At 35.9% G+C, this 69,725-nt stretch overlaps 2 protein-coding genes across 8 annotated transcripts; one reads left to right on the top strand and one right to left on the bottom strand.

Moving 5' to 3' along the window:
• The first annotated feature begins 5,784 nt into the window (after positions 1–5,784).
• Positions 5,785–29,622, top strand: GNPDA2 (glucosamine-6-phosphate deaminase 2). Of its 5 annotated transcripts, none has more exons than XM_035005046.1 (7): positions 5,786–5,864; positions 8,789–8,950; positions 12,918–13,019; positions 14,126–14,308; positions 19,116–19,300; positions 23,043–23,217; positions 28,613–29,622. In XM_035005046.1, the coding sequence occupies exons 2-7, from the start codon at positions 8,827–8,829 to the stop codon at positions 28,672–28,674; spliced, it is 831 nt and encodes a 276-aa protein (XP_034860937.1). In that variant the 5' UTR covers positions 5,786–5,864; positions 8,789–8,826; the 3' UTR covers positions 28,675–29,622. The 5 variants fall into 5 exon arrangements, with proteins under 5 accessions (XP_034860940.1, XP_034860937.1, XP_034860936.1 ...); XM_035005045.1 differs by lacking the exon at positions 5,786–5,864 and adding an exon at positions 6,198–6,478; XM_035005048.1 differs by lacking the exon at positions 5,786–5,864 and adding an exon at positions 9,423–9,479 and having other exon boundaries at positions 8,884–8,950.
• Positions 29,623–32,540: 2,918 nt separating this feature from the next.
• Positions 32,541–54,315, bottom strand: GUF1 (GUF1 homolog, GTPase). Of its 3 annotated transcripts, XM_035005050.1 has the most exons (17): positions 53,929–54,093; positions 52,126–52,237; positions 51,825–51,973; positions 51,482–51,562; positions 50,518–50,595; positions 49,266–49,349; positions 46,493–46,557; positions 45,581–45,784; positions 44,069–44,208; positions 42,788–42,911; positions 42,262–42,394; positions 41,335–41,478; positions 39,871–40,004; positions 36,452–36,553; positions 35,493–35,612; positions 33,904–33,940; positions 32,541–32,895 (listed from the first exon to the last, which is right to left on the bottom strand). In XM_035005050.1, exons 1-17 carry the CDS (start codon positions 54,091–54,093, stop codon positions 32,758–32,760), a joined length of 2,010 nt encoding a protein of 669 aa, XP_034860941.1. In that variant the 3' UTR covers positions 32,541–32,757. The 3 variants fall into 3 exon arrangements, with proteins under 3 accessions (XP_034860941.1, XP_034860942.1, XP_034860943.1); XM_035005051.1 differs by lacking the exon at positions 50,518–50,595 and having other exon boundaries at positions 32,758–32,895; positions 53,929–54,315; XM_035005052.1 differs by lacking the exons at positions 45,581–45,784; positions 46,493–46,557; positions 49,266–49,349; ... (3 more) ...; positions 52,126–52,237; positions 53,929–54,093 and adding an exon at positions 44,386–45,574 and having other exon boundaries at positions 32,758–32,895.
• Positions 54,316–69,725: the final 15,410 nt, after the last annotated feature.

Genomic DNA, 69,725 nt, shown 5'->3' on the forward strand with positions numbered 1-69,725 from the left:
ATGATGGTTTCATGGGTGTATGCATAGGCCCAAACTTAATCAAACTGTATACATTAAATATGTGCAGTTTTTCTATATCAGTCATACCTCAATCTTTTTTTTTTTAAGATTTTATTTATTTATTTGTCAGAGAGAGACATAACGAGAGAGGGAACACAAGCAGGGGGAGTGGGAAAGGGAGAAGGAGGCTTCCCGCTGAGCAGGGAGCCCGATGCGGGGCTCGATCCCAGGACCCTGAGATCATGAACTGAGCCGAAGGCAGACACTTAATGACTGAGCCACCCAGGTGCCCCAATCTGTTTTTTTTTTTTTAAAGAAATAAACTTAAAACAAAGACTTGGATAGGTTAAAAGTAAAAAGTAGAAAATACATACCATTTGACCACTAATCAAAAGAAAGTTAGAATGGTGATAATAATATCAAAGCGATATCAGAACAAAGAATATTACCATGGATAAAGAAGATCTTTTCATAATGATAAAGTGGTCAACTCACACATTCTAGGTAGTTCTGCTTGTAAGCATTTTCACCACATAACTAATTGGCCACAAGGCAATTTTGCTATAAAAGATAAAATCATCAAAAATAAAAAGGCATTCACTAAAAAAGACATAATGAAACACAAAAAAGGAATAACAAAATTAAGAAGACTCTTGTGAAATATGAACTATTTGAATATACTTAAAATGTGTGTGGATTCATGTCAATGCTATGCAAATAACCGATTTTTTTGTGTGTGTGGATTGTAACTAAGCACTTGTCTTCAAAGTCTTTCACTCATAGTATTACACATTTTTTTTGCTTGCTAATTTATCTCCTCATTCAGCATCACACTTTTTTTGCTCAAATTTCTTCCTTCTTAAAGAGAGGTATCAGTTTCCAAATGCTAAGTTGCAATTATGGAACTGAATTTTGTATTGCACTGTGAAAGCCTTCAGTGCCGTTGTTTGGTTTTGGCATATTGTCACATGTCCATTGATGAATGTTCCAAAGGTCTATGGAAAATGTGAGTTCAACACTCTTTGCCACTATACAAACCATTATGAGGGCTAAGATTTCTGTAATATAAAAATGGGAGTACTGTGCTAATAGAGAAATGAAACCAAACTTCAACCAGTTTTTGTTGTTGTTGTTGTCGTTATTTTTTATGGAAAAATTGCCTTATGGCCAATTAAATATTCAGTGGAAATGCTTGTGGCAGCTCTGTGGAAAAGATGCTTACCGTGAAAATACTGGACATGCCTTGAAAGAAGCCACCAAAAGACTTGTCTTTTATTTTATCAAACTCAGAACTTTCATCTAATGCTACAGCCAGTCCCGGGGGAAGGAGCATTTGTCAAATACTTCACAGTCAAGTGTTCAGGTGCTTCTGGTTGAAAGACCATCACCAAGAAAAACTGTGCCCAAGTCAGGTTTGTCTCAGCAATGCAAGGTATATTTAACATTCAAAAATCAATCACTGTGATTCGCCAACAGACTAAAATGGAAAACCATACTATAAAAGATGCAGGGAGTATCTGATAAAACCTAATGTCCATTCTTTATTAAAAAATAATAAAAACTATCAGCCATTAATGAAATGTCTGATACTAGGGCTGGGGCAGGGGGAAAAAAAAATGAGCCTAGAGTCTTTCTGCATCTGGATCTTTGCTTCTATAATACAATCCTCACCCATTCTACCTCTTTCCTAAAACACAATCTGCTAGTCTCTTACACATTCATGAAGTTTAAGGGGCTCCCCATTGCTTACAATAAAAGTTTAAATTCAATGCATAGTCTACAAGGTACTTCATTTCACCTCTCTCTCTTTCCAGATTCAATTTCTGCTAGTTTTTTGAAACATATTCTACTCTTAGCTACATGGGAGTCGTTCAGAATTCCATATGTATGTTTTTTCCTTTCCTGGCTGCATATTTTGTGCAAGCTATTTCCTGGGCTTAGAGGGTCCTTCTCTGTATTATTTCTGAAAAAAATCCAGCTTACGCTGATCTACTCCTGACCCAACTTCAATCTGTTCTTTCTTTTTTTCCCTTACATACCAATTGGATCATGGTTTATCCTACTAAAATATTTTGGAGCATACAGAAATCTCATAGGCCATACATTCCAATATGCTATTCTTACTTTTCTTTAATAGCTCTGTATAATCTACATCTTTAATATAGCTTTTTTTTTTTAAGATTTTATTTATTTATTTGAGAGAGAGAGAATGAGAGAGAGCAAGCACATGAGAGGGGGGAGGGTCAGAGGGAGAAGCAGACTCCCCGCCAAGCAGGGAGCCCGATGCGGGACTCGATCCAGAGACTCCAGGATCATGACCTGAGCCGAAGGCAGTCGATTAACCGACTGAGCCACCCAGGCGCCCTTTAATATAGCTTTTACTTAAATCTTTCCTTCAAGCCCCCTTCTCATGGGAGTAGGAAACCTAAGTCAATTATTTTCAGGTTCATCAAATCGTTTTAGTGTTTTCTTAGTCGTCTCAAATATAAATTCTGTCCTGGGTGCCTGGGTGGTTCGGTCAGTTAAGCTTCTGCGTTAGGCTCAGGCCATGATCCTGGGGTCCTGGGATGGAGTCTTGCAACAGGCTCCCTGCTTAGCAGGGAGCGCTCCTCCCTCTCCCTCTGCCCCTACCGCCTGCTCATGCTCGCTCGCTCTCTCTCTCAAATAAATAAGTAAAATCTTTTAAAAATATATGTGTGTGTGTGTATATACATAAATTCTGTCCTTTCTGACTATCCCCCCTTCCCTATCTTTGACTCGGAATGGAATCTAAGGTAGAAAGACTACTGTTATTTACATCAGTGGAGGCATTTATTGCTGTCATTCTCTCTTCTCTGCCATCCACTAAAATGATAGTTATCTCTTCCTGTGTATTTTTAGTCTTTGGCATATATCCCCGTTGGTATCTGCTGAAACATTTTTTGCCTGTTGGCCTCCATTTGCATGATCCATGTTCACTAAAACACTACTTCATGCTGTCAGCCAAATTCAGCTGTACGTCAGCTACTCAGGATTACAGGGTATGACTGTTGTCTGATGCTTCTCTCGGTGCCCTGTAGTAGACCAGGGCTGTCATCAGCCATATCTTCCTGTCACCTACATAGCCACCTCTACTATAGTGCTCCTATGGCACTGTAAATCTGTCATCTTCTTTGGGTGACAGCCTTTTAAAACTTTTCTTCCAAACTCTCCATCCAAAGCCTTGGTTCAGGGGACCCTTCTGTTAATCCTGCCATTCCTTGGGGCTTCATTTGGAGAACAAGACACAGGTCCTTTCTTGCTCAAGCCATCTCCAAATATAAAGGACAACCTTAATTAGAGTCTCATGACTGAGAATACTTGGCTTTTTTAGGATTTGCTGGGTGATTTCTATATCCCCACAAGACTTACTTTATTGGGAGCAAGGACTATGTATTTGTTTTACTCCTGTCTGGCACATAATATGATCTTGGCAAGTATTTTTTGAATGGACAAATGAATAACTCAAATGTCCCTGCCTTTGTCAAAAACAATTTTCCTGATTAGTATTGGGTATTTTTATATTTTTAAAGGTTTTATTTGAGAGAGAGAAAGAGAGAGCACAAGCAGGAGGAGAGGGGGAGGGAGAAGCAGACTCCCCGCTGACCAGGGAGCCCGATTCCGGGCTCGATCCCAGGACTCTGGATCATGACCTGAGCCGAAGGCAGACGCTTAGCCAACTAAGCCACCCAGGCACCCCAGGTATTTTTCTTTAATGGCAGTAACCCCTTACTTTAATCTTGGTACAAAGAGAATGGCATATGGGTTGCAAGAGGTGAGAAACATCAACTTGAGAGAAAAGGAAGACAAGATATGATATAGGGGAATCAAGGCAGATTAATCATAGTAAGTACCTACAGTAGGGGCAGAACTTACATTTCTAGTGTCAGAAACACATAAAGAAGTAAAAACATTGGGAAAGAATACATTACACAAATATCCTTCTATGCTCCAATAATATTCCCTGCAAAGCTCTTTTTTTTTATTAGTTGGTCTTTTTGACCACAGTAGATGTATAATAGATTTTTGTTAGATGATAAGTTATACTGGGAACGTGTTAAAAATTGCTTTTGTAAAATGAACTCAAGCCTATAGTTCTAAGAAATCTTGTCCTCTAATCAGTTCAGGAGAAACTTTGAAGTCTTATCATTGAAAATGGACCATCCCACTCTTGCCTGAAGAATTTCAGAATTTGACCCTGAGAAAGGATTTACAACCCCTGTGCAGAACTTCAGATAAAGAGTTTAAGGACATAGCATTTTTCATTTATCTTAACCTTGTCATGTTCAATGAAACAGTTCCTTTGAGTCCGCTTGTCACCTCATGCTGGTAGTCAGACAGTATTGTTCCTAATAGAACCCTAAACAGTGTTTCTAATGGGAACATTAGTGAGACCACACGACCCTTCTTTTGAGTGACTGCTGTTTTAACAATAACTTCCCTATCCCTGCTTCCTTCCTTCCCCATCCTGAACAAAGAACTGTGATACAGTTCATAGCTAATTCTGCTTCCTCTACCTCTTCTTAGAATCGTTCAGCACAAGTCCATATCCTATTAAAATCCTGAGCCCAGGACAAGCTGCCCCGAAATGTATCATAATGGCATATTAATTATTTTGAATTGAAGCTAATTGAGGAAAAACCTGTGCAAGGATACTGAGACCCTCCTGTCACCCCAAAAGCAGGAAACCAACCTCCATAAAAAATACCCTCCCTGCACTAAGGAAAGACACTCCAGGGGTGCTTGGGTGGCTCAGTGGGTTAAGCCTCCTACTCTTAATCTCGGTCCAGGTCATGATCTCCAGGTCCTGAGATGGAGTCCTGCCAAGGGCTCTGAGCTCAGCACCAATCAGCTTGGGATTCTCTCCCTCTCCCTCTGCCCCTCCCTCCCCCTCTTGCTGGTGATCAAGCTCTCTTTCAAGAAAAAAAAAAAAAAAAAAGACACTCTTATCACCAGAAATAGAGACTTTAAAGTTGAGAAAGCTGTAGAAATAAAACTTGTTACATTTTTACTAATCTACAACCTCAGCCTAAATTCCCCTTGGTAAGCTCCCAAATGCCTGTTTTCCTTACAGTTAAATTCCTCACAAATTTATTGTGTTTGTCTAAAATGTATAAAAGCTGCCTGACTTGGTCATTTCTTTGTGTCTCAATATATTATTGGTCCTCTATGCATGGATAATAAAACTTTGTGTCTTTTCTTCCTGTTAATCTAGGTCATGAATATTGAATTCTTAGGCCAGCTGGAAGACGGTGAAGGGTAGAGGAAGAATTCTGCCCTAGTGTTTATTCCTTCTAGGTTTATTCCTTCTAGGTTTATTCCTAGGGAGCCCCTCCAAGGCTTCCCAGGGTATACACTTTGCTCTTCTGCAGCATGTAACAAACTTAACTTTGATGAGCTTATTGATAAAAGGCACTTAGTAAACATTCAAAAGCTTAGAGATCAAGATGAATTCATATTGCTATTATAAGCAACAATTTAAGTAATGCTTATGTATGAGCACAGCAGTCCTACATACTAAATTTCATAAACCCAAAGAATCTACCTCAATTCAACTTCTGAGAGTTGATAAAAAGACTGGCGGGAAGGTGATGGCCCAGGAACTGGAAACTCCCGTGCAGGAAAGGGTTCCTGCCTCTCGGAATTCTTAAGAACCTCCGCACAGCTCATCCCTATAGAGCTAGAGGCATGCGCATGCGCAGTACCCGCGGGCTGCGCCGCGGTCCCTTCTGCGCCTTGGGTTTACATCCGGGTCTCTGGGCTTTGCGCTCCACACGCCGGCTCCGGGTTGCTGGGTGCTGGTTGTTTCCGCTGTTCCAACATCGGAAGTGCGGGTGGGTCGGCAGGTGAGTCCGGGCTGGGGACCAAGAAGGGGAGTCAGGCGGAGAACAGGTTGGTCATTGCCCCCTGGGGTGGGCTTTGTGCCGAAACGGGGACGTGCGGCCAGGACAGATTGGGGTCCCAGGAGCTTCGAGGCGGGGCTGAGGATGACGCGTGGCTGCTGGTGCCCTTCGAAACTGGGCCTCCGGGAGCAGGTTCCTATCCCTTCCTCTCTTTTGACGGCTCTCTCCTGACGCTTGTTAAAAATCAGTATCAGTCACCCCCATTTGTATTCGTTATAGTTTGCGGAGTGATTGGGCTCAGCAGCCACGCAGCTAAGGTGGGTTTGCAGCCCTGGCGTTTGCCTTCTAGGTAGGGACCACAGCCTTCTCCGCTGCTTCTCGCCCCACATAGGGATGGGGCTCCCCTGCCCTGCACTTCAGAGACATTTTCAGGTCAGGTGTAGAAAAAAAGCTCAGAGCAGGGATTCTGAAGTTCAGATGCTAGTGTAGCTCCTAGACTGACTGTGCAACCTAAGTCTTGTGCAAGTTCTCATCCTGCTCCAGAGTCCTGAGATTTGTATTCAGCAGCGCATTCTCCAAGTTAATGCACATTCAGAATGAATCAGCACCAGAGGAAGGTGAGGGAATTGGGGGGGGGGGGGGGGCTGTGTCATTTTTTGAGCGCTATGTGGTTGTGATGCCAGAGAATTGCCCAGAGCCACACCAGTTTGGATCTATGAGGATTGGCAAAAACACATTTTTTAATCTGAGTAAATGTGACCAAAACATTTTGCTTTCCTCTGCGTGGAATGATTCATGTGAGACTTGTGTAATGAAGTCTGAGTACTCTGAATTTAAAACAAACAAAACTTGCCTGTACCTGATCTGAGAGACTTAACTTGAACTTCTTTGCAATGAAGTCTCTTCCTGTGGTGTTCTTTTCAAAATTTAACCTGATTGTAATAATCATCTATGATATTTCTAAAAGTGCAGATTCCATGGATCCCATTTCCCATCTGTTGAAACACTTATATCCGGTGAGAGGGGCCTGGGAATCCATATTTTTAGCAGGCATCCTAAGTGCTTCTTTTAAGGCACATCTGGAGCATGGGTCTTTCAGTCAGATAGACCCTCTCCCATTAATAGCTTTATAACTTTAGCAATAAATTTCTGAGTTACAGTTTTCTATGTCTGAAAAATGAGGATGATAATTTTTACCCCAGAGACTATTCAGCGATTCTAAGCCCTTAATAGTAGGGCCCCTATCTTAAATCATTTTTGTGATTACACAACTTAGTGCTTGCATTTAATAGGCCCTCATAAGTGTGTTGAATTGAGAAAAAGAGATAGCGTGCCCAGAACACAGAAGATACTTGGAAATTCTAATGCTCTTCCTCCTTACCTTACAATTCTTTTTTCTTTTTATCAATAATCAGTTTGCTGAATATTCTTGTTAGAAGTAAGTATATCTCTTGATGGCCATACTTATTAGCAGTTAAGTATATCTCTTTATGGCCAGGAAATGTTTCTGATTCTTAGTGTAACTTTGAAATTGTTTCTGGCATTAGATCATTAATGAATTTAAATAGAGGCCAAGTCCATTTGTGTTGGAGTGAATTTATGACTTCCTATGTAGATTATTGTCTGTAAATGCTATTTGTCTCTCGTTACTGTGCCAGAATTTTAAATCACGGTGATCATAATTTCTTGTTATGCCAGAATTCTAAATCTTTATGTTTTTAAGGATATCATTTAGGTTTCATATATTCATTGTAATAAGACCTATTCCCATTAATTTCAAGAATTTGACTTATTTTTGTATGTAAAGTGTATAGAAACTCAGGACTGCTGAAGCCATTTGTAAAAGGATTGGTGTGGGTGACAGATCCATTTAAATATGAAACTAAGAATTAAAATCTGGGAATTAGGATACAGTGTAAATGTTACAAATCTTATCAATATAAAAATAATACATTTTACAGAAATCAAGGGTTGTGAGTCATGGTAGTAGGTCAATCCACATTGTCTAAAATGGAATCATAGTTTTTAAATGACTCTGATCTCAATATTTTGTCTTAACCTTAGATTACTCTTTTAGGAACTAAAATTGCTTTTTATGAAGAATTTTTTTTTTCAGAGATCAGCAGTTTTAGTTCACTTTTTCTTTTTTTAAATTCAGGAAGAATTAAATATTATGCTTTTTATTAAAAACAGCATGTCTAGTATGAATCTCATTGTTGAGAATTATTTCTATACATTCTATTTATATGTGTGCACGTTAGATAGACATCTAGAATGTTGTATGCCTAATAGTTTTTATTTATGAGTGTAGGATTTGAGTTGATTTTTTTTTTTCTCTTACACCTTTCTATATTGAAAAATTTTTAAGTGCAGGTATCATTTTTACAAAAACATTTAACAAAAGGGAGGTTTGGTTATTACAGTATTTATAGGGAGAGTTCTGGATTTTAGTAAGTAACCCAGAGGTTGCTAAGTATCATTACTCCCTTTAACTTGCATTCAAGAAATGAGTACTGCTTTGTTTGCCTTTAGGTTTGTTTTATGTTGCTTTATATAACATCCCTGTCAAGACAGTGTAGTGTCGTGGCTTATAAAAACTTTAAGTTTGCCTTGATATGAATTCTGGCTTTGTCATTTAGTAACTGTGTGACCTCAGTCAAATTATGTGACTTCTTCTCCTCATCTAAAAGTGGGTGTTATATTTAATTCAGAAGATTGTGTATGTACCTAAATTACGTAGGCCACTGCTCAGAACCCAAGGTCTGTTCAAAAGAGAAAGGCTATTACTATTTTAAAAGTACAGGTTTATTTGTATATAAGTATGTCTTTTTTAAGTGATGTCCTTTTTAAAGTCATCAGTCATCATAAACACTTATGTTTGAGTGTCTGTAAATTACTTAAAATGCTCTACAATGGAATTTTCTCAGGTTTGAACTTCTTGTCCTGGAAGCTGTGCATCACCATAATGAGGCTTGTAATTCTTGATAACTATGACTTGGCTAGTGAGTGGGCAGCCAAATACATCTGTAATCGCATCATTCAGTTCAAACCTGGACAGGACAGATACTTTACATTGGGTTTACCAACAGGTAATACACCTTCCCCCCCCCGCCCCCCCATTTTAGGTACATAAAATCATGGGATGGAAGGGTTTCTTTTAGTAAAATATGTTTCCCCTTTATTTCTTGCCATATCACTGAATGAACATATTAGTATATAGAGCCAGAAATGCGTATATAACTATCTGGTATCTGTGTTTCATTACTGTTTTCTTGTATTAAAATTATGTATCACTTTCCACTCCAAAATGCAAAAGGAAATATCCTAACTTAAGTGATGGTCATAATATTTTTGTACCTTTATCTAGTCATCTTTTGTTTGTTTTTAAGGATGTTACTTTCACTATTCATATACTTAATTAGTAGATTAGCCTTTCTAATGATTGTTAAGAGGTATCTGAACTATGTACTCTTGTCTCTTCATTTTACTTCCCCCCGCCTCATATACTTTTATTATCTTATTAGCCTTTTATAATTTGTGTTTATTTTCTTTTTATTATAGAAGTATTATGACTGAAAAATTGAAGACTGGTATGTCTTCATGACAGAGTAAACCTAAGTATGAATTGCACGTTTTGTTGTATTTAGTTCCCTGTTAAGGTTTTTCTTAAAAATTAACCAAGTAGTGTCATTGATCTCATGGCACTTAATTTTTTTTTTTTTCATGGCACTTAATTTGATATTGTTGACTTCCACAGTAAAGAGTATTGCACCTGGAATCAGAGCTACTACTTACTTTCTTGGTGACTGCAAGGCATTTATTCTACCTCCCTAATCTTTGGTTTCCTTTCCTTTAAGAAAGATAAGGATAATAATAGCCGATAATGCTGTTTGAGGCTCAAATAAGGCAGTGTTTGTGCCACTCCCTTACGTACTGTAAATACTGTATAAATTTAAGGTTCCCATAAGTGTGTCTTATTTAAACAGTATTTTTTTCCTTCTGCTCCTCCCCCCCATATGTGCTAACTACATAAAAGCTACAATTATACTTTTTTCCACTTGTGTAATTTCCATGAAAGGTATTGTTTAGCTCATGAAGTTGTTTGTTTGTTATCTTGCTATTTGTCTTTGGTCCAGGGCAGTAGATCTTGGTGAGAATGGTAAAGAGGGACTTAAAAACTGTACACACCAGACTGGCAGCATCAACACCCACATTTTTTATACATGAGCCTCAATGGTTGGACATGGCCTCTGTATCAGTTTGCATACTGTAAACCCAGGCTGCAACCAGGCTAGCTGCTTTGATCACTCTGTCTTAATTATGATGTAGAAATAAACAGTAATTTTAGCTTGGGGGCAGAAAGTCTTCAAAGTGATGAATGCAAGCAGTCTTAAAACATACTTTTGTGTATTTAGATCTACAAGTTTTGCTTACTTTAGGATAGTTTAACTGCTAATAATGCACCTGCCAGTGACGTATCTTGGAAAACCTTCGTTGACATTTTCCACTTTCCTCCTTCATTGACCATTGACAGTGTTAATCACGCTCTCTCCTCCTTGCTTTTGAAGTTTGAGCATATGTTTATGTAATTGTATGTAGCATGCTGTATTGTAATTATCCCTCCACCAAGCACAGTTTCTGGAGAATATCTTTTCAGTGCTTATTGATGTGATCTTAACAAGCTTCACATGTAAGGGCCTGCATGCTTCCTGCCTCCCAAACTTATTCCCTGATTCTCTTACTCTGAATCATGATAGGAAAATTAGACTACTTGTAGTTCAAAGAATAGACCTGACCTTGCTGGCTTTACTTTCATCATGTTGCTAGTGCGTTACATAATGAAAACTATATGAGCCATGGAACCAGACAGAATCTCTTGAATCTCTGGCTTCATTACCATATGATATTTGGCAAATTCCTTAATCTTTTTGACCCAGTTTTTCCATTCTCAAAATGGGAAAGATAATGCCAATTTCCCAAGGTTTACATGAGCTGATGTATAAAAATACCAGTATATAGCATCTAGCACATGGTAAACATACAAATGTCATTTCTCGGCCTCCTCCCCCATCTTTTTTTGTTCTCAACTACAACCTAACCCTAATTTTAACTATTGGAATTCTACCCCTTCTTCAAGACTTAGTTGAAATGTCATCTTCTTGGATATCCTTCCTTCAACAAACAAGACTATAATCTTTTCTTCTTTGATTTACAACAGTTCTCCAGACTTCTTATAGGTTATTTATAATATTTTTGTTATGATTATTTGCCTATTCCTATCTTGTGAGGTTTTTTAGGATAGAAACAGTTTTAATTTTTCTTTCATCTGAATCATAGTAAGCACTTGGTAGTAGTTATGTTAGTAAATAAGTTTTGCAAAGCAAATATTAAAATGAAGTTTCTTTAACCAGTGCACCATGTACCGTATCTTTATTTTTTTTTCTTCAGCCACTGGATTAAAAAGTAGGAAATGAATGTGGTTTTTTTTGTCTTCACCATTGTGACTCCTCACCTTTTTTATTCATATATTCTTAAATCGAGGGAGTCCTATAATTAAACTCTTAACATTGAAACAAACACAGATTTGTTTATGCTTCTCAAAAGAAGGAAAAGCACACTTATCCATCTTTAAGATAGGTCTTATGTTAGTGGGTTATAGTTCTTTGAGATGGAATTGTAAAATTTATAAATTATTATAATTTAAAACAGTATGTTTGCTTTAGCTTTAAAAAAATCTTTAGTCTGCTGTTCTCTGAACCTATATTTATTATTTATAGCCACTTGTATTATTCTTTCATCTCAAATGAAAGGCAATCTTTTTACTACTATAGAATTTCCTTTTTTGTTTTTTTGTTTTTTCTTTCGCCAAAGACTGTTTAGTTCTGTCATACCTCTGTCTGCCACTTGAGTAGAAATTTTGTGTGCAGATGTTTTGTTTTGTGATGGTGGATATATTAGGAATTAATCAATACTCCAGCCAGGATAGGGAGAGCCAGATCTCTTGTTAAGAATGCATTCAATCGGGACGCCTGGGTGGCTCAGTCGTTAAGCGTCTGCCTTTGGCTCAGGTCATGATCCCAGGGTCCTGGGATCAAGCCCCACATCGGGCTCCCTGCTTGGCGGGAAGCCTGCTTCTCCCTCTCCCTCTGCCCCTGCTTGGGTTCCCTCTCTCGCTGTCTCTGTCAAATAAATAAATAAAATCTTTAAAAAAAAAAAAAAATGCAGTCAATCTCTAACCTTCCAGTTTGTAGTTAAAATGAAAAAATACAGCAAATTTAAAAATGGAGGCCATCTACAAGTGGCTAAATTTATTTATCTTTATTGTGCCATGTCAAGAAGCACTATCAAACTGATTTTAGTTTTATAAAACATGTAAAAGAATCACATTTATAAAACAATAAAATCAGATAAAATATCCAAAGCCAAGATCCCATCTCCCAGAGGTCATTTTACTTCATACATTTTAGCTGATATATGCTGAAAATAACACAAAATAAGAAACAGAACCTCCAGTTAAAATCATAATGGCTAATGTTCCTCTAACAGTCCTTGCCAATTTCTGAGTCTATTTTGAAAGTAGAGGCAGTATTTAAATTTAGCTCTGGTTTCCCTTTTGATTTCATTAAATGGTCAACTTGACCTTTTTATATTTCATTTATATGATATAAATCCTTCTCTATAAAAGCTTTTACTCAAAAGGTGAGGCGTTTATTTTTCTTTTAATTCAAATGTCCTTTCTAGAAGTTTCTAATCTTGTAATATACATTAATTCCAAATACTGAACAACTCTAGAATAATTTTCCAAACTATAATTTCTATTGACAGATTTCTAGTTTTAGTCAGCAAATTCTAATTTACTAAGATTTCAAGGTACTTTGCAAATGTATGTATAATTCAAAATACATTTGTTAATTGAATATGTATTTAAATTAATCATTGTTTCCCTAGTAAATTAGAAATAGAGAATATCATTAAGAGAATAAAGTAAATATAAACTTTTTTAAAAAAATAAGTTTTTCATGTTACGTTAGAAAATGGACTCTCTGTCTGTTTTAGGAAGTACACCTTTAGGATGTTATAAAAAACTAATAGAATATCATAAGAATGGAGACCTTTCTTTTAAATATGTGAAGACCTTTAACATGGATGAATATGTAGGTAAGTATATTGTTTGAATATATTATTTGGACATGTTATATTTTATTTTTTTATTTTATTTTTTTGGATATGTTATATTTTAAATAAAATGAATATATTTTAAGAATTAATATGTTATTTGAATTTATGTTTTGAATGTAATATAATTAGAAGATAATGTACAGCCTTGTGGTGAGGTTGGGAGTTTATATTTAAAAAATCTATATTTTTGTGATGCCAGCACGATATCGTGGAGGAATATGGGACTAGAAATCAGAAGATCTGTATTCATTCTTGGGCTCTGCCACTTACCAATCATGCAACTTTGAGCCAGTACGTCACACATTTTGGTTTTTTTTTTGTCCCCTTAAGGCAAAGTTAAAACCAGTGTTGTTGTGGGGATAGAGCACCACATATGTAAAAGTAATTAGTAAAATAAAGATTTTTCAAATATAAGTATATTTATATTTGTGGCTATGAAGCTTTTATGCCAAATTGATTGTTAACTTGCTTAATAGGAAAGATCTGTGATGCGAATAAACTCTTGTTTTAAACTTTGAACATAGGAATACATTTTTAATGTTAGCCTAAGTGATAGCCAAAGAATTGTTGTGATTCAGTATACTTTGCATGCATATAGGAAAAATAGATGAGAAACATGGACCAACATTTCAGATGTATGGCTAATTATTGTTGAAATTAATACGTAAATCAGTTCCATTGGTAGAAGTTTTGTGCCTGAGAAGTGGAGTACAGTGATTAAATGCATGTGAACTAGATTTCTGTGTTTGAATTCCAGTCTTTCTATGAGCTGTGTGACTTTGGGAAAGTTACTTAATGTTTCTGTACTTTTGTTGCTTATAAGATAAGAATGATAAAAGTAATTCCATAGATGTTATATAAATCATTTGAATTAATACATACATGTAAGGTGATTAACGCCTGGCATATAATGACCATGTATTCCACATAAAAATGCCTTTAAATTGGATTTAATTTGGATATCCATTGGATATGGAATAGAAAGGTTATATATTTTAAATAGCATTTATGGCTTAATCAGAAAAGTAAACTTTGGATTTATTCCTGGAAATACTTACATTTTTATTTATTAACTTTTTATTTAGGACTTCCCAGAAATCATCCTGAAAGCTACCATTCTTATATGTGGAATAACTTTTTTAAGCATATTGATATAGATCCTAAGAATGCTCATATCCTCGATGGGAATGCTGCAGATTTACAAGCAGAATGTGATGCTTTTGAAAAGAAAATAAAAGAAGCTGGAGGAATTGACCTTTTTGTTGGAGGTACGTAAAACATTTTCTCATTAATCTTACCTTTGTGTAATGTAGGGAACATCTGTAACTGTAATACCCATTTATTCAGCTACTGATTTTTATTTTACCTTATTTTCATAAAAAAATATTAAGGTCGCAAGTTAGAATTGCTTAAATTATGTCTTGAGAAATAAGTTCCAATACCTGCTAAACTCTTTTGTATTATCTCTTTAGAATTAACAGTTTACCACATCTTTCAAAATGAGTGATGTTTCTTTTCCTGAATGATAATTATCTTTTATGATTTCTTTAAAATCCCAACCCAGCTTTCTTACCAAATTACAGGGTTAAATCCCTAAAAGTTTGCATGTGGAACAGTGGATTTTCGCATTTCTGTACTGATCACTTAAATTACTTCATCTCATTAAAAAAATCAGTTAAGACTGATGTGAGACTTTATCATCACCCTTTAGTTAATGTGAACTAAGCTGTATAACTGTCTTTATAAACTCCACATGAATAAATGTTTAATTGGCTAAATTCCACTTGAAATTTATATATATCTACATGCATGTGTGCGTTTATAATGTACCACTGAAAATAGGAAATTTCTTTGTAATGACAATATGGTTTTCTATCGTCATTATGAAGCCTGAGACAGCTAATTAATTACCATAAGAATAGTATAACAGCAATGAAACTGAAACCAAAATGCTTTTTGCCAAAGTTTTTAGTATTCAACTAAATGAACTAAAGCTCTAAATTAAGTTCTCCAGATATATCTTATATTTATTAAAAGACTGCTTAAAAGTATATGAATTAGATCTTCAGTAGAGCTGTATTGAAGATGACTGATGGTTGAGGTGGCCAGATATAGTTGTGGTGGTTGGTTGCCCTTGGGGAAAATGGGACATGAATTCGCATTCTGTTTGGGTCACTTATTATCTGTATGACCTTGGGAAGTTTATTGAAGTTCAGTATAATTGAGTTATTTGTAAAACAGGAATTAATCTCACTGGATACCCTTAGAAGTAATTCAGTAAAAAAGCAGGAAATTCAATGAACTAAGGAACAATTATTTCATCATCTACAGTTCAGAAAGAGAAGACTGAATAACACTTAATGGAGTACCAGTTACACACCAACCACTATGCAAGCATTTTACACGTTATAACATGGTGAATTCTCACAAGTTTTGGAATGGTTAATATTGAGATTTTCTCTTTGAGGAAATTTTTTTCTGTACCTAACAGAGCCAATATCATTTACTTTATTTTGTAAATGGGATGGTTTTATCTGAGCAAGAATCTAAGCTAGACTGTTTCACTTTTCAAAATAGAAAGTTATCTATGTTTTAAATAAAATTCCAGTATTCCTGGAAAATATATGTATTCCAGTTTTGTCCATATGGTTCAATTCTGAAATAATTACTATTTGTACTTGCCAATATTAAGGGTAATTTGGGAACGTTTAAGGAATGCACTACCCATGCATTCTTTAGGTTTTCTAAACTCCATACAAAAATCAAGTAGAATTACTATAATGTATACCTAATTACTGTAATGTAATTATACCTAATGTATCTGTATTTTAGTTATATCAAGAAATATTTTACTCATTTACCATTATACAAAAAGGCATGATAGTTAATAGAGGTTCATTATTAAAAATGGCTTAATGAAAAATATCTTTTACTTCATTTAAATATTTTTTTTCCTTTTAATTTATTTGCCTTACCTAAGGATCCATGTGACAAATCCCTTGGGGATTCTATGCCAGAAAATAGAATTTACTTGGGTGGGGGTACCTAAGAACTCTTAAACTCCATTTTCTCCCTTTGTCTGCTTTCCAGGAAGTATTTACAGCCTAATGTAGTGTTTAAGCCTGAATATCCCTCATCAAAGATTTCTCTTAGAACTTTCTTCTTTTCCTATAGTTTTAAGTCACTTCTCATTTCTTTTTGGCTTAGGTTTTTTGGTGTATTTCCTCACTGTAGGTCACCTTAGTTTTCCCTTTGAAACAGATGGATTGTAAATTATAATTATGTGTGTGTATCACTGACTCTTATACTAGAAAGAACTTTACTTTGTTTTCTAACCAATTTTTGTCTTAAGCTTCCTGTAGACATTTTCTCCTGACCAATCAATCAGTCAGTCAATAAATAAGATTTCCTTGCCTCTTCCATTAACATCTTCACTGTAGTCATGTCATGATCAGGGTCTGCCATTTTATATTTACCATCCAAAAGACATAATTACTCTGTATAGGGGAAGAAGGGTTAGCTTATTGCATTTTCTTTGAACTTTTTCCTATTTGGAGTACCCTATTATTGGATGTATACTCATGCAAGAATCTCATTTGATTCTTTGCCTTTGTTGATCTAGATTTGTTATTGGATTTTCAAGACGAGGCTTGGTATTTGGGTCTTATCACTTACCCTTCTTTTGTTCCAGGGTTTGTTGGTTAATAAAAACACTTAAGAACTGAGCCAAATGGGATCAAAATATCAGCCTTATTAAAGGTAAAGTTGGATTAGAGATTTCAGGTTGGGCTTGAGGCCAAAATGGGGTTTCCTATTCTTCCCCTCTAAACTGGAAATAGTAGAATGAGAAGAGCTCAAGACTGTGAATCCATCGTGTCTTACTCCTGGGAAATAGAACAGGAATTCCCTTTCCTCAGTAGAAAAGAAAAACGAAATATATACTGCCAGAAGTTCTCATTCTCCCTGTGATGACAGAATTGCTAAAAGAAAGAGTAGAGTGCAATCAACTTGCAATTTTCATTTTACAAAAAGATTGCAATCATGCAATCCCTGACCCACCCCCAGCAATAAAATACACAAATATGAAATTTTATAAACTCTAAGGATATTATTAACTTTAAAATTATCTTAAGATACTGTTTTTTAAAAAAATAAAAAGACTGTGGGGAAAACCTTAACCCTCTCCTTTGGGTACATGATTAGAATCTTTGGTTTGCAAGTAACTGTAATCTACTTTGGGACCAAAAGTGAATTAACTAGAATGATTCTGGGCTAACACACAGAATTGTTAGAAGAGTTGAAAGAGCCTAGTCTGTGGAAGAACAAGAACCAAGGAGCCTCAAATCTCCAAAGCAGGAACTTATGGATACTCTCCTGCAGTGCTATCATCAGATACCTCAGCTGTAGATGCCCTCCTTCTTTTCTCCACCCCACACAGGTTTCAGAATTTCCTGAAATTCTGACTGTTTCAGCTTGGGACAAGTGTTTATCACTAGACCACAATCATCCGGACTCAGAGAGATACAGAGTAGATAAAGGTCCCCTCCATTGTGAGGGGAGCAGAGCAAGGTAGAAGGAGAAGAGAAAAACTATACTGAGCATACCAAAGAATAGCAACCATCTTTTCATTTATTCAGCCATTATTTATTGAGGGCCTCCTATGTGTCATGTATTATTCTAAGGGGTAAGGGTATAGTAATTAAGAGAAAGTCCTTACGCCGATGAAATTTACATTCTACCCCACAGAACTGTAGGAACACAGGGAAGGCCTGTAATCCAGACTCTGATGTTTTAGAGATGTTTCCTAAAGGTGTAAATATATTAGTTTAGACTTAAAGACTGAATGAGAATGTGCCAGACATATTTATATCAGGAAGCTCAATTTCTAATAGTTACTTCTGGTCAGTAAGGGAATATATTGACCCTTCTCTGTCTTGAACCACTGCTGATAATTTCAGCCTTACTCTACACTTTTGTATGACCCACAATACCAGTTAGAACACTAATGTTGATCCTTGAGGACTTCCCTGTTTTTTCTGGAACTTTTATTTTCCTGGTCCCAGCCTTTCTTCTCTATACATACATAGAGAAATATAAATATTTGCACAGATACATATTTAAGAGGAGAAACAGTAGTTTTACAAATCTGAAAAGAAATGCATATCTATAATTTAAAAACTTATATTTATAGGCAGATACATATACACCAATGGAAAAATCCATACATAATAACCACATGTAGGTCAGGCTTTGTCACCACATTAAAAATTCCTAGAATGTGGTGCTTTGGTAGCTTATATTTGCTCCCTAAGATTTTCATTTCTTCTTTGTTCCATCAAAACCAGGTTATTCTTTGTCATATTTTACTTTATTGTAATCTGGGAGAAATTGGTTTGAATTATAGGCTAAGAGTCAGTAAAATACGCATATCTGTCATTAAAGTAAAATGCAGAGTATAAATATAACAGGTATTTTGACTCAGAACTTGTGGATTTATTTTTTCATTGAGGTTGTCAGAACTCTGACTAGCTAGTAGGGTACACATATGTAAAACTTGATTTATTCATGCCATAGAAGGATTCTTCATTTTACAAAAAGATTTACTTCCAGTTTCGTTCAAATAAGGAATGTCATATTTTTATCTATACTTTAGAGGCAGTCCTAGAATATTGGAGCTAGCAGTGGGTCTCTTTAAAGCAGTGTTTTCAGGTTGTGGTTGTCACCCATTATTAGGTTATGAAATCAGTATAGTCATTCACATTCTGTATTTTCCTTTTGTATGTTTTGCTAATGAAATAGAATGACTCCTAGCAGGGGTAAGTATTGTTTCATGCAGTTCTTGTTTTTAATTACATTTGTATGTGTGTATATGTGTGCTAGATTGCAGTGTCAGTTACATTCATGCTAGCTCAGTGCTAAGCATATGGAATACACTGAAATACTTGTTGAATCAAATACAGGAACAGGTATTTAATGCAGCATTAGAATATGGCTATTTGCTCTTAAAAACAAGGTGAACTTTGAGAAATCTTATTTATTTTATGCGTCTATGTGTGTGTATACTTCTTTTAAAAGGAATTGGTCCAGATGGTCATATCGCTTTCAATGAGCCAGGATCCAGTTTAGTATCAAGGACAAGATTAAAGACTCTAGCAATGGACACCATTTTGGCAAATGCTAAATATTTTGATGGAGATTTATCGAAGGTGCCAACTATGGCTCTAACAGTTGGTGTGGGGACAGTGATGGATGCAAGAGAAGTAAGAATTCAATATTCTTTGCTATCTGTAGATTTTGGAGGAATTATGGCACCAAATAATTTTTGTTACATCCTATTCACTAGGTAAACTGTTATCGAGCTCTCAATGACTTCTGTCTCATTGCCAAGTTTAGAGTCCAACTAAGTCTTTTGGAGCTAAGAATTAGGCACCACCCCTTCTGGAATACTGCTACATTGGCCTGTTCTGCTTCTCAGTTTGAGTTCCTAAAATCATACTGATCAAATGGTCTGTTTTTAAGTGAAATGGTGTGGTGAAAGGTCTGTTGTAACAAAAATGCAATGCTGGTTAAACTGTTTTTGGAGGCTCAGGATAATTTAGTGTAAAATACTTCTTGACTGTGGGAGGATAGCCAGTTAGTTTCCAGCATAAAAAGAACCCATTTAAGGCTGAATCTGTTCTAAATTTGGTATACTTAAGAAGGCAAGTACTCTGAACAATATATCCTGCCTAATTTTTAAATTTTTAATTGGGCTTTCATTTCCTTCCCTGAGAATGACAGAACAAATTATAGTCAGCTCAGGATTCTAAGTGGCTCAATTATATGGAAACTCCATTCCTTCCTGATAACAAGATGGGACAGGTTCAGAGGAAAGCATACAGACAAGTTATGATGAATAAGTAATGTATCTTAATGTAAATATGTCTAGACTTGAACATACAAATAGAACTGTCATTCAAAATGAAGTTTTTCATCTAAAAATCATCAGTATGTGAAGAAAGACCTTCACGAATTGAAATTCCATAGTAATTAAGTTGAAAAAGATTTTAGAGCAATTGTATTTCTAAAATATGAAACTGAAAGTTATGCAAATAGATTTCTTACATTTAACAAGATTTATTTGCTAATTTGTAATGTAACAAGCTAATTCTTAGAATGAACAGAGAGTTATTAAGATACTGATTTTTTTTCTTTTGGTCAGTTTTTCAGGAAAATTTTATGATGTCACTCAGCTCAAAGTACTCACTCTCAGCATGACTACAAAGAAAATTATTATGGCAAAACTATTCTAGGACTTCATTATTTTCCCAGGGGCCCTAGTGCTTTGATTTTTCTATCATTCTTTTGAAACAAGTATCACATCATCATACTTAATGGTTTTCTTATCTTTAATTGTAAGGAGCTTAATGTGTACAGATTTTCATTTGCCAGTGATTTTAACTGTGATGTGAGCTGTTCTTCAATTTTAGTTTCATTAAGAACAGATACACTTAATAAAATTTTGAATCAATGTGTGGGGAAGATGCTATTATTAGATGGAAAGTACACATGAATGGTAAACTAAATTTCTAAGTGGTTAGTGTATCAGGAAGCAGCTTCACAGTTTGGCAGCTCTGTTAATGAGGACCTTCTGTACATAACCTTGGAAGTGACACCCTGGAAGTTATTATAGGTTTCCTTAAAATTTGGGAATTGTCAACTAGATAAGGAACCACTCCAGTCACTACTTTATCACTCTTCTTGGCTTGAGGCCTTCACACTGATTACCACTGTGAAATGCTCTACTTTTCCAGACCTTGCTTAGCTAAAACGGCACCTTTCAGTTTTCAACTTTCAGAATTACCTTTCTTGACCATAATCCTCATAGTCAAAGTTACTTTCTTCTATTTTCTCTTAGACCACTCTGTTCTTTTCCTTTGTAGCACTTCTCACAATTTCTGATTGTTCTTGTATGTTTACTGGTTTAGTATCTTTTTTCTCACTAATTTACAATCTCTGTAAGTTTATAGGTCATGTATATCTAGCACCTTACACTGCCTGTCACATAATAGGTATTTAATAATTGTTGGGAATAGTGTGAATGAATTATGTTCATAATTCATGTTGGACAAAGTTCTATCCACAGCTGTCATTTACTTGAACCACCAAATCTGACTTTTGTTGACTTTAGGCTCTTTGCCAAAATCTAAATTTACCTTCAAAGGATTGAAATTTGTTTTTACTGAGGTATATTTAAAGATAATGTCATATACTTTAAAGATAATTTCAAAAGAGAAATTATTTTCCACTATTGCAACATCTTTATAATTGTTATATATAATAATAATACTTTGGATATTTATTCTTAAGGTGACGTAGGAAAAACTAATTTAAAAATCTGCTTTTGATTTTGCTACCTTGCTAAAAGTCACCAAAGTCAGTAAGGACTTCTTCATTGCTAACAACCGGCATCTTTTCTGCAGGTCTTATCCTATTGGGTCTCTTTTCATCATCTACTACTGTTGACCATCCCTCCCATCATAAAACTCTGCCATTACTCTTCTTACTTTCTGAGCATTCCTTCTCAGTCTGCTTCCCAAGCTTTTCTTCTTCATCTGCCTTTTGAATATTGTTGTTCCCTAGGGTTTCATTCTGGAACTGCATATTCACTCTGTATGCTTTGGGGCATGACCTTTTTTCTTTTTTTTTTTAATACGTCAATAGCAGTCACTCCTTGAAACGTTCTTTCAGTAGTTTCATCACTATTCCTAAAAGATAAAGTACTCTCAGTACAGTGATAATAATATGTATCTTTATCTTGTACTCCTGAAGCTGCACGTTTTGTATTTCCAACTTCCAGCTGACATCTCCATATTTAGACTCCCTGTACTTAAGCTGTCCAAAATTTAAATTTATCTTTCCACCAAATTTGCCTTTCTTTTGAATATTCCCTCCTTTGGTGAGTAGCAACACTCACCATGAAAATTAGCTTGATGGGGCGCCTGGGTGGCTCAGTTGTTAAACGTCTGCCTTAGGCTCAGGTCATAATCCCAGGGTCCTGGGATCAAGCCCCGCATCGGGCTCCCTGCTCGGCGGGAAGCCTGCTTCTCCCTCTCCCACTCCCCCTGCTTGTGTTCCCTCTCTTGCTGTGTCTCTCTCTGTCAAATAAATAAATAAAATCTTAAAAAAAAATTATATGAGGTTGAAAAGTGTCATTGTTTCTTCTCTACATCTAATCAGTCACCAAATCCCAACCATTTAACAAGTAACTTAGAGGTAAATAAGGACTATTAAGCCTATGTATCAGTTTTTTCAAGGATTATTGCAAACCCCTTCTCAATCATAAAAATGGTAAAGATTCATTCTGACACATACACACTCACATTTGCACATGTTCTTTGATTTATATTTATAGGCTTTTAGGAATTTGGGACCAACAGCTTGGATTTTCTGTAATTCATACGGGTATTCTTAGTCTTGTGTGCTTAAAGGACAATTCTTACATTTAAGTAGATCCCTAATCCTTCTTTAAATCTAGTTTTAGACAACTTTGATAAAATCTGTGAAATAGTCTTTAGGCTTCTTTCTCTTTCAAAGTAATATCTACTGTATTGATTGCGTTAGAGCAATTTGGTATATCATTCCTAGTTATGTAAATTCTTTGTTGACCTGCAGTTCTGCTTTTGCAAAACAGCCCTTTTCTTTCTTTTTTCTTCATTTTCCCAGGTCACTTACGCACATCAGTATCTAATGTATTAAGTACCTGCATTATGGTATATTCAATAATACTTCATAAGAAGATACTATTTTACTTTCTTAAACCAGAAGTTACACTTTATGCTTGCCTTTTACCTTGAAGAACAAAAATAAATACCTTGAACTGTGAAGAAATATGTAGCTATTTTATTTTACCTTCAGAAGAGTATTGGTGCTAACATCTTTCTTTAAAAAAAAATAGAGCTTTTTAGTCATTTGAAACATGTTTTAAGAATTAATTAACATGTAATGGTCATGACTTTTCAGGTAATGATCCTCATAACAGGTGCACACAAGGCATTTGCTCTCTACAAAGCAATAGAAGAAGGAGTAAATCACATGTGGACTGTTTCTGCTTTCCAGCAGCATCCCCGAACTATTTTTGTGTGTGATGAAGATGCTACTTTAGAATTAAGAGTTAAAACTGTGAAATACTTTAAAGGTGAGCATTGAAATTTCAGAAGCAGACTGTGAGAATGTCCCATTGTAGATGACAATTAAAACTTAATAGAGTGTGGAGTCACGTCCTGCACTGTGCCTATTGAAACCAGCATTTTGCCAACATAGTAGCCAGTTCTTTTTAAGGAACAGAAAAGTCTCACCTCAAATAATAGCTTTCAAAATAGTTTCCTATTTTTTTCTGAAATCCAAAATTTGATAAAAAATCTTACTTTCATATTGTATATATGAGTAAGTAACCCAAAAGGAAATATATATATATATATAAACACACATATGTGTATATATATATACTTTCTGATTTTCTTTTCATTGTTTCCCTGCCCCACCTTCCTCACTAAGGTATGGTTTAGAATCTAAGCAGCAGGTAAGTTGGGTCACCCACTATCTCATTTAATCTTCACAATTTCAAATTATTCCCATATATCAGTTTAATGGTTCAGTGTCAGAGCAGTATGGAATAAACTCTGCAAGTAAGTAGGGGTTTGACTGCCCAGACTTCTGCATGTAGCTTGTCCTTTTGACTCTTCCCTGCAGTCTAGTTCAGTAATTCTTAAACCTTCCTGTACCGGGTTGTATGTATGAAACTACATGTGCTTGATGTAATGGGTGATTTAAGAGATTTTCAAGGAAAATTTGACTATACTGTTTAGAAACCATTCCCTGCTTAAGAGTGAATTCCACATATACACACACATAATAAACAAGCTGTATAAATAGGTGCTCTTTATAAAGTATTTATATAGCTGATATGAAAATATATAACTGGTCATATATATATATATATATATATATATATATACACACACATACAGAGTATGTAGTATGTGTACTATTGATATTAGATGGATATGTATTTTTAATCTTTGTACTCTAGTTACTAGGTGCTTATTTAACATGTATTAGAAAAAATACACTAAACCGATCAAACTTGTATTCTGTAAATATCATTTTGACAGTTAAAGAAGTTACCATATTTTATTGCCTGTGAGACACATCTTTTTTCACATCTATCTTGTCTAAAATTGGGATGTGTTTAAAATTGGTGTCATTATCAGTTACCTAGTAGTATTTTTTCTTAATGATACATAAAATAATGTGTCTCATAGTCTTCAGCATCATTCATGAAATAGTATATAAATTTAAATTACGTCAATTTAAAAGAAATCTTTAATTCATAGTTCATGTAAATGGTGTGAATGTGGCAAAAATCTTGATGATACACAAATGAAGTTTGATGAATAGTGAACAATCAAAATTTTAATCATGCTTGGGGCGCCTGGGTGGCTCAGTTGGTTAAGCAGCTGCCTTCGGCTCGAGTCATGATCCTGGAGTCCCGGGATTGAGTCCCACATCGGACTCCCTGCTCAGCGGGGAGTCTGCTTCTCCCTCTGATCCTCCCCCTCTCATGCTGTCTCCCATTCTCTCTCTCAGATAAATAAAAAATCTTTAAAAAAAAATTTTTTTTAATCATGCTTAGTTTTATATTTGCACTTAGCTGTTGTGAGCACTTTCCTATTTCACTATTCTTCAAATGCATTTTTAATGGCTATATAAGTAGATGTATCAAAATTTACTTAAACCTTTCCTTACTGTTAAATGCTTATTTCCAGTCATTTATATTTTTATCAAAAGTGACTTTTTTTTTTTTTTTTTACCAAGCCACAGAAGTATCAAACTGAAATATTGTCAAGTTTTTAAATAAGTTGACAGGTAAAAGAGATCTGTGATGAGTTATGAATAAGAGTCCTTGTATGGAGTTTTACCCATATATTTCCATGTAGTCTTTCAGATTTCATTACAAATAGATTCCTTGAAAAAATTAATAAAAGGAATCCCCATTATCCACATATTTTAATGCCAGAGATTCATTTAACATTCCCATGTTCTGCTACCAGCAATCCTCAGGTAAACCCTTGTGCTTATCAAATGTTGTCAATTCCATTTTTATCATAAAATGTTTACATTTTAGTGTAGTAAACATTTAATAAGATAATAATAGCCAATACTTATATGACCAGGCACTATTCTAAATGGATTATACTTGATTTACTTAAATTCTCACAATCCAATGAAGTGGGTATTCTTATAATCCCATTTACAGGTGAGTTAACAGGCTTAATAGAGATGTTAAGTCACCCAAAGTCATACAGCTCATATGTGGGCAGAGCTGGGTAAGTGAAACCAGTCTTATCTGGTGTCTGGGCTTTTGTCCACTGTTTATACTGCGTCATAGAAGAGAAATAAACTCTGGCTATCTAAATCATATTTGTTTGCTTGGGTTGCTTTCATACTGTAATAATTGCTTCCAAAAAGGTATGGACATAAAGATAATTTAAAACACAAGGGGGGTAGGTGATTACATGTATTTTGTTCTTTTAATTCATCTGTCCAGATTCTAAGCTGTTCTGAAACATTTTGAAGTATAGACTATTCATGAGAGAATCGCTGCACTGCTCTTTTGAGGACATTGTATTTTCTAATATGGATCTGTATGTATTTCTGGAGAGGTTCAGGGTTATCAGCCCGTCAGAGAGTGCCTCCTGTCAATATGGAGAAAAATGGAATTGAGATATTATTCTGGGCTATATGCAGACCTCATTTTACAGTAAGGTATTTTAATACAGGGTAGAGTAATTGAGTATTCATTAACTTATACATAAGTATAGTTTTATAGATTTGCCATATTCTCATTGAGGTATTTTACCACTTTAAGATGTACTGGAGGATATGAATCCTGTAGTTACCTTCTGTAGTTCTTCAGATTCCAGTCACATTACTACCCTATCTTCTGCCATCACTAAAATGTGCTCTAATTATGTAGGCCCAGAAGAAAATCTAGGTTAACTGCATCTAAAACAATAAAAATCATTGCAAATGGAAGTTTCAGTATATACCTTTTGGAAGATAGAAGTAAATTGCAGGAAAAGTTTAATATTTAATGGTTTAGTCTAATTTTTTTGTTTTTGCTGATTTTATATAAAGCCTGTATTTTATGTCCTTGAGAGTATATTTTCAAGACCTCATCATTATGGTGAACATTTTTGCTTCATCCTTTGTAGACCCTATTCCAGTAGCTTGAAACAGATTGAATGATTCAGATGGAGTCAGAACCATAAAATTGACATTTAGAATCTATGACATTTAACAACTTCTGGCAACATGTTAGGAAGTCTATACGTTTTAGTACTCAGAATTTATTTTTTTCTGTTAATGATTTAAGTAGCAATGATTTGTTTCTATCAAATTCTTGTATACAAAATTGTCAGTTTTACCTTAAGTCATAATAAATTCTTTATCATCCAAAATGCATTTCTAGTTTGGAAACAGCCTTATGTGTAAAAGTTACATCCAATGTATAGTTAAACTTTATAGAGTTGAATTTTTAATGTTTATTCTGATGTTTTGGGTTTTCAAGCTCTAATGTATTATTTCCATGATCAAAGCTCTAAGTAAATGATAGATGAATTGTATCAAGTAGAATGATCCTCTTAATTACAGTGGCTTCTCCACAGGTTACATCTTCTAAACTGAGTGGCTAAAATTACCATTGTTTTTGTGTCCCCTCTCCTCCTAGGTTTCTCCAGTTCCCATTTTACTGCTCTTTACATTCTGGTTGTTGAAATGTATTGAAACTTTTCAGTTAAATCCTGTTTTAAATAGGATTGGTTCTATTTAGAGATATTATCTGGTTAATCGTTTTCATTAGCAAATATTTCTTCTGCACTATAAAAATTACCCTTTAATGTGTATTTTTAGTAAATATAAATTATATTTTCCAGTTAGTGTCATCAGCCAAGAAAACAGGCCAAAGTGCCTTCAAGTACACAGTCTCACATGCTGTTAGTGAAAAAAAAAAAAAGAAAAAAAAAGTGTAAGATCTCTTCCTGAAAGTAGTTGACTCAGCATCATAAAAAGTTGGCTTATTAAGTGATTTGAGAAAATAAAATGTAATATATTTCGTTAAAAGCTTCACAAAGGTTCACTGCATTATTTCAGCATCTGGAAGTGTGCCTGGTACGTTGAAGGCATTTGATAAATTGTGGGTAGTTGGGACAGATGGATGGATGGGAGAACACAGGACTATGAAACCACCACAGTCTAACCACTAAATTATGTAAAATCACCCTATGAAGCCCAAAGGATATTAAATAAAAAGAGTTAAATAGAAGCTGAAGAAAACTTTTTGAGTTGACAGGATGGAAAGCCCTAGAAAATGGATAGTAGCACTCAGATTGGGAGGAAATCGCTCTTCCATAAGAGCTAACAGGAGCAAAACAAATTCCCGTTAATAGAGAGCAGTTCAAGTATATTGATAAAGGGCTAGACTGTATTTTTTAAATTTTTTTTGTAATCTCTACACCTAACATGGGGCTTGAATTTACAAACCCAAAATCAAGTCACATGCTCTTCCAACTGAGCCAGCCAGGAGACCCTGGGCTAGATTATACTTTAAAAGCAAAAGGAAATGTAAAGGTTAAGAGCAAAAAGGAAAACCAGGGTTCAAATGTCATGACTCTTCACCTCTTTTGGGTCATGGACCACTATGAAAATCTGGTGAAGAGACTGTCCTCAGAAGAAAATGCACACATGCACACACACTTGCATACACAAATTTGTATATTAATGCGGGAGATTCAAAGACTCCTTGAACCATCTCTAGCTCTTTTATATCCTAAGATTGAGGCTGTACTTGATTTCTGCCAGGTGAACAGCTTCCAGTTGTCATGTTTGGAGTCAGAAATGATTCAGTATTGACTGCTCTACTTTTTTGGCATTCTAAGTTTAAATCTTTGGTTATGTTTAAATATGGAGTCTTCAACTTTTTAATGGCACCTTGGATTTTTTTATTAACCTCCTTCAGTATAGTTTGTTATCACCCCTATTGTAAATACACGTCAAAATAGTGGAAAATAATTTGCCAGATGAATGGATAGGGTAATACTTTGGGGAACTTAAAGCTATCCCAGTTTAATAACGGTTCTGAGTTCCTGGGCTGGAGTCTGGTAGAGAAGTGCAGAGGATCAAACTCAACAGACTTATAGGATGTAATTAAAATGTATTAACCAGGTCATTATTCAAATTTGTTATTTTGCCATATTGAAGCTTTGAAGGCAAGAACTGCTTCTACTCCCAAGGAATTTGTACTCATTCTATATCTACAGCTTCATAAATAACTGTAAATTACTATTTGCTAGGTAGTTAAAACTAAACATTATGAAACATTTCTATTTGCATTTTTCAATAAAACTTAACTATTCTGTATCAGATGGGAACCAGTATACTTATTGTATCTTATAAACTCTTCTATTTTCTAAGGTAAATGAGAGATAATTCAAAATTAAAATAAAACTAGAATTGTGCTTTTTTTCTTTAAGGTTTAATGCATGTGCACAATAAACTTGTGGATCCACTATACAGTATGAAAGAAGGAAATTGAAGGAGATTGGAGCAAAATTCTGCTTGAATGAACAGAACACTTTTTTAAGTAGTAGATGAATTTTCAGCTATGCAATATAAAATGGGGATTTTTTGAAGACTGTCATTTTTGAAGTCCAATATCTATATGTTAAACATTCCATATTTAGAATGTGTCCATTTTATACTAAGGTTTAGGAGAAGTAGTTGGTTCTCACAAATAGCTGTTTATTATAAAGTACGGAAGCCACACAGCCACTCTGTAAAACATCACAGAAATGAAATCTTTGTTTAAAAATTTCAAGTCATTTTAAATGTGAAGAATCTACACATCAAGTATCATTCATATGAATCTGGTGGCATTCTCAGAGTTATTTTTTAATCACATAAAGACACTCCAAGCCTTTCAGATATCAAACAATCATTGCAAACCTTTACTTTTGGAATGTAATCTTTGTATTTTCTGTGCATTACACACAAGCTTTTCTGCACGTGGTTGCCTTAGTCATCTTTCTGCAGTAGCATCTGGACATCAAAAGTCCTGCTATATATTGTTGGAACAGAGAATATGAAGAGATGCCAGTGCCTAAAAGTACAGTTTACGTCCTTTTGGAAAGTATGTATAAGTGCATGATTTTTGTGCACCACCTTCTATAGCACTTTTTTACAAATGTGCTCTTATTTTTATTTAATGACTTGGGTTCATGCTTTTAATATAAGTATTTTGGCAATTATGAACTTTATACCTAGCAACATACTTAAATTCTTTTGAAGACAATTTTCTGATTATTGTTAAATTCATAAATGATTAGCTTTATTCCTTAATTATATGTCTAAAAGGATAACATGAAGTATATATAAAAGGAATTACTGTAAACTTAGATTGCCATTAACAACTTGCATCATTAAATTGCAAATAAAAGTATATTGTTTTCTATCTATAACTCAAATAAAGCTTATAACAAACAAATGTTTTCTAAATTTTATTTCCAGAAGTGAAACTGAATACGTGCATCTGAGATATTCCAACATTATTAGTAGTATTGATTCTGTATTTACTTTTTGTTGCCATCAGGCACTTAAGAGATTTAAGTTAGAAGACAGTAATTCTACCTATAATTTCTTAGTCACTCAGTGGGGAGTAAAAAATTCTCCCATTTCTTCAGTATATTTTGCATCTTACAAGCCCATCTCAGAGAAGCATTACTTCCATACCTTAACTAAAATGAGACTGAAATGTTTTTTTTTTTTAAAGATTTTATTTATTTATTTGACAGAGAGAGAGATAGCGACAGCAGGAACACAAGCAGCGGGAGTGGGAGAAGGAGAAACAGGCTTCCTGCCAGGCAGGGAGCCTGATGTGGGACTCGATCCCAGGACCCTGGGATCATGACCTGAGCCGAAGGCAGACGCCTAACAACTGAGCCACCCAGGCGCCCAAAATGTGACTGAAATGTATTTACAATTAAGTTCCTTAAAATAAACAGCAAATAAAAATAAATAAAACTGTTAGTATAAAATAGGTTCCTTAAATCCCAAATAACGTAGTTATAATTGCCTTGTGTTATAAATGGTCTTTAAATAAGTCGTATCATCTTCCAGTCACACACCTGGTAATAAAGTACTGATTACTACAAACTACCCTATCTAAGAGAGTCATAGTATTACAGTGAAAACGCTGTTTTGGTGCATGATTAACTAGTTATTTCTAGTTATTTCTGTGCTTAAATGTGGCAGCTGAAACACAGCTTAGAAGATCTTTGCATCACTGCCCTTGATGTTAGGGGGCTATTTTGAGTCAAGCCCATGTACACAAGCTCCTCAGCAAACTGATTTCTGGCCACTCTAGCTCCCTAGCTCAGAGGCTAAGCTGCTGTTAAAGAACTAAGAAGCCTATCAGATTCCCACAAGGCAATAAAGCATGGTAGCTAAGAACTAGTAGAAACCACCGTTTGAATCCCAGCTCTGTCAATAACTGACACCGGCAAGTGTTAGGTCTGAGCTGCTTGCCCTATAAGATGGTAACAGTACTTGTACCTCGACTGTTGTATAGACTGAATGAAGCAATGCCGACGGAGTTCAGCTCAATGGCTGTCATATGTTATACTCAATAAATGGTGGCTACTCTAATACTCATATTTAAATTATTGTAATGTTTGCAAAAATCTCAGTACTGTTAAGGTCCTCTGGGGAATATGCTTAGAAGGCACACAACTCTGTATCATGAAAATCATCTGTTTGGGAGAGTGGTCAGGAGAGCGAACTTAAGCTTATACTACAAAATTTGAAAAATACTTTTATCACTACAAGTAAAACTGCTTCCTAAAGTCAGAGGTTAAAGGAAGAGAACTAAATCTGTCCAAATTATACACATACTAATACAGCATAAATATTAAATAGTAGACACATGGTGCATACTTCATGCCAGGTACCAACTTTCTCCTGACAATAATGGTAGAACAGAACATTTTGTCTTAGCAATTACATGTAAATGCTCTTCTAGTTCCTTTTTTTTTTTTTTAAAGATTTTATTTATTTATTTGAGAGAGAGAGAATGAGAGAGAGCAAGCACATGAGAGGGGGGAGGGTCAGAGGGAGAAGCAGACTCCCCGTCGAGCAGGGAGCCCGATGCGGGACTTGATCCCGGGACTCCAGGATCATGACCTGAGCCGAAGACAGTCACTTAACCAACTGAGCCACCCAGGCGCCCCAATGCTCTTCTAGTTTCAAATATACTATACAAAATACAAATATTGTTATGGAATTTCATATTTCATCTGTTCTATTACAGCTGGAGGGGATAGGGAAGATATATGAGCAGAATATATAAGCAGGATGAAATCACAGGCTAATTAACCTCCATACACAATTTTAAGTAAATCCCACTATCTTACAGTTAGAATTACCTCATAATGTAATAACCTTAGTATAAAATATATCGATAGTCTTATCCCTATAAGACGTTTACCTCATTCAGTTCATTCAAGGCAGAGGACAAAATTCAATGGCTAAAGTATCTTATTGTAATACAATCTGCCCTCTAGTTTGTTCACTAACTGGGTGAATGGAGGTAAGAAGAGCCATGATGGCCATTTACTGGCTGTGTGACATCAAGTAAGTTACTTAACTAAAGCTCTGTCTCCTCAACTATGAAATCTAGACAATAATTATAAAACTGCCATTAATAACAGCTGCTAATACCAAACACCTATCGGTCTGCACCAAATGCATCTTAATTATCAAGATTAAGACAGCCCCTACCCTTACTTTAATTTAGATGTGTATTAAACTGTTTCAAACATAAAAATTTTAACAAAAACTAGACAGCACATGTCCAGCTAGAATGCTGTTTGACTTTATTTGATAACTGACTCCTATAAATCTAAATTTCTCCAGCTAACAACAAATTGATACCTAGGTGATTCTGAAAACACTTTAGCTGAAGCTTGAACTAGATAGAATCTAAAGTATGGGGCCTTTTAGTGTAAGAAAAAATATGCCTGAAAACAAAATAGTTAAGATTCAATGAACAGTACTGTGTCATACACTCTTCTGAGTATTTTAAACATACTATCTGATCCAATCTTCACAACAACCTATGGAGGTAAGTAACAGTATAATCCTGACTTCACTAAAGAGTAAACAGAGAGCTTAAGCAATAATTCACCTTGCTAGCGAGTGGCAGAACAGAATTTTTTTTTTTTTTTTAAAGATTTTATTTATTTGAGAGAGAGAATGAGAGAGAGAGAGAGCGGCAGAGGGAGAAGCAGACTCCCTGCTGAGCAGGGAGCCCGATGTGGGACTCGATCCCGGGACTCCAGGATCATGACCTGAGCCGAAGGCAGTCACTTAACCAACTGAGCCACCCAGGCGCCCAGCAGAACAGAAATTTGAAACCAGACAATATGCTTCAAAGTCCAAGCTCTTACCTGCCCACTCATTACTTTTCAAAGAAGAGCTAATCGGTTATTTAAACCTAAAAACCCTGAAAGTAACAAGCAAATTTTAATAATTTTAATTCTGTTGTCAACATACAAATTGCTATGAAAAATTAAAAGATACACAAGTTTTAATTTATGAAAACTCATTGTATTTTTTCCACCAATTACTTATCAGGTTGTGTTCTTAGAACTTTTATAAAAGCATCTTTTGGAACTTCAATGTTGCCAATTTTCCTCAGTTTTTTCTTCCCTTCTGCTTGTCTCTTCAAAAGTTTCATTTTTCGGGTAATATCACCACCATACTGAAAAATATTTTTAAAAATTGGAAGTCCAAATCACTCCACAGAAAATCATACAATTGCATACAGACATCAATACAGTTATAATAACCTCACAATTATTACCCATGAGGTAGACATCTGCAAAGTTACCTTTCTATCACCTTCACAGCAGATCATAATTTAACATCTTCGAAGAACGATAAAGGCTTTATTTATTTTTTGGATGGGGATGAAGATTACCAAGGAAACCCAATATTATATTATGCATGTCAAGAAGAATTATCAATCCTCTTACTGATTCAAGTCTTAAAATTCTGGATCATATAGCTGTCTAATAAATTCATATAGGCATAAGTGTGCCAGTCCTGACACTAAGGATTTAGAAAAAGCATTCACCATTTACTTTTCATAACTGAGTTAAGAAATTTTAATGGGGGGGGCGCCTGGATGGCTCAGTCGTTAAGCGTCTGCCTTCGGCTCACGTCATGATCCCAGGGTCCTGGGATCGAGCCCAGCATCAGGCTCCCTGCTCAGCGGGGAAGCCTGCTTCTCCCTCTCCCATTCCCCCTGCTTGTGTTCTCTCTCTTGCTGTGTCTCTCGCTGTCAAATAGATAAAATCTTTAAAAAAAAAAAAAAATTTTAATAGAAGGGACCACAAATGGCAAAGCAATGTAGGAGAGGTGGATTTCAAATTGCCATACTCTTCCCACTCTAAGACACAGTCATTGCCTTCAAAATTTCTCCTTATAAATTAGATCAATAAAACATGTTATCCTGATCATAACTATTACAAAAATAATTTATTGGGTAGTACTTCATATAAGGAAATTTTTATAAATAAAGATACAAAAATAAGAATGTTATCAAAATGAATATATTAATAGTCAAGCTGAGATTTACCTATTTAAAAAGAAAACTGGGGATGAAATGGTTATTGTAAAAACAATGGAAGCCAATATATACCCCCCTCTGATTTTACTCATGAAAACAGATATATTAATAAAAAGTAGAATACAGGCAGATACGTACACATTTTGCCAAAACGTTTTTCCTATAAGCTTTCACACTGTAAAAGAGGAAATTTTATATGAAAATTATGTAATTTCAATATACTCTTTAAAAAGGAATTTTATTTTCAAAAACAATCTCCTTTCAAGATTTAAATAATCATGTTATACCTAAGTAAAACTGCCATAAACAAATAGGTCAAATGCTCTTATCTATTTTTATGTATTTGGCATAAAACAGAAAATGGATTCAACATCAACATAAATTTTATTAAGAATAAAAAAGGTCAAGACTTGTGGGTAGTCTTGATTAATCCAAATTCAAGAGTAAGTATAACCTTAATTATAAGAATTATACAAGGTCATTTCTGGCTCAACCTAGAACTGTTCTTACCACTACTATTTCCAAAAAATTTAAAAATAGTTATCATCACATTACTAACTCTACCACATGTGGGTTAAGAATGACTAGGAATATAAAAAATATATTACTTTTATAAACCCCTTTTCAGGGCAAACTAAATAATTTTAATATATCCACCCAAGCAGATACAAACTAATCTATTTCTATAGTGTTTCTAAGAAATTTGGAAGAAATTTGAAAAAAGTTCCATTTATATGTATTCCTTAAGAAGATATAAAAATCTTTTTTTTTTTTTCTTCTCTAAGGTATCTTCTAACCTCAACACAATTATGTTAGACTTATATGCTATTTTAAATTGTACTTTCCAGGATGTTCCCTGGTTATCAACTCTACTCTGCTAATCTCTGGGTACTCATGAAACTCAAAACAATTAACTAAAGCAAAATTGTGTTAGGAAATGAAATTCACTGCATATATAGGCATAAAATTTGTCCCAAGACTATGTAAAAATGTTGGTTGTAATTTCACCACTACTAATACATGTAGGTTTGGGTTTAAACTACAACCGAATAGCAATTTCCAGGTAGGGGATACTTCTGATTTTCCAGGAGTCAAGGAAATATGCTACATGCTACTTCCTGCATTTACTGTTACCTAGTAGAGCAGCTTATTCCATGTTCTGATCATATCTCTCATAAAAAAGACCAGTTTCCTACATAAATTAGCCTATCTTCCATGTCTACTATAGATTACATAATCAATCTACAATGCAAAGCTCAACATAACAGCATTCCTGTCTGTCATCTCTGATTGCTAATTTGGCTAGATCTGAGAAGTGATATTAAATGCTTCAAGTAAAAATCGTAATTTAGTTTTGTCTTTTGGAAGAGTATCTCCAAAACTTTTTTTTTTCCTCAAAATTTAAGTTTCAGTTGCTATTAGCTTATAAATTATACCTTACCCAGGAAATTCAGTAATCATTCAGTAAAATCAATGGAAATAAAGCAATTCCTCAAACCCATGCCCATTATATTATAAATAATATCACTCAGTGTTAAGTAAATCACTGTAACAGTTATCAATTAAGTGGAATTAAAAATCAGATTAGTGTTTCTACAAGTAGGAATAAAGCTTAGGCCAATGTGAAGTTAAATTTTTCAATATTATTTCATAATACAGTTCTAGTCCTATCATTTCTAACCATTTATCATTTCTAAAACAGAGAACAAAAATGAATTTCAACTCACGTTTCTCTTGCAATGATTTTACTTCCAATAGCAGCTTGAATTGCTATCTCAAACAGCTGCCTAGGAAGAGAATCCTTAAGACGTTCACATATGGCTTTGCCAACAGAGTGTGCTTTGTCTCTGAGAGAGAAAATGCAACTATTTACATATCCTAAATATGAATATTTAAAGTACCTTTCTAGTCCAGATACATAATCAATGTAAAGGTGATTTCTCAAGGAGGTTCAAATGGAAATCATCTGTCATAAACATCCCTTACTATGAATCATATGACTTTTCTGATTGCAAAAATAACATTATGACCATTACAGGAAATGTAGAAAAACATACATAAAAACCATTCTTGATGCCCTTCCCTTCAACCATAGAAAACCAATGTTAAACATTTTAGAATGTCTATGTTAAACATACATCCTCCCATTATTTTTCTGTATGTTTGGTATTTTAGTTTGAATCATAGTGTATATATGTCAACCCTTTTATTTAATAGGCATTTTTATGTCACTTAAGATTACTTCACAGTGAAGTTTTAATAGCTTAACAGGATTATTAAATAGGTGCTACATTATTTTTATCAATCTATTTGCTGAACATGTAGGATATTTTATTTTTCACTATTATAAATTGTTTTATGAATATAAAAACCTTTTTGTTCTCAATTTTAAATCTATCATAAAGTTTACAACCATTTCTTCTACTTCGTCTTACCCTGGTGAGGGAAACATTTCTTTCCATGACACTATTCTTTTTGACTATTTTAATTCTATTCTTTCATATTTAACAGTTTGAAAAGAGAAGCATGGAAAAAGAACGGAAGGAAAACCTAGTACAAGGAAATTTAATTACTTTTAAGTTTTCAAAATGTAGCTGTCAAATAAAAATAAGCAATCAATAATTAAATAAAAACATGTCAAAAGTGGTTACTTTCACATTATATGATTAGTTTCTATTCAACTTACTTGTGTACAATAGTTACCAGCTCCTCTACAAGATTTCCATTCAGTAGAATATCCATTTTTACAAGTTCTGCAGTCTGGTAGCCTGCATCTTCATAATCAAAACTAACAAGGAAAAACATCCAAGTGATAGATAAACATACTTCCCAAGAGACTGTATGATTTTTCTTTGCAAAACATCTTTTTTCTACCCATCCCTATACACCCCACCCAAAGATCTAACTTTCTATCAAAATATTAAATACACATTTCACATAAACGGATGTAGATGACCACAGTGAGGAACAAACTCCCTCATCTTTTTACATTTATGAAATGAAAGGCAAAAGCAAGGGGAACATGCTTTACAGGGGAAAGGAAAATAAACTGGTAAGCCAGTCTAGGAAAATGGGACACAGAAGGCAAATGTCACCTTCTTCCCAAAGTTTCCTCCCAAGAGCTGGCTGGCTGTCGACAACAGTATATATTAACGGGTCCTTCTCAGAGATTCATTAAGTTTGGGTTTCTGTTTAGCTTTCTATTACCAGTTAAATAAATGCTACGGCACTGATAAAGAGTCACTATCAACAAGACTTTGGATTTCATATACTACTCTTCGGTTTGAAACTTCACGGGGCTTTTCTGAGGATGAAATAAGTTAATACGTCTAAAGCACTGAAACAGTATCTAATACAAAAACAGTGTTTAGAACAGAGCCTAGCTTAGCACATAAAAGCACCTGGTTAGCATCCGCTATCACTATTAAACAATATGGTCAAAGCTTACAATGCTAATCAAAACAGGTTTAACTCTCAAAACTGAAGTCTAAGGAGAAAGAAAACTTTAATTATACTTACATGTCTTTTCAATTATGGATAAGAACATGTACAGTCCTAAACTGTCTTATTTATTTATTTATTTATTTATTTATTTATTTGACAGAGAGACACAGCGGGAGAGGGAACACAAGCAGGGGGAGTGGGAGTGGGAGAGGCAGGCTTCCCGCCGAGCAGGGAGCCCGATGCAGGGCTCGATCCCAGGACCCTGGGATCATGACCTGAGCCGAAGGCAGATGCTTAATGACTGAGCCACCCAGGCGCCCCTAAACTGTCTTAATTTTAAAACAAACTGATGCCTAGAGCTGCAAGTATTTGGTTTCTAAACCTTTACCGGGAAGGTCACAAATTGATACTGATACTCTCTAAAACCATATTATTACCTAGTTTTGCTAAAATCCTTTCTTCAAGAAACATTAAGCATTTACTATATGAAGATACCATCTTAAGTACTACACAGAATACAAGATAAAATCTAGGCATAGTCTCTAGACTTCACCTGTTTACAACTTTAAAATCTTCAGTGCTCCAAAATTTTAGAGTTTCTCCACTCATTTTTTCAAAAGAAACCATTAAACAAATGTCTGTGTTTCCAAGACAGCCAAATGGAAACCTAACCTCTATCCGAAACACAGTTATTCATTCAAGTGGACCCTGAAATGCAGGAAACAGTTTTAGGACTCCAAAAGGCTACTTGGGGGTTTAAGGACAAACAGTTCCATCAAGTTAAGTGTCAGAGCAGCCTCACTACAGTCTTCATATAACAAAGGAATCCTTCTTCCGACCCAGCTGCAGAAGATCCTTGCCACCTGGCGTAAGAGAAATTGTTCCTTATCTCAGTCCACAAGAGGCCGATGGCCTGGGCTAAAAGATCACAGACTGTGATGCATTTTTATTGTTAGGAACTGAATATATGTAAAAAAGGTCCATCTTGAACGTAAGAATCCCCTTAATTCTGGAAGCTGGCATTATTTTATTTTTACACAGTTCAAAATTAAACATGTTCTTTCATTTAATCTGAAGTATGTTTAAGTTTCTAAACTAAAAGATTTTAAGCCCACTTAACTCATAAAGTGGTTTCCAAATGCAAACTACAAATGACAGACTTTATTAAAAACGTTTATAAACACTTAGCTTAGTAATCATTCTTTTAACCACAATAATTGTTCTTTCATTTTTTATTTTTTTGTTTAAAGATTTTATTCATTTATTTGTCAGAGAGAGAGAGAGAGAGAGAGAGTGCACAAGCAGGGGGACAGCAGAGGGAGACAGAGAAGCAGGCTTCCCGCCGAGCTAGGAGCCCCATGCAGGGCTCAATCCCAAGACCCTGGGATCATGACCCGAGCCGAAGGCAGACTTGAGCCACCCAGGCGCCCCCACAATAATTGTTTTTTAACAACATGCTGCCTCAGTTCACTTTACTTTAAACCCCACTGCCACTTATTTGCTTAAGTTCTTGTCTAAAAGAAGACACGGAAGAAAAAAATCAGGTGAAAAAGTAGAAAAAATGATTTCTCAATATAAACACAAAGAACACTCCTTTATATCAATTATGACTCTTTCATTCTAAAGCTCATTTCATAAAGCTAAATTTCCAGGTCACTGTAGCATGTTTTTTGAACACTGGAACTCTTCTTTGAATGTTAATATTAAATATGCCTGCACATGCATGTAGGTGCATGTGTATTTTACAGATGTGAATGTTCATTTTCCCCACTTCACAGCGTGTTTTATATTTTCTTATATTCCAATATATGCTATCCAATAACGTAAGATTTTAGGATACTAAGTGCATCTAGAGTTATTTACCCCAACAGAAAATACTCCCAAAATGCTATGCATGGAGTTCTTTGTTACTTAGTATCTTCCTTCACTTCTATCAGGCTGTTCCTCCATGCACTCCTAGGGAGGAGACAATGGTTTTCATAATGTGAACCACTTATTCTGGAGAAGACCAAGTTATTAAAGTGTTCACAGATACAGGGGCGCACCTGGCATTTTTTAGACTAAATATGTACTTCTGTTTTCCAAATACATAGAGGTGCTCCCAGGATTACATAACACACAAATACAATGTACCACTAAGATCACAGTAGCTTCTTAAAATTACGTATAATTTTTTTTTTTTTTTTAAGATTTTATTTATTTGACAGAGAGAGATACAGCGAGAGGAGGAACACAAGCAGGGGGAGCGGGAGAGGGAGAAGCAGGCTTCCCGCAGAGCAGGGAGCCTGATGCAGGGCTCGAACCCAGGACCCTGGGACCATGGCCTGAGCCGAAGGCAGACGCTTAACGACTGAGCCACCCAGGCGCCCCAAAATTACGTATAATTTTTAACAGACAGGGGAATATACTCCTTCATGAAGAGGACACTTTTTTTTTTTTTTATTAAAAGAAGGGTAATAGTTTGATGAATGGAAGGAACTCATTCTTCCATAAGCAAATTATGAATACTCCCTAACACTTTTAGGGTTGCTTCAAGCCTTTCTATCCTTCTCCACTATCTTCAAGAGAGCACAGATTATTAAATAAGTGGAGTATTAGTATACTCATGTCGGTCAGTATTTCAAGTTATCCAGGTATCTGAATTTCCCATTAAATTTTTACCTAGCATATCCAGAAGACAAGGATTTCAAAGAATCATAAAAATCCACCACAATTTCATTCAAAGGGAAGAGATATTTAAGCATAACTCTATTTTGATCAATATACATCATATTCTTCTGAACTGCTCTTCGAGCCTAAAAAAGAAAAATGTGTTTAATGAGAACCTATTTAAATGATTTACAATGAATATAGAAAGATGTCAATTACCAACCTAAAAATTTCCTTACAAATCCTAATAAAGAGAGGGCAAAATGAAGGAATATTTAATGGTCTACTAAAAACTTGCAAATAATACAATACAGAGAGAACTATTTTGTATTTCAATTATATTTATTACCAAAGCTTTTAATCCTTTGTCTTTATCTAACAATTTTATTTTTAAAATTATATAGTATTTAATGATAAACCAAATGTAACTAAAAATAATATCAAAGTTCTAATTTCTTGTTTTACAAACTTAGGTCCAAAGAAATTAAGCAAATGACCAAAGTTTTCTAGTTTGTGATTACAGAATTAAAATGCAAGTCCACTACTAATCATCTGAGAGTTCTTTCCAATATATGTCAGAGTACTTTTTTTTTTAAGATTTTATTTATTTGACAAAGAGAGATATAACGAGAGAGGGAACACAGGCAGGGGGAGTGGGAGAGGGAGAACAGGGAGCCCTATGTGGGGCTGGATCCCAGGACCCTGGATCATGACCTGAGCCAAAGGCAGAGGCTTAACGACTGAGCCACCCAGGTGCCCCATGTCAGAGTACTTCAAATAGTTTTGTTGAGGACTATGATTTGTGGATTAAGTCATTTATTACATTGTGGCAAAAACTAAGGCAAAATGGGAAATACCCACCCTTTAGTCAAAAGTCTCAAGTATTATAGTCATCTTTCAAACTACCCTCAATTTCAAGTACTATGAAGGCTAAAAGGAACTATTCTTTTAGCTAGTCAATATAAATAGGCATCAAATTTCTTTCCTTTGGGCTAACATATCAACTCAGTAAATTAACATGAATGATCAAAATTCTGGTTCTATTTTTCTTAAAGTCAAAATTATTTTAAAAGTGTATCTATATCGGGCGCCTGGGTGGCTCAGTTGGTTAAGCGACTGCCTTCGGCTCAGGTCATGATCCTGGAGTCCCGGGATCGAGTCCCGCATCGGGCTCCCTGCTCGGCAGGGAGTCTGCTTCTCCCTCTGACCCTCCCCCCTCTCATGTGCTCTCTCTCTTTCTCTCTGTCTCAAATAAATAAATAAAATCTTTAAAAAAAAAAAAAAGTGCATCTATATCTACATCTCTATCGTGTGTGTGTGTATACACACACACACACACACACATAGTTGTAGATCTTCATGAAAATTTCTTACAAATTCAATGTGCTCTACAGAGAGAAATTTTTCAAAACCTGAGTTGGAAACCACTGTTAGGACTAAAATTAACTTTTATATTAAATTGTATTATACTTATACCTGGCAAAGCATCATTACTTTTCCAGTATATTCATCTGGTGTGATAATTGTACCCAAAATAACTGGCTCCAAATATTCTGTTACTTTTGATTTATCAGGGAATTGTGCAGGATTGATGATTGTAATTTCCTTTTCTCTGTATTCCTAAAAATAAGAAAAATCACCAACAGCTAAAAAAAGTCTTAATTACCGTGTTTTAAAATTTGTTTTTAATTTATAGATGTTAGAATTTATTATAATTGCATTTGCTGAATAAAAACAAAAGAATTCCTAAAACTTAGACTATTATCTTTACATGCTTTGTATTTTAAAAACCACCCATTTGTAACCACTTAATAATTTTTAATAAGTAACATATCTTGTTCATCAACATCTACTAAACACATCTCATGTACCACTTAGAAAAAGTATGATGTAAAAGCACATTTTAATCTGCCCTTTATAAGGCATTATATCAGTAGTTTCCTAAGTTAATCTTGTTGAAAAATATTTACAGACACCAAAGTTAAAATTTGTTTAAAATGAAGAGACTGCCATTTAGATGGATTACTGTCTCTATCAGCCAGGTAGCGATGAATACTTCATCTTTCATAAGATTAACTACTTATGACCAAAATTATATTCTTCATTTCTGTACTGGATTTAGACAGCATTTTAATTACTAATTCTACATTTTATTCTCAGTAACAGGCTAGATTGACAATATATAGATTTCTATCAGGTTAAGAAAAATACTGCATAAATTAGTTCTCAAGTGGCTTCTCCATCATTAGTCATAAAGTAATTCAATTTTTAATGCTACTAATCAGGAAATATTTCATGTAATAGCCAGTCAGCTAATGGTGTACTAAAAAGTTTCTCTTGCATTCTGCATATACATACATACACTTATTTTGTTTTCCCTTATATGCTGGTTCACAACAGTACCTTTATCAATTTTGCTGACGAAAGAACAGCTTTATATGGAACAGTTGGGGTTGTCAAAATTACAGAAGCATTATATTCTTGCTCCAGTCGCTGGTTGAAAACTTCCATATGCAAAAGTCCAAGAAATCCCAACCTGGGGGAGAAAAAGCCAAACTCCAAAATGCTTATGGTCTCATGGGCCCTGGTTTCTTTGATGAATGCAGTGTTACTTTGTGGGGGATGGGTAGAATCAAAACTCATTAAAAAAAAAAGTCATTCAAGCAATTCACATCATAATTAAATGCTAAGAAAACTTCATTAAATAAGATTCAAAATTTAAAAAAAAAATTTCTATTGGAATTCTATTTAAAATTGCTATAAAGCTTACCCACAGAACATGAATACAGTGTGAAATAGGCAGATGTTTGTTTTGGTTCACTTTACACTAATAAGAACTTATCTTCAGAAATGAAATGTTCAGGAGCAATGAACCACTTAAACTTCACTTTTTAATAAAAATTTGATCCTACAGGGAAAAGAATCTTACCTCCAACCAGCACCTAAGGCAAGGCTACTATCCCGATGAACTGTCACACTGGAATCATTTATAGTCAGTTTTTCTACAGCACTCTTCAGGTTATTATATTCAGATTGGTCTATAGGGTACATTCCTGAGGACACAATGATTTCTAATTATCACATGTGAAAATCTGCCTAAAAACTAAATACACAATGCTTCCAAGATCAAAATTAATCATTTAGCTTTTAAATTACTTCCCTATATTTCACTGACCACAATAATTGGTTTGCTAAAGAAACTGAGTATTAAGTTACACTGGCTTCAAAGTACCTTGCAAGTTTCAAAGCCTTAATGAATTTACAAATGGATTCACAACCCAAGTGATGTTTTTATGCTTTTGCAAAAATATAAGAAAAATTACAAAGAACCATGGGAATCAGGCCTATTAGAAAAATACATCATTTCAAGAAACAAAAGTTGAAGACATCCCACAACCACAAATGAAACTCCCTTAGTAGATGAAAAACAGAAGTAGAAATGAAAGCTACACTGAATTCTGTAGGGCAGGTAATCTATTAAAATCAAAGATAAATTTTGCTTTTCTCAATTCACCAACAAAAACCATACAATTACTGATTCATCAGATTCTTTTTCATCTGAAACCTCAAGTCCTCATCTCTCAAGTCCTCCAAAATTCCAATGATTGGCTTTGCCTAAACGTGGGGGTAAACAAACTTCATACTTCCCCGTGACAGATACACAGGGAGAAAAGCAAGTGGAGGATACCCAGCACGGAGTAACTTGACGACCTCCAATCAGGCCTTCCTTTTCCAAATGTCTGTAACACTACACAGTACTAAAAAGTTGTGAAGTCATGCATACAAGAGGTAACACTATCCTCTGCCATGTCTACACTAGTACTGTACAATATTAAAGAAAGTCCAACAGGAAGGCAGTCAGTAAATGTCCACTGACAATTAGTACTGAAAACATCCTAACTAGAAAAATATTCCAAATGCAATGACCTACTCTCTAGGGAAACAAAAAGGAAATTCATATCACTATGTTCTTTTATATATCAGAGAGCTTGTTTCTTAAGAGCTTATAGTTTTTAAGAAGTTCTACAAAAATGTAGGAAATGATCTCCCACATAAAGTTTCACTATACATATGAAATTAACTGATACATAAATAGCACATAAAAAAACTAAAAGAAATACAGTATTCTGGAATTAGCTATTATTTAAAATGAATATTTCTAATTTAGAGAATAAACTGGCCTTCATCCTTGAATTTGTGAGCTCCTCACCTGCAAATACCATTGGTTTCGCTGATTTAAACCCAGGCAAGGGCTCCACTGGTTGTTTATGTAAATATAATGTATCTCCTATTTGTGCTTCAGTGACATCTTTCATCCCAGCAATCAGATAGCCCACCTGTCCTGCATATCTAAATAAAATTATTATATGGAAATATTTACTGCTTTAATAAAGTTTCAAGTGCATACTCAACAATTAGCTCTACCTTTCCCGGAAATGATTACATTTTCCAAACAAAACCTCGTCTAATTCAAAGTAAGTACTACATATCAATTCTCACTGCTAAACTGTCAGCAAAAGAACATACCATGCCTTACAGTCCATTATCAAGGGCCTCTGCAACACAACAAGTCTACGGCCTTCCTCATGACTCTGCCCACCTTTGCACATTAAACAACAGCTTCTAAAATATAATGTAAACATAGTGAAACTAAGTGCAGAAACACAAAATAACTTCTTGTAGTGTAAAACACTATTTTATTAATGAATTGTGTCACTAATGTGCTTTAAAAAAAAAAAAAAAAAAGATCAATTTTTAACCAAGCAGAAAAATGTGAACTCTAAACAAATCTGACACCAATCTGATGTTCCTCTTGTAGGAATAGAGCACATCCCAAGATTTCAGAGTTTTAGCTTAGTTTTTGTTGTTTTTTTTTAAAGCAAATTTCCTACATGATAACAAACTAATTTACGTTTAGGATAAGGTATCAGAATCTTAAGTGAAGATACAGTAATGGTCAATGTACGAACTGTATGATGGAACACAGACTTTGGAAATATTTGAGTAAAATTAAAATAGACTTTATGACTCAATTAAATAAAAAATGTAATGAGCAAAATAGTACTGGTTTTAGACATACATTAAACTATCAAGTGTGACCTATATAGTTACTACCTTAATTTTTACAGATGAGGAAACAATGACCTTAGAATGCTCCAAGTATGTGCCAGGTGATTTATCTCATCAGTACCTGGAGTACTGATAGAGCAGGCACTCAAGTATTTGTAAGTGAACTCAAATTCAGTTTTTCTAATGCACACTACCTTGCTAGCCCCATGTGTCATGGATTCTAATCAAAGTTTTACTGTGAATTCCATACGAAAGGAAAAAAATTACCAAATTTTCTTCACTACTTTTATGTTGAAAAATCTAATTATAAAAAAATTAAATATCAAAATTGATACCCACTATGATTTGGATATGGGTGACAGAACCATCTCTTTCACTGTCTCATCAAATACATCAATATAGGACCCAATGTGCACCAGATCATAAAATTTGTTATGACTAGTCAAAAGGAATAAAAATATATCAAATTTATACTGTCCTTCACACATGAGAGTCCTCTTGCAAGACCATTTACTATTTAGTTGCATTAAATAATCAGTTTGGGTTTTTTTCTGAGTTACCAAATCGGGATCATTCTAAGCATACTAAGCTGAGAAAGGCAGAGATCGAAACACATACAAGTATATTTTAATTGCTATTGCAGATTACTTACAGTTTATGTGTTGGCTGCTCATTAGGATTCAGAACTCCTACTTCATTAACTTCATACGTCTTTTTAGTATGTGCAGACATAATTTTATCTCCTTTGGAAACCACTCCATCAAATAATGCTACATTGGCTATCACACCCCTATATTGGTCAAATGTGGAATCAAATACCAAAGCTTTCAGGGGATTTTTGCGATGCACTTTGGGACTATTAAAAATAAGTAAAAAGAAAATATACACATAATAAATTAAAATCTTAATAAAATGCCTATTTTAAAATCAAATATTATGCTTAATTTATTCTAGTACCTGAGAAAGTCACCCAAGTGACAGCCAAAATAAAAAGATGTTCCTCAAGTACAATGCCTATTTTTATATTAGTTTTATTTCAACCTTGAGTTTTAAATGACTGTTGTAAGGACGCCTGGGTGGCTCAGTCGTTAAGCGTCTGCCTTCAGCTCAGGTCATGATCTCAGGGTCCTGGGATCAAGCCCCGCACTGGGCTCCCTGCTCAGCGGGAGGCCTGCCTCTCCCTCTCCCACTCCCCCTGCTTGTGTTCCCTCTCTCGCTGTCTCTCTCTCTGTCAAATAAATAAATAAAATCTTTAAAATAAATAAATAAATGACTCTTTTAAGATGATTTATGAAACTGATGAAATACATTTATTCAGTATTAAAACACAGTAACTGCTAATTTATTCAAGTCTCTTTATTACAATGATTATTAGGAAGAGAACCCAATCACCCTTGTTTGCTTTTTTTTCCCCTATACTGTGCTTGACTTCTATGTATCAATAAAAATAAATAATGCATTTTCACTCACCACAAGAATGGTCTAATCTAAAATTACAGATCAGACTGACGGCCTTTGTACTATTAAAGATAAACACACAGCACAAAAATAGCAAAATACTTACGGTGGTATTCTTTCAATGACTGCCTGAAGAACTCTTTCAATGTTAGTTCCAAGTTTAGCAGAAATCTAAAAAAATATGTATTAAAAAAATAAATATTTACAGACTACTTTTCCATCCAGGTGACTGAGCTTTATAATCAGAAAAAAGAAAGAATTCTAACAGTTATCAATTTGAAGAAAGTAATAAAAGGAAGCACAAAGCATATACTATACTGACAAATGTCCTTCCATTACAATTAGGTGAGTCTATGGTTCTTGGATTAAATTACAAAAGCATTCTGATTATGGTACTGAAAGAGCAGTGGTCTAAGTTTAAAAAAATCTGAGTAACAGTTACAATTCTGTATGGACTGTATGACTTTGACCAATATATATTTGAGTTTCAAGTTCCTCATCTAATAAATGATCATTTATATTTTTTCTAAATCTCAAGATTGCTGTGTAAAGAGAATAAACAATATATGTGGATGACACACATATAGTTACAAGGCATATTACTACTATGGTTCTCCCACTGAGAGAATGAGCCTGAAGACTCAAAAACCACGGGTATGACTCACCTTTGTCATCACTAGTAACTGGACTGCCTCTTGAAATCTTGATTTTAAAACCCATTTCCTAAAAACCACCTCTTAACCTTTAAACTCTCTCTAGATCAGTTTCTCAAGTCAGCACTAAGGACAGTTTGAGCTGATAATTGTTTTAAGGGTTGTTCTGTGCACTGTAGAATGTTTAACAGAATCTAGGGAATGTCATCTACCCACAAGATGACAGTAGCACCCACTCCCCAGTACGACAACAAACATCATCTCCAGATATTGCCAAATGTTTCCCAGGGGACAAAACTCCCCCCTAATGAGAACCACTGCTCTAGACGCCAGAACCTTCTTTGCAATGATCCATCAAGTTCCCACCTCTAAACCATTGAATGGACTACCTTTTTTCACCATCCATTAGTCCCCAGCCCCCTCCTTTCCCAGCTGAGACTCCAGGGTCACAGTTCAACCACTATCTATTCTTTCCCTATCATAAGTTCGGTAAAACTCCACTGTGACTGCTTCCAACAATGTGTCTTGTCTTTTTTTTAAGATTGTATTAATTTGAGAGAGAGCGACTGAGTTACCACAGGCAGGGGGGAGGGACAGAGGGAGAAGGAGAAGCAGACTCCCTGCAGAGCATGGAGCCCAACACAGGGCTGGATCCCAAGACCCTGAGATCATTCCCTGAGCCAAAGTAAAACACTTAACTGACTGAGCCACCCAGGTGCCCCAACAATGTGTCTTTTCTATGCCTATAATACAAAGGGCTTAACATTACTGGAGAAAAATCAAGTAACTGGTCTGGCTAGCTTCTTGTGAATTCATGACCACACATCTCAATGTGCAGTTAAACTTCCTAACTTCCCAGGATGCGTCCCGTAGTAAATTCACATTACCACTCATTAAGGTGTTTCACACCACTTTCCTTTTCAATCTACACGTTTTCCCCTCTGGCCAATTCACTCTTGGTTGATGACTTTGCCTGTTATTTCGTTTAAGGAAACAGAAAATACCACAAACTCCCTTATCCAAAATAAACAAATCTATTTTTATCTATACTCACAACCATTTTGCGGTCTCTCATTACAATTTGAGAATTATTCCCCCTTCTCTGAAGACTCAATCCTTCCACACTTTCTATTCTGAATCCTATTCTAATCCTTCTCAAGTTCTTACTCATAACGCCCTCAAATTGACAATAATGTAGTTTGGCTTCTAGGACCTTTTCTCTACACTTCTCCCTAGGAAACCATATTCGTTTACAAGGCCTCAAATACCACATACATGTTAAAAACTCCTAAGTATCTATCTCTGACCCCAATTCTCTCCATGAATGCCTGAATTGTAGATTTACACAATATCCCTACTTGGATGTCTAATAGACATTTCAAACCCACTACGTCCAAAGCAAAGCTTTTTCTTTTCTCCTGTATCATTTCCTCTCCAGCTCCTCCTCATATCAATATTAACGTCTAGTATCAACTATTTGCTTAAACCCAAAGCTACCTGATTCTTCCCTTTATTTCACTTCCTTACATGTAACCCACCAGCAAATCTCTCCTATCTACAAATATACATTAAATTTGCCCACTTCTCCACCATCACAATCACATACTTAGCCACCTCCACAGCACCTGAGCTATTACTGGAAGCTGGTTTCCCCTTATCAATTATTGTTTTCTAATGAATTCTCTATAAGGCAACCTGACCAGTTTATTTTCTTCACTTAATTTAAAATCCTTTAACTTAGAATAATTTTCAATACCTTCGAATCTTGAGAAAGTGATAAAACCTTTGTTCCTTAGTTTTTTCAACTGGATCACAAGAATAATTCCTAGCTCTCCTAACCATGTAACAAGGATTTTTGGTGAAGATCAAATGAAATATCAGTAAAAAGAACTTTGCAAAACTATGAAAGCTTTATATACCAATGGGCTATCAAATACTATGAAATTTCACTTAGGCCAATACCTGAGATTTTTTTTTTTTTTAAGATTTTTTTATTTATTCATTCGAGGCACAGAGATACAGAGAGAAAGCATGAGCAGGGGGACAGGCAGAGGGAGAGGGAGAAGCAGGCTCCCTGCTGAGCCAGGAGCCAGACGTGGGGCTCGATCCCAGGACCCTGGGATCATGACCTGAGCTGAAGGCAGACGCTTAACCATCTGAGCCACCCAGGCGTCCCATGAGATTTTTTAAAGTATAACTATGTCTTCAAGAAAAAGGGTATTTTACCTTAATACATTCATCACTTGGAATATCAAACACTTTTTCAATTTGCTTTTCAACCCTTGCAGGATCAGCATTCTTCAGATCTATCTTAAGAAAAAAATTATGTCAACACAGTAAAAATAAAATGTATTACATATTAATAGCATTCAGAGACAGTTAAAAGCATACCTATAATAACTAATCCCTCTATTTTTCTTTTCAAAAGTGTTAAAATAATCTAGATATAGGCAATATAATTTTAACAAGTATGGCCACCGAAAAACAGAGAGCAGGCAGAGCAGAGCATGCAAAAAATGTAGACAGCTGGCAATTCAAGGCATAAGAGTTCAATAACAATTTATTAACCAACACCATGTCAACTGATTTTTTAAGTTAGATATAACTTGACAACAAACTGTCTTACCATAGGCAACTTTGCCTCTTTTAAACTTAACTCCATTATAAAAAAAATTCAACTGAAAGCAATGCAGTGTTTTGTTTTGTTTTTTTTAAGATTTTATTTATTTGAAAGAGAGAGACACAGCGAGAGAGGGAACCCAAGCAGGGGCAGAGGGAGAGGGAGAAGCAGGCTTCCCACCAAGCAGGGAGCCCGATGTGGGGCTCGATCCCAGGACCCTGGGATCATGACCTGAGCCAAAGGCAGACGCTTAACGACTGAACCACCCAGGCACCCCTGTTTTGTTTTTTTCTTTAAGTAGGCTCCATGTCCAGCAGAGCCCAACGTAGGACTTGAACTCACAACCCTGAGTTTAAGACTTGGGCTGAAATCAAGAATCACACACTTAACCGACTGAGCCCCCTAAAAGCCCCATAATGCAGATTTTTAAATTAAGATTCTTTATTAATTTCAAAATATAGAAGTTATGGTTTATCAACAGTGCTCAGGTTAGCACTTAACTGTTATGTTTCATGTGTTACATTGTTTTCCCCAAAGTCGTAAGTGCTTTTTCTTTTCCAATATATGTGTTAGTGTGATAAACTATTTTTTTGGCTGCCCTGCACATACTCCTTTCGTACAGAAATAGCCTTCAATCACTCCATGTCAATTCAGGCAGACTGTCTTCTAACTAAATTGTAAGGACACAGGAGTTTGAGTTGCAATTCTATCACATGCAATTCAAAGAAATAAATCCTACCAATATGTTTAATATACAGTTGAAGACTCTTCATATAAAAAATAGTATACTTAATACTCAAACACCAAATCCGCTTTTAGGAAGCAAAATACTGAACACTGTTGTCCCATTAGAATTACCTTGTTTATAACCGGAATTACCGACAGCTGTGCTTCAAAGGCAAGAAAGAAGTTTGCTACAGTCTGGGCTTGAACACCCTAGAAATACCAAGGCAGAAGATACTGATATGACCCTTCTACCATCTATCACAAAACTTAGCAATTTAAGACCATTCCATACGTCTTCACCAAAAGCAGAGGCATAAAGTATGGTATCTATACTTCCACGAATCTGGATAATTCCTTGTGAAAATTCCTTTCATTTTGGGAAATATTGCTGGAGACAAAAAAGGTGAAACATGAACCCTCAAGGTCATGAAAGCCTACTAAGGGACACAGTAATGTGATGTGATTTATAGAACCCTGTACTATGTATATAAGGTAGACACTGACTTTCCCTGACAGGAACAAGGAAGGTTTAACACAAGAATTATTCTGGGTTTTGAATGAAAAGTTTGTGAGAAACCGAATTATATCAAAGGGTTTACTTTAATAGGACATCATAGGTCTTACATCATAAATGAATATTTTTTTTATGATTATCTTTGTACCACACAAGAACCTGGTAATGTTACTGACATGTTTCTTTAAACCTAACACTTCCTAAATTATTACCTTAAAATCACCCAAATGACCTCCAAATTAGATTCATTTTCAAGTTCTGCTAAAAATTAATATTAAAACCCCAAACTAAGAACGGCTAAAAATGGAGGTTTTGGTAGGATGCATGTATAATATACTTCAACAATCCCTTCATTCTTCTGATCAGCTTAAGTGTTTAAAATATGAACTAGTCAATTTCACAGACTGCTTTAGTGCAATAAAATTCAAATTAACAGGACCAAATCATATGCTTTGGCTTAAGTAATGCAATAAATCTTATTATTTTCAAACACAAAAATTCCATTTCCAAAATATATTTTAAGGAAAACCTCTTGAAACAACCAAAGAGCATGTCATACCACATAAAATTAAAAGTACTTACCTCGTTTGCATCAACCACAAGTAAAACACCCTGGCAAGCAGAGAGTGACCTGGATACTTCATAACTAAAATCAACATGGCCCTGAGAAACAAAAAATATTGTTACTTCTAAAGTCAGCTGTAATTTTTTTAGGGAGGGGCATTATGGCAAATCTAGTGACTCCCCTTGATAAAAAGTTAATACATTTCTTTTTTGGCCTATACTTGTGAAACGATTTACTCAAAACATAAAAACACTGAGAAAACAAAAAGTGTTTAATGTTCAGTTCAAAAACTGAACAAGGATTTGTGTGCACTATTAATACAAGGCTGACTTAACAAGAGAGACAAAATATTAAACTTACCGGTGTATCAATGAGATTTAAAAGGTACTGCTTTCCTTCACAATTATAGAAAAGAGATGCTGTCTGGGCTTTAACAGTGATTCCTCTTTCTCGTTCCACTTGCAATTTATCAAGAACCTGCTTATTATCTTTTGTTTTATCAATTGTGCCTATAAGAAGAAATATTAGTATTTTGATGGGCTTTTAAAAAAAGACACTATACTGCATATAAAATTAAAACCAAAATTTTAAAAAGCATAGTAAAAATGATGATTAATTACCCATGGCCATCAATTAACTATATAACATAAAATGAAAATACCTGTTAGTTCCAGGAGCCTGTCAGCTAAAGTACTTTTGCCATGATCCACATGTGCAATGATACTGAAATTTCTAATATTTTCAACAGAGAATCTAGACATGTCAATTTTTTCCTAGAAACGGAAGAAAAATAAAACATTTATGAGTATACATTTTGCATATGAAAAAAGTATACTAATTCAAAGATTATTCCTTTAGTTTGAATACTTTCATTTATAACATTTATATTATTCCTATGAAATAAAAAGATGCATGGCTAAACTCTAATTACAAGCAACTGATTACAACAGCACTCATCAAATACATCAGTGTCACTGTCAAGGTAACAACTTAGCTAAAGAAGAGTCCCTTATAAATATTTCCACCACTTAGAGGGCCAATAAGGAAATGAATTTATTTTCATGAATGAAGAACACAAGATACCTAGAACTCCTGAACAGCCTTAGAGCACCCGGTCTAATAAAACTGCTTGAGGCAAAAAAGCTACAGAAAAGTTTTAAGAATAAAAAGGAAATTCTTTCCCCCATCACACATTTAGTCAGCAGTCAAATCTATTTAAAAATCTGTGCTCCTAACAGAATCTTCAAAAGTTTAATTTAGATGCAATTAGGTTATTTGGCAACTTCTTTGGAGAGAGAGAGAAAAAAAAGATAACATCAGCAAAAAAACTAAAAAAACAAAAAACCTCATCACTTACATTTAAAAATATTTTAAAATGTAACTCCTGATTTTTAATTGTATTCATCTTCTTTAACGTTTTATGAAGACTCACTGCAAATTGCTAAAAATGGTTATTCAAATTGAATGTCAGTTTTTTTGTACTCTAAACATTTTATTTTTCCAAGCAAATCCATTCCATAATCAGCATTTAAAAAGTAAAATTACAATGAAATACACAATACTCATGAGCTTTACATTTTCTTTTTATAAATGAAGACGATGAAGGTGCAACTTCTATCTGAAAGAAACTGAGAAAACAACTAAACCTGATTTGTTTGCCCAGTGGATTTCCCACACCACCCTTTCAATCGCCATTCAATTAAAAAGATATACAGGACTGCACCACTTTTAAGAACTTTGAATTGCAACATAAATCCATTTTACATTCCACAATCTAGAAGAGGGCAATTATCATACTTGTCTTATTTTTTCCAGGTACTCCTAACTTGCGTTCAATTACTCTACTTTTCTGCCTAAACTGTATCTCTTCCTAGCAAACAAAGAGTGTATTTTTAAAAAGTTGCTGAATTCCTCACCTTCTCCAGCACAAGAACAAAGACTAAGAAAACAAGTTTGCTTCGGATCACGTAAGAAGCTAAAGCACACCCAGCACTTCTTACATTATAGACACTGGACTAAAAAGTTCTTTCTACGCCTTACACAGCACAATACTCACGAAGAGCCATTCTTTTATTCTTATCTCATTTACCAAATGAAGAAAACAGTTACGGAAAGTTCAAGCAGCTTCCCCAGGCCACAGAGCTAATAAGTTGCAGGAAAACGGAGGTTACACTGGTGGCCTCTTCAGCAGGTTTTTAAGAGAATTAAATGCACGCCAAGTCCCTGCATCAGTGCCTCGCATAATCAAATAAATTAGTTACTGACATTACAAACCAGTAAACTCGAGAAGTGACTCGCCCTGGGTCACACTGATGAGCTGTGGAGGATTCAAAGACCCGAGAGCAAGGCGCGCTCTTGGCTCTACCTCCCTCATAGAATCTCAACCTGCATTCACGCTTCCACTGTCGCAAGAAGGCCCTCCCAAGTTTTAAAACGCGGTTAATCTGAGACTAACGGCGGTCACCTTGCGGTCGGCAGAGCTGTAGAGCCTGTCCAGAGTCCTGGACGTGGCAGCAGCCCGACGGCTCGGCGAGCGGCGGGGCTCCAGGAGGCCCCGATGTGCGGCTGCGGAGGCCCACACCGTGAGCGCGCGACCGTGCCCCCTGCCCCGACCCACAGGAGTCCACATCCCTCCGCGCTACGGAAGCGTCAGGAGAGGGTCTCGAGACAGCTCGGCGTCACAGGCCGCGGCGCGATTTTCCACAAGGAGCCCTCTGCTAAGAGCCGGCGAAAATCACCCAACCAGCTTTACGCAGCAGGAGAAGAAAAGGTACCGTGGCCAGTGCGGCCCAACTAGCGACCCCGGCGCGGCACCCGAGGCGCAGCGCCGCTCGTCGGCGTCCGCACGTAGCACGACAGGATGACGTCAGCGCGCCTCCACGCGAGACTGTAAGGAAGTCACGTGAGCGCGAACGCTCCGGTAGTGTTAGTTGTGCCCCAAAGCTGCGTTGTGACTTAGCTTCTCCTACCACTAGCACGATAATATAGCAGCTATTTTAAAATTTGAAAGTCGAAATAAACTCCCCCCCGCGTTGCTTCTGATATGGCTGATATTTTAGTGCATCTGTAAGGAAACAGGCGGTAAAATTAATTCCAATAATGTATCCTAGGACAGTTTGGACCAGAACGGAAGGTGGAAAAAGTTACACGCTGAACTCCCAGAAGTCTCCCATCATCTTGAAGTTTGACTTCAACAAATATTGGCCTTGCAGAGGGCAGATCCCTGGTTAAGTAATGTAGGTGCTAATGATAAGAGATCATGAGACCTATGTAGCACATCCAGCGTCTGTCTCCCAGTATCTTGGGCTTTTCTGGAATATCTGAAGTTTGGTGCAGAGGAATGAGACAACAGCTGTGTTGAGTTCACCGTTGTATTAGTTCTACTTCGTTCTTGGACTATAAATCAGAACGGTACTTGATACAGCACTAATTGCTACCAGCTTTGTTAGAGAATAAACTTAACAGCTACCTTGAATTACAATGAACACAATAATTCATGGCAGTTCATATAAATCAGTTGCAAACTGCAATAATTTGAATATTAGTCGTCTTGATTTGACTATATATACTGCTATTATATACTTAAAATTTTTTCCTTAAATCAAATTACCTTCTATACTTAATTTAAAAGAAAAATTTGTATCATTACCATACATTGAAAAGCATTGTAAAAAAAAAAAAAGCATCGTGACCTGTCATAAAACAGTAATAATAAGTGTAATTAATTTTTTAAAATGTGATTCAATGCTAAGGTCTCACCTGGGAAAGGCTTTGAATCTCTCTTGATTAAACACGTAGATTAGCAGGACTCCTGGGTGCTCAGTCAGTTTAGCAACTGACTCCTGATCTCCCCTGGGGTCATAATCTGGGGTGGTGTGATCCAGTCAGATATCAGGCTTGTAGCCTGCTTAGGATTCTCTGTCTCCGTCTGACCCTGGCCCTCTCCCCTAACTTGGGACTCTTGCTTGCACCGCATGCTCTCTCTCAAAACAAACAAAAGCCAAGAACGTACAAATGTAGGTTAGCAGACATTAGAGAAAAATTTTAAAACATAACACTAAACAAAGATTTTTCTCCTAGACCTAATTAGCAGTATTGAAATAAATTTGAAAGGAGAATTTTCTTGGGGCGCCTAGTCCGTTAAGCACCTGCCTTCCGCTCAGGTCATGATCCCGGGGTCCTGGGATCCAGCCCAGGTGGTTGGGCTCCTTGCTAGGCAGGGAGCCTGCTTCTCCCTCTCCTTCTGCACCTGGCTTGTGTGCTCTCTCTCTCTCTCAAATAAATAAAATCTTAAAAAAAGGGAGAGAGAAAAAAAAGGAGAATTTTCTCTGTGTGATTGAGTATTCTTGATGCCATACTTATCTCAGCTAAAATCATCTTGGTACTTTCATTAGTCCCACCCTTCGGGAACACTGCTGTATCTTATGTAGTTGATGCTACATTCCCAAACCCACAGATGAAATATGTATTCATTAGAAAAGTAATCACTGAGCATTCCTAAGTCAGGTACTATACTCGATATGGGAACTCAAAGAAATTAAGCAAGTTGTCTGAAATTACATAATAGGTAAATGGAAAAATCTGAATTTGAAACCAAAGCTCAACTCTCTGCAATATCTTTAACAACACAAGTTTATTTAGTTTTCAATCTGGGAAGAAAGGAGAGGTTGAGTCACTAAAGTTTCAAAGTGAAGGTATATTTTCCTCTGGGCCTTGAAGGATAAAAAGTTTTTCTCAAAGAGATAACTAGAGCCTAACCAAGCAGAGGAATTAGGGACAGCATAATTGCACTTACTATGTTCCCAGTATCACTCTACACACTTTCTATCTATCAACTTGTTTAATCCTTACAGAGACCTCTAATGCAGGTACTCTTGTGACTGTTTCTATACAGACATCTGAGAAAAGTGTGGCTTTTTACGTAACTGCCCACAGTTACAGTTAGCGATGAAGTGGGCTGTGAGCCCAGGCAGTCTGGCTCCAGAGTCTGCACCCTTAACCATTCCATTAAAGTCTGCCGAGCAACGGCGGGGAGTCTGCTTCTCCCTCTGACCCTCCCAACCCTCCCCCCTCTCATGTGCTCTCTCTCTCAGATAGATAAATAAAATCTTTAAAAAAAAAAAAAAAGTCTGCTGAGCAAGGGTAAATGAGTAAAAACATACTTCCTATTGAGTTAATGGTCAGTAGAGGGACATGGGCAAGATTTGGGACAGTGACATTTTACTTGAGGCAAGGATTTCTGAAGAGTTCATATCACAAAAAAAGAATCATTCCCTCCTATGAATAACTATAATAGGGAGATTACATCCTTACATATTATATCAATCCATAACTATCATATTTATGTATATCATATGTATATTTTAAAACATTTGAAGGGCTTATTAGTGTGCTAGGACTGCCATAAAAAAAGTACCACAGACTGGATGGCTTAAACAACAGAAATTTATTTTCTCACAGTTCTGGAGTCTGGAAGTCCAATATCAAGGTGTGAGTCAGCAGGGTTACTTTCTCCTGAGGCCTCTCTCCTTGGCTAATATGTCATGGTCTTCCCTCTGGACTTGTTTGTGTCCTTAATCTCCTCTTATAAGCACATGAGTCATTTTAGAGTTGGGCTTACACTAAAAACCTCTTTCTAACTTAATTACCTCTTTCAAGACCTTATCTTCAAATACAATCATATTCTGAAGTATATTGGGGTTAGGATATCAACATATGTATTTGGGGGGGGACACAATTTAGCCCATAACAAAGTGAATAATAAAAACATAATACAGAAATAATTTTAGCACCTGTAAATTTGTTTCAAAGTTATGTGGAGCATTTTAACATTAGCATACTATTAATAATGTTTAAATAACATTACAGTAGTCCTCACAAGCCCATGCACAAATTTATAAGCATATCCACAGGATGTTAACAAAGGACCTCCAATACTGCTGGTAAGCAGCTAAAATGCTGCCACCATGTGTCTCCAGTGGAAAATACAGCTTGAAATTCATTTTTAAAGTCAGTATTTAAAATCTGTGATTATTTTCAGAGTTTCATATATTTTCAAATTAGGGCTTTATAAATATTTTTATATCACAAAATAGAAGGTTCTTGAGGAAAGAAGGAGAAAAGGTTCTTGAGGAAAGAAGGAGTTATATATGGAAAAATCAATTTCAGTCAAGTTTGTGAAGAACTTTAAATAGGGTCTTGCTAGTTAGCATTTCACCATTATCCTGTGCAGAAGCTATTGCACCATAGGCAAGGAAATAACACACTAGGTTTTTGTTTAGGAAGCCTACTCTAACAACGGTGTGTAAATAGATTGAAGTGGAAAGCAGATGAAGTGATGACAGAGAAATGGGACAGAAAGAGAGATGAGAGGCTCCTATTTTTATACTCTGGGTGAGACACAGTAGGGGCCTGAATGAGTAACTGGCAGAGAATAGAGATGAAAGAGTAACTGGTGGGTATTTTGGAGATGGAATTAACAGGGTTCATTTGATGTAGAGAGAGGGTCGAGTCCAGGATAACTTCATATTTTGTAGCTTGGGTATATTGGAGAAGGTAATTGATGTTTATTAAAATGTGAAACTTAGATACTCAGTATCTAACAGGTTTTTATAAATGGAGCTTGGAAGAAAAGTTCAGGGCTAAAATTTTAGAAACTACATATAAAAAGACAATGACAAAAACTGGGAGTTTTTGAAGTCAGAGAGTAAGAAATAAAATAGTTGAGAAAGAACCTGACACACTAAGTAGGATACCCTTTTGTGAAAGGAGAGAAACAGTTCACAGTCACAGAATTGCATGTATGATGTGTGTTTACATTTTTTAGAAATTCTGGTAAGTATCCGAGAGCACATTATTAAGTTAGGGAGGCAAAAATGAAATAGATATGGTTACGGTAATGAAAGGATTCACAATCAAGGGAAGAAAGCCATTATATAAAAGATAACTGTATTACAGTGTTGTAATTGCTACAATAGAAATATGGATAGGTTATTACAGGAGAACAGAAAGGAGGCACCTTCCACAGTCAGAGGGTGGAGGTGTCAGAAAAGTCTTCACGTAGCAAGTGAATTTATACACATTTCTAAGGACTTAGTGCCACATACTCATCTTAGCCCTTTATAAATATTACGTCAACTAATCTTCAAAGCAACCCTACAATTAGTATTATATCCCCTATGTTAGAGATGGGGAAACTGAGGCTTCAGCAGGTTAAATAGTTTGTTTGCATTCACATACATAGTATGTAGCAAAGGGACATTCAAACACTCCTCTGATAGATTTCAAAACCATTCCACTGGCCACAAAGTTATACCTCCTACTTTGCGTGTAAAGGTTTGACCAGGCTGAGAATTGGAAGTAGAGGGTGGCATTCCAGGCCTCATATAAGCAAAGGTGTGATACACATAGGAAGCTTCTACCACTTCTAGCTTGCAGGAATTTATAGAGTTCAGAAAGAGATGAAGCTGGAAAAGAAATCAGAAGCCAGACCCCGGAAGGAGGAGCCTGGACTTCATGTTGGTAATTATAGCCACTGCAGGGTGAGACAAGGGAATAACACGATGAGTTAGTGTTTCATGTAGGTCTTTCTGACAGCTGCCTGATGGCAGGGGTTAAGTTAGGTTTAAGAGATAAATGATGATAGCTTATTACAGCAGCGGTAGTGTGGGTGGAGAAGAAATAAATTTGACAAGAAGGTAGAATTAGCCTGCCTTGAAAAGAGAATAGAATGTGAAAAAGGCAACTTTTACAGAACCAAAGTAAAAAAAAAAAAAAAAGGATTTTCCTATTTCACACTTGAAATATATCAACGGGTCTGTGATTTTCATTCGTCACAGGTATCATCTATCGGTTTAAAAGATTAAGTTAAGAATACTGGAGAAGAGGCAATACTTTGTTTTGCCCCTGTGAGACTCTTGTGACAGGCTTTACAGATGAAGACCGATTCAACTACTTTCTAACTTCATGGGATATTAGTCTTTATGATTAAAAAAAGGAGAAGAAAGAAAGAGAAAAACCTTAAAAACAAAGCTTCTGGTTCACAAATTCCTCCATGAAACTTATTGATGCAGGGATTTAGAAATAACTGAAATGACATGCCTCTGGCATTCTTACTTCTATTGTTTGGATATACAAAAACCTGTTTGATGACCTAGCTTAAAGTCTTTGACCTCCTGAAAAGGCATGCTACTCATGCACCAAATTATGTCACACATGAACGGCACGGCCGCTGTGTTCATCAGTCAAGTAACTTTCATAACCACAAGGGAATGCCCAACAGTGGCTGTACCCTTTGGAATATCATGTTTGGGAGCACAGATCTTCACTAGTAAAGCTATGAAAGCAATGTCTTCTTCCAAATGGTATGTCAGTGAGCATTTGTATTTCATTTAAGAAGAGTACTCGATTTAAATTTTGAGCGATTTTGTTATACGGAATTAAATTCCAGGGCACCTGGGTGGCTCAGTCGGTTAAGCGTCTGCCTTTGGTTCAGGGGCTCAGGTCACGATCCCCGGGGTCCTGGGATTAAGCCCTGCCCCCAGCTCCCTGCTCCTCGAGGCGTCTGCTTCTCCCTCTTCCTCTGCCCCTCCCCCTGCTTGTGTTCTCTCTCAAATAAATAAATAAATAAATAAATAAATAAATCTTAAAAAAATTAAATTCCTAAGTAAGTGATTTAATATGGATGTCAATGTGTAATTTTTTCCTCTTAAAATATGGGGAAGCATCAGTTTGCAAGTGGTTTTGTTAGTTTGTTTGTTAAGTAGGCTCCACACCCAACAAGGGGTTTGAATTTACAGCCCTGAGATTAAGGGTTGTGTGTCTACTGACTGAACCAGCCGGCACCCCCAAGTTTGGAAGTGTTTAAACTGAGAAAGTGTCTGAATCCAGCATGTACAACAATAGCTAAGTATAGGGCAGCAATAAGATCCCTTGGGTATTGCAGCGTTTCTACCAGAAGATGTGCTGTCATTCTGGTCAGAACCACAGAGCTCCCAAACCTCAGCAGGGCGTTCTCCAAAGGAGAAACTAGGTGCTGACAGGAAATGAGAATGGTGGTGGATGCTGGTGGCAGTAAATGTCTATGACAGGAATTAAAGGATTCATAATCAATCCAGGAAAGTGCATTTCTAAGAGCAAAAATGCCAAGGAAAATAGATCCTTATTCCTCGAGGGAATTAATTTTTTTGTGACTTCATTTGTCTTTTAGAAAATCACTTTAGCATCGACTTCTTATTTATTTTTGGCCTCTCTGATATTTTTTTTGTGAATCATTATTTGTACAGTGCTGATCATTTTTTCTTCTTCTAATTGCTCTGATTTTTTTTTAAATATTTTTATTTTATTTATTTGACAGAGAGAGACACAGTGAGAGAGGGAACACAAGCAGGGGCAGTGGGAGAGGGAGAAGCAGGCTTCCCGCTGAGCAAGGAGCCAGATGCGGGGCTCGATCCCAGGACACTGGGATCATGACCTGAGCTGAAGGCAGACGCTTAACCGACTGAGCCACCCAGGCGCCCCTAATTGCTCTGATTTTTATCATTAGTTTTAGATTCATTAAACCCCTCACAAATATTCATTAGGGAGCTACGTTAGGGTGTGTCATTCCATTTTGTGCTTACTTCTCTTTGCGGGGGGTGGAACTTATTTATTGCTCTGAAGGAAAGAAACCGTTTGAAGGAAAGAAATTGTCACATCTAGAGTAAAGAATATGAGGAATAAGTACTTTTAAAGTTGCACTAAGAACATGAAAAAAGTAAACAACTGTCAAAAACAAAAAAGGATTAGAGGGGGGCGCCTGGGTGGCTCAGTTGGTTAAGCGACTGCCTTCGGCTCGGGTCATGATCCCGGAGTCCCTGGATCGAGTCCCGCATCGGGCTCCCTGCTCGGCAGGGAGCCTGCTTCTCCCTCTGACCCTCCTCCCTCTCATGCTCTCTCTATCTCATTCTCTCTCAAATAAATGAATAAAATCTTTAAAAAAAAAAAAGGATTAGAGGCTCTATGAAAAGAATCTCTGCAGATTGCAGTAGATTTAAGTTGGCAATAAAATGTGTGAGCAAAATTGTTGACACATTCAGGGTGTACATCAAGCAGCTTCACTCACAAATTATAGTCTCCCATCAGAAGCTTCTGCTGTGACCACATCAAGAGTGTGGCATTTTTTCTAGATGTACTTATTTGCAATATTTCAGCGGTTATTGGAGGTGTTTTGTTTTATTTTTTTTTAAGATTTTATTTATTTATTTGAGAGAGAGAGAATGAGAGAGAGCACATGAGAGGGGGGAGGGTCAGAGGGAGAAGCAGACTCCCTGCCGAGCAGGGACCCTGATGCGGGACTCGATCCAGGGACTCCAGGATCATGACCTGAGCCGAAGGCAGTCGTTTAACCAACTGAGCCACCCAGGCGCCCTGGAGGTGTTTTTATACATGATAGTCCAAAAACTTCATTTTATTGATGAGAAAACGGAGATCCAGAGAAGCTAAGTAAATTGTCTGAGGTCAAATGGGGGAAGAAGACCTCTTACATTATTGGATATAAGCCTCCATGTTTGCAGGAAATAATGACGAGGGAAATCTCTGAGACAAAACTCGGTGGCTTTCTTAGTGGAGAAACTTGATACTGTTCTCCCCTCTAGAAAAGGGTGAACTGTAGGTCCTCTGATATCATGTAAATTTTGTTGGATGAATCTAATGTCTCCCATTTCCCTTCTTCGTCCTAACAAATGATTTAGGGAGAAATAATGTGAGTGTCTGACATCGGGAGGAGACATTATAATGGCTATTGTTTTGGCTTGCCAGATAAATTATCTGTCTTTCTTAGGAAAGGAGAGTGGCATAATATTGGCATGATATTTACAAAGATGAGTTTTTGCTCATTTAATTAGTTTTTCTTTTTTTTAAGAACTTACACAAAGGCAGTTTTACTGACAAGTTTCTTTTATTATCTGTTGTTAACAAAGCAACACACATTCATTATCTCATAGTTTCTGGGTCAAGAAACTTCCCATGACTTAACTGGGTCCTCTGTTTTATAGCCTATCACAAGCCTGCAATTAAGGTGTTAAATTAGGAATGTCATCTGAACTAGAGTCTCATCTGAAGTTGCAGCCAGAGAAGGGTCTGTTACCAAAGTCACTCAGTGATTATTGGCAGCATTCAGATCGTGTTGACTGAGGACTTCATTTCCTGTCTATTTATAGGAGCCCTCCCAATCCCATGTTACCCGGGGCCTCTCCCACACTGCAGCTTGCATCATCAAAGTGGGCAAGCCATGAGGACAATAGATAGAGTCTCCTAACAAGACAGAAGTCATAATCATTTGTATTTAATCATGGTCATAACACCCCATCACCTTTGCCATGTTTTACTGATTAGAAACAAGTTACTTGTCCAGATTACACTCAGGGAAAAGTATTGTACAAAACATGAATACCCAAATGCTAGATCAATGGGAACCATATAAGATGCTTCCTATAACAACTAGAAAGCAACTTTTCCAGTAAGACTTCTCAGTATAACTATTATTCTGTGAGAACTGTAGTATTATATCCACAGCCTAATAGTCACAACCTAAAAAGCTGCTTAGTAGATTTCCATATAGAAGCAATGATGCAACAGAAAGTAGATTTTGAAGATAATTTTACTATGTTTAAAACACATGATAAACTTACTTTGGCAATAAAAAATTACCAGAAATTATTTATAACCAACAATTTATTTCTCCAACCAAAAAGATAATCAGGGCACGTGGGTGGCTGAGTCAGTTAAGTATCTGACTTCGGCTCAGGTCACGATCTCAGGGTCCTGGGATGGAGCCCTGCTCAGTGGGGAGTCTGCTTGTCCCTCTCCCTCTGCCCTTACCCCTGCTCATGCACGGGGGCTCGCTCTCTCTCTTTTTCTCTCTCTCTCAAATAAATAAAGGAAATCTTTAAAAAATAGGTAATCAAACATACTTATTAATGGGACTTGAAATATTTATTTTTAAGAATTTATTTTTTAGGAGTAGCTTTGGGGTCACAGCAAAATTAAGAGGAAGATACAGAGATTTCCCATATCCTCTGTGCTCTGTCCATCAATCCTAACTCCCTGACACCATGGGTGATTTACTGTCTCCATAGTTTTGCTTTTTCCAAATATCATATAGTTGGAATCATATAGTATATAACCTTTCCAGATTAGCTTCTTTCACTTAACAATATGTATTTAAGTTTCCCGCATGTCTTTTCTTGATAAGTCCTTTCTTTTTAGCACTGCCTAATATTCCATTGTATGGATGTACCAATGTTTATTTATCCATTTGCCTAGTGAAGGACCTTTTAGTTGCATCCTGGTTTTGGCAATTATGAATAAAACTGCTATAAGCATCAATGTGCGGGGTTTGTGTAAACATATATTTTCAGTTCCTTTGGGTAAATGCCAAGGAATGTGATATATCTATTTTTTTAAATAGAAATGTTTGTCATTAGGGCGCCTGGGTGGCTCAGTCGTTAAGCGTCTGCCTTCGGTTCAGGTCATGATTCCAGGTCCTGGGATCGAGCCCCGCATCAGGCTCCCTGCTCCGCGGGAAGTCTGCTTCTCCCTCTCCCACTCCCCCTGCTTGTGTTCCCTCTCTCGCTGTGTCTTTCTCTCTGTCAAATAAATAAATAAAATCTTAAAAAAAAAAAAAGAAAAGAAAAGAAATGTTTGTCATTAAAATTTGCTGAGCGGGCGCCTGGGTGGCTCAGTCAGTTAAGCATCTGCCTTCGGCTCAGGTCATGATCCCTGAGTCCTGGGATTGAGCCCCGCATCGGGCTCCCTGCTCAGCGAAAAGCCTGCTTCTCCCCTCTCCCACTCCCCCACTTGTGTTCCCTCTCTCGCGGTGTCTCTCTCTCTGTCAAATAAAAAAAATCTGCTGAGCAATTAATTTATCCCTGTGCTAATTACTGTGAGCTATTACTGTTTCTAACTCCATGCTATATATATATATATATATATATATATATATATGCACATATGTATAAAACATATATAATACTGTTAGATACATATTTAATAAATCAAGCTCATATAAGTTCTAAAGGACATCACATGATTTGAGAAATATATGTAAATGGTCAGTCCTGAAAATCAATTCTGCCAAATGAATTTGAGAGTGTATTTATTAGTCTTATTTGTTGAATGCTATGAACAGAATAGTGGATATTCTGTTTATCATTTAATCAATTTATCAGTTAATTGAAAGCACAGAGAAATAAACTTTTAAGTGGATCTACTTTTAATAAACTGCTAATTGGAAAGGCTATGAAAAGTGAAAAGTAATTGTTGATGGAGATTTTTACTATGTTATGTGATATTTTAGAGTATGTTCCTCTGATAAAATGTTAAGAAGGTCTGTTACACAAGTACTTATTCATAATACATATCCATTAGTCTTGATAAAAAAATCAGGTAAAATTTTCATTGACCTCATTTGGCCATTCATTAATTCAACAAACTTTAATTGAGCATCTTCTATATCCTGGCACTGTGCTATATGCTATGAATGAAATACAAATGCAAATCAGCTCTCAAGTGTCTTACCAAAATAAAATACCAGCCTTGGACATAATTATAGGAGGTGGTAAATTATGGCAACACTGAGATATATGGAAGGAAGATTTACTTACAGCAGTAATTGTCATGATATATTTAGACTAAATGTTGTGTTTTCCCACAAATGGTTCTATTAGGTATACCTGTCTATCTATTTGGTTTCACAGTCATACCCTTGATTTTAATCACCTGATTCCATACTATAACAGTGGCTTCTGGGTTTTAATTTTGCTCTGAAACCATTTCTTATTTTAAACATCTTTGCTGAGAGAGAATGGAGTTGGCAAATAGTTTTATTTTCAAATCAAGCAAAGTCTACTTCTCTTATATTTTTTTCTTTCTGTTCAGAACCTTAGCAGTTCCTACTTCTATTCATCTTTTTCTCTTCATATTTTTCTCATGGTTTGCTGAAAGAAGCTGGTTGGTATTTTCTGTGTTCTGCCTGGAAAGTTCACCTTTCTATTTTTTGCATTAACGTGGGCAACATTATTGCCAAACTTTCTAATCCTACATAAAATGGGTCGCCAATTTTTCCATCTTCCAAAAACATTTTTTTTTCACTGTTTTTCAAGCCCTTCAGGCTTCCACCAACAGTCAACTTAAGGTACTTACAGCTTTTTTTCCTGCCCAGTTCCAAAGCACTTTTAAACATTTTTAGAAAACCAATGAATGGGAGCAGAATATGCCACCCAAAATATGTCATTTAGATCTGAAAAGGCTGTATAAACAAGTCACGCTAAATCCTCACTAATTTACTACCCTAAGCCCAAACTGCTTTGTCTTGTCAATTCTTCACAAATTTATTTTTCTGTCTTATATCAATGCTATTATTAGACCAACCAATCTAGAAGAAGAAGGGAAAAATTTCCTGCCCCTCCACCAATTCCACATACCAAATTATGTTCCAGTTATTTATTGCTGTATTACAAACCATTCCAAAATATAGTGGCTTAAAACAAGAACCATTCCTTTCGCTCATCAATCTGTAGTTTGGGCAGGACTTGGCAGGGATGACTCACTTCTATTTCCCGATATCTGTGGTCTCAAAGGGGATGACTGGAAAAGCTGGAGACTTAAAATGCCCAGCATCTCTTTCTCTTCCTTTTGGTCGCAGGGCTTCTCCAGCATGACAACCTCAGGATAGCTGGTCTTATGACATGGCATTTGGTCCAAGAACAAGGGTTCCAAGAGACCCAGGCAAAAGCTGAGTGGCTTCTTGTTTATTATCCAGCCTTGGGAATCTGAGAATACCACTTCCACCACATTTAATGGTCACTAAGGCCAGCCCATATTTAAGATGAACAGAAATAGATCCCACTTCTTAATGAGAATTTGCAGCTATCTTTAATGTGGCTCAAATTGCACAGTGTTCAGTTGCAGAGGTGTATCACGGTTTCTGTAACTAGTCCCTTAATATTAGACATTCAGGCCGTGTAAGATTTTACTCTATGTGTGTCCCTGATTACATCCTTAGGATAAATTCCTTCAATCGCATTTGCTAAGTCAGGGGAATATACAAGTTTTATAATGTGTTTCAATGCCTACTCACTTGCTAAGGATTTTTAAATACAACATATACTAAAATAAACTCTATGTGAGAGTTCTGGTTGCCTTCATCTTTACTAAAACTAGATGTTTTCACTGAATTTGATCTATGTTAATTTGATAGGTCAAAATTATATCTAATTTTACTTTAAAATTACTAATAGTTCAGGGTGCCTGGGTGGCTCAGTTGGTTAAACGACTGCCTTCGGCTCAAGTCATGATCCTGGAGTCCCGGGATCGAGTCCCGCATCGGGCTCCCTGCTCAGCGGGGAGCCTGCTTCTCCCTCTGACCCTCCCCCCTCTCATGTGCTCTATCTCTCTCTCTCATTCTCTCTCTCAAATAAATAAATAAAATCTTTAAAAAAAATTACTAATAGTTCAAATATTTTTCACAGTTTTGCCTATTACAAATTGCTCATTTCTTTGCTGTTCTTTTCTCTTTCATTTTAATTTCTTTGTCCTTTTATTCTGAATTAGAAGATAATATCTTGAGTGTGTTCTCTGTAGCCCTGATTAAATTTTCTACACTGCCATTTATACTCTGTCATTTCCACTGAAGATTTAAATTATTCTGTTTTACTGAACGGCTTTTTTTACAAGTTTCCTAAATGACACAACTCCCTCTTGGTGTCAGCTTCCTGCTCTTATGTTTTCTTCTCATTCATTGTCTTCTCATTTAATCTGTTCTTTGACTTTGAAGCCATGTGTACATATTGTGAGAAAAATTTAAGTTAAAAAAATCCATTGCATTACTCTAGTTAGTGGGCATTTATAAACCACAACATGTTGCAGGCCTACAAAAGGGAGAGATGAAAATGGACACCGCTGGCAACCTCTCCAAGCTGTGGCCTCCCCCTCTTCCCTCAGGAACTCACCAACACTGCAGATAAGCCCTGGGGAAACAGGGAGAGTACAATATAAATTTGTATCATTTTTTTTTTCTTATTAGATAAGAGTAAATGCAAATAGTAGTTCTTCTATCGGTTTCTCTACTCCACTGGGTCATGCTGCACAGCTTGCACATCAGATTCTTTGGTGAAAGTATCGTGGGACATGAAAAGCTCTCTTCCCCCAATGTACATTGTCACTAAATACCTCATGTCTTTGACCCCACCAACAGCAGCATAGAGGGAAGACAATAGTTCCCAGGATGCATGAAACCATAATTAGCAAGAACGTCCATCCCATCCCACTGCGGCAACTCCCCTTCATATTTCCCAGCACCAGTCCTCCTTCTCGCTAGAAGTGATCTCTAAATACGTATCAGCCTAGCAGCAGGTGGTTGGATTTTTCTACTGGCACTTTAAAAAGCATCATCCTGGGCGCCTGGGTGGCTCAGTTGGTTAAGCGACTGCCTTCGGCTCAGGTCATGATCCTGGAGTCCCTGGATCGAGTCCCTGGATTGAGTCCCGCATCGGGCTCCCTGCTTGGCAGGAAGCCTGCTTCTCCCTCTCCCACTCCCCGTTTGTGTTCCCTCTCTCGCTGTGTCTTTCTCTGTCAAATAAATAAATAAAATCTTTAAAAAAAAAAAGCATCACCCTTACAGTAGTGTATAGCTGCTTTTTTCTTCTATTTAGTATAAAACCTAGGACTCCAAGGATCTCAGGACTCTACCTACTTCTTTTTGTATGAATGTCTGTTCTTCTGCATGACAGAAAGAATGGGATAGTCAAAAGTCATTTTTATCACTGCAGACTTATCAACTTTATTATAGGAAGTCCGCCCAGATTCTGGCAGGAAGCTGATTCCAAGCATCAGTTCTTGAGATTGTGGAGTATTTCTCTTTTTCTAAACCCCCATGAGTATCCTCCTGGGAACTGTGAGGTAACTTTCTAGCCTAGTGCCATTTTAAACCAGAGACCCAAAACATTTTTTAAAAAGAAATGAGACTGTATTCAAAATATTGATTTGTTACTCTGTACACTACTTTCCTACTTCACGTTCGTGAATACAAACATAAATACTTCAAAGTACAAAGCTGTTTGTAAAAAGGACGCCTCTCTGTCAAGGCAATGCTTGAGTAAATGTCCATTAAGGCAAAATTTTAAGCTGTAAGTAGGGAGGTCCTTGTGCCAAGAGGTGGAGATACTGTTTTCTGAAATAGAATTTCTATGTTAACAATTACATTTAAATATTTATAATATTTGGTCATTTTTTTCCCCTGAACTGCTGAAACTACTTTCACCTACTCAATATAATAAAATATTCAAATTAAACTTGGAATACCTTGAAAAAATCCAAAGGTACAATTGCAAAGGTATAATTATGGCAGAACATGGGAAAGATTTTGCCTTCCGTTGCTGAAAGAAATATAAACAACATATGCTTGCATCATTTCTGATTGGCATCTAAGAGAGTTTAATCAAAATAATAAGTGGTATATTTGTAAGAAAGTCCTTTCTTAGTCTTTCTGTATTTAAAAATTTTATTGTTTTAGAAAATATAAGAGATAATGTTGAAGCAATGTTTTATGTCTAATCACTATGTCTACATAACAGATACCCATCACCTTCTTTTGGTGAAATGGATTTGTTCATGTAGATTTATGTAATAACAATGTAGAATTCACTAAGAAATATTTATGTGGTGAGTGACTGTAAATAGTGGACACAGAGTGAATAAAAATACCTGGTATTCTCCAACTTTATTTCCACCTAGAAGCATAATCATAACAGATAACATTTACTGAGCATTTACTATTTGCTCCACACTGTGTTAATGATTCCTATTACAAAAGCCTGTTTAATCCTCCTATTTTATACACAAATTTATTTATATTTATATATTTTTTAAATTATTTATTGATTAATAATTTAGGTATATTATAAAACATGGAAAAAAAACATGGAAAAAAATTAAGTTGATGAGCTAAATGTAAAATAAATAGTCCTTAAGCGGTAGGGATACATTTTCTTCTTATTTTACAGATAAGAGAACTGAGGATCCATGTGGTTATAGAACTTGTGGAGGAATTTATGTAATTCCTAGCAAAGATGACCTATAAAAATTCTGTTGGTCTACTAAATGTATATAAATTGGATTTTGCTATTACATTTTAAAATGATTTTATAATAGTATGTTTACTAAGAATGTATAACTCAGCTACGACTCATATCAACTTTCATAATTTCAGATGCAAAATATGTT

This window comes from Mirounga leonina, unplaced genomic scaffold, assembly GCF_011800145.1.
Source record: "Mirounga leonina isolate KUSES-001 unplaced genomic scaffold, KU_Mleo_1.0 Mir_129, whole genome shotgun sequence".
NCBI lineage: Eukaryota > Metazoa > Chordata > Mammalia > Carnivora > Phocidae > Mirounga > Mirounga leonina.

What these genes read in the sequence shown, in the direction of transcription:
- GNPDA2 (XM_035005045.1), top strand. Translation starts at nt 6,445, where the DNA reads ATGCACATTCAGAATGAATCAGCACCAGAGGAAG. An exon ending in TACATTGGGTTTACCAACAG is followed by an intron (nt 8,951 to 12,917) that starts GTAATACACCTT and finishes TGTCTGTTTTAG; the next exon opens with GAAGTACACCTTTAGGATGT. An exon ending in AATTGACCTTTTTGTTGGAG is followed by an intron (nt 14,309 to 19,115) that starts GTACGTAAAACA and finishes TTCTTTTAAAAG; the next exon opens with GAATTGGTCCAGATGGTCAT.
- GUF1 (XM_035005050.1), bottom strand. Translation starts at nt 54,093, where the DNA reads ATGTGGACTCCTGTGGGTCGGGGCAGGGGGCACGGTCGCGCGCTCACG. An exon ending in CAGGCTCCTGGAACTAACAG is followed by an intron (nt 51,974 to 52,125) that starts GTATTTTCATTT and finishes TTCTTCTTATAG; the next exon opens with GCACAATTGATAAAACAAAA. An exon ending in GCCTTAGGTGCTGGTTGGAG is followed by an intron (nt 42,395 to 42,787) that starts GTAAGATTCTTT and finishes TTTCTCCCCCAG; the next exon opens with GTTGGGATTTCTTGGACTTT.